Raw genomic sequence first — 72,089 nt, forward strand, 5'->3', positions numbered from 1 at the left:
TTCTTATTTATTTTTCTTAATTTATTTATAAAGAGGTATATGTATAGATATTTGGTAGACACTACCTATAAGACACCAGGAGACTACACATTTTACGTTGGTTCACATTATTTTTGGTATATTATTTCCTGGGGTAATAAATAAGGCCAACTAACACTGATTAGATCACTACACACCCATTTTTTGGCACCCAGGTGTACGTTAGGAAAGGTTTTAGCGCCAAAGCTTAATTTGTACTTTATATGCTGTTTTATTATGTTTTATTTCGCTCCCTTGTCCTTTGATCCTGGTACAGGCTGGGAGGCAGCACGGAGCTGTTCAGCTTTCTCGCCGCTGTACTGCGCATGCACGAGCGAAGGGGCGGTCCACATGTCTATTTTCTATGCATTCGGCGTCGTCTCTTCTGTGCTCGAAGATGTGGTGGCCATCTTGGTTTCTGGCCAAAAGGGCCAGTTTTGCCCTTTCTTCCAAAAAAAAAAACTTTAATTCTCAGTGGTGGTTCATGGGATTAGCCCTCCCACCTAGAAGGTAATTAAGGTCACCTTCAGGGTTAACTGTCAGAGTCTCCCTGCCCACCCTGCTAGGTTTCTATGACACTGCTCTGTGGTAGGTGCCTTTTTCACAAAACTTAAATAAATAAATATATATTGTTCTATATATTGTTCTAAAAAAAAAAAAAAACATTTTCCATTTTCCCTTTTTTGCATTATTTCTGCAGCTGATCCTTATGCCCAACTCCGCAATGAGCAATTCATCTTGCAACAAAGATCCCCACATTTCTATTAGGTATGAGACCAACTATAGGCGAGTTAAAAAAAAAAAGAAAAAAAAAGTACCGTACACTCTCTGGCCTAACGTGGATCTCTTAAATCGTAGCCCTGTTCACTCTAAGAGGTCCAGAATATCCTCAAGGCACCTTGATGATGGCAGCCCAGATTGTAGGTCTTATTCTTCATGCCACCAGTCCTGCTCCTCTGGTCACAGATCCCATTCTTCACGACATAGATCAAGATCCAGAACACAAGATTGGTCCCCCTCTACTAGGACCTATATAAAGAAATGCTGGACCTGTGGGGCTACTCTGTTGCCGAACAAAGTGGTCTGTAAGGAATGTTTTACGGACTATGCATCCAGCCGCGAGCTAGAAAGTCAGCAGGTTGTGGACCTGCTCAAAAAACAATGAAGGACTCTCTGAACTTGCGGCTTTGGTTCCCGCTCAGCCAGGCCTGCAGATGTACCAAGTTCAGGATACAGAACCTAATCTTCCTGGTCCTTCTGCAGTCAGTACTCCTCTGCCTCTGTCAGGCCGACCGGCTAGAGATTCTCCACCTGAGGACTTTTCAGGGGACACTTCAGAAGAGTCAGCTCCTTCTGGCTTCAGTCATTCCTTGGTGAAACCATTTATCCAGGCAGTCAGATCTGCAATAGGTTCTCAGCAAGGTCCATGCTGCACTCAGTAATGGCTAAGAGGACTTTGTAGCTGAAACCCTGGAAGGCTGACTTATCTTCCAAACAAAATTGGTGCAAAAATACCTTTTGGATGGTAAGGCATTATTTGGAGACAATATGGATAAAGCTATCTCCAGGTTGTCAGGAGGAAAGTCCAGTATGCTTCCCCAGGACAGAAGGATGCTAAGATTTAGGGGGGCTCTTCTAGATTCCGCCAGTCAAATCCTAAGGATTTTAGACAATCAAGACAACCCAGAGACAACAGAGGACCCTGAAAAGGCACTTAGGCATCCGTCTTGAACAGAAAGACGTAGACCCTTCTGGCTCCACAGGAGCAGAAGCAGTCTATTTGACACCAGGTTGGCCCAGACACTCCCAGTGGGAGCCAAGCTAAAGTTATTTTTTCCACTGGGCCAATCATTGCCATGATCCCTGGGTCCTGCCTACAATTCAATGGGGATACCTTTGGAGTTTCTCTCATGCCCACCTCAGAATTCCTTCAAAAGAACAAAGGTTCTAAACTCTCTGCTGAAGGCTCAAGCCCTAACACACTTCGTAACATCACTCCAGCTTCAAGAAGAGGCTGTGGCAGTTCCCTTGGAAGAGCGCTTTGCGGGCTTCTACTCCACCCTGTTTCTGGTCCCAAACAGGACAGGTGGGTGGAGGCCTGTGATAGATCTAAAAAGGCTCAACAGGTACATACACCCCGAAAGCTTCAAGAAACAACCCGGATCAGTTGGTATATCACTGAGACATTCTTCCCCAGTCTCTAAAGGAGCTAGGGTGGCTGATAAACTCAGAAAAAAGTAAATTTGCACCTAAACAGCAGATGATCTATCTGGGGGCAATGTTCGACACCCAGGAGGGGCAGTATCATTACCTTCTCCGAAGATGAGGATCATCATCCAGAGAATGGTCAAGGTCATCCGGAGCCCGTATATAGTGATGATTCCTTGGGCCCATTGGCACTTGAGGCATTTCCAGACGGGGTACTTGGCGCAGTGGAAGAAACAACGACTCTCTCAGACAATCCTGCTGACGGGAGCAATGCACATGGGTCTTCACTGGTGGACCTTTCCAGAAAACCTCTCCAGACCTCATCATCTGGGTTCCTTCTCCTGGATCACAATTACGCCCGACGCAAGCAGACAAGGCTGGGGAGCCTATTGCGGGGAAACCAGGATACAGGGAAGATGGTCCTGTTCCACCCAGGGAGTGGTATCCAACATCCTGGAGATGAGGGCAGCATTCCTGGCATTGACTTCATTGGCATCTCAAATCAAAGGCCAAAGGATACTTACACGCCTGGACAACAGGGCAGCCATTGCATATCTGCAGAAGTGGAGGGCACTTACAGCAGATCACTCCTCAGAGAAGTAGAGCCGATCATGCTCTGGGCAAAGAAGAACCTCCTAGATCTCAGAGCAATGTATCTTTCAGGCAGGTTGAACACAGAAGTGGACACGCTGTCAAAGAACTTCCTGGACAATGAGTGGGCCCTTCATCCCCATATCTTTCATCAAATTGCTAGCCTTTTGGGATCCCCCTCAAGTAGACCTATTTGCCACTCCGGAGAATGCCAAGCTAACCAGATTCTTCTCTCGCCTACCGCATACGCAAGCCGAGGAAGTGGATGCCCTGTCATGCCCCTGGAGGTTTACCACGGCGTATATGCCTTTCCTCCCCAGCCATTAATATTCAAATTCCTCTTGGGGCTTCTCAGAGAGACAGTCCAGATACTGGCAGTACTTCCATATTGGCCAAAGGGACCCTGGTTCCCTCTAGCTATGCGCCTCAGCGTGAGCTCTCCAATCAGGATCCCTCCTTCCCCCTCAACTTATGGCGCAGTGCAGTCTAGTTCATCCAAACCCCCAGAAGTTGAATCTTCAAATCTGGAGGTTGAGAGGCGAAAGTTTGAGTCCCTAGGATGTTTCCCAGGGGTCATAACAACCCTCCTAAAAGCCAGAAAGCTGGCAACCAATGCCATATATTCAAGAATATGGGACAAGTTCTTGTCATTTGCTACCACAAATGAGTTTGATCCAATCCTTTCTTCTACATCAAATGTTCTGGGTTTTCTCCAGACAAGACTTGATCTGGGGTCTGGTCTAAGCTCTTTCAAAGTGCAGGTAGCAACAATCTCTGCCGCAACAAATAAAAGATGGGAGCGGAGGAGCCTTTAGTAATCACTTTACTCAGGGGAGTGTTAAAGTTTCGCCCACTTGTCAGACGGTCTTTTCCTAAATGGGATCTGGCCTTGGTCATGGAAGTCCTATCCATCCATCCCTTTGCTCCAGTGGAACAAATGGCAATATGGAACCTGACACTAAAAATGGCTTTTCTCCTAGCCATTACATATGGCAAAAGGATTTCGGAACTTCACTCTTTAGGGATAGGTGATGACCACATCTCTTTTTTTCCCTGATAGAGTGGAGCTTCGCCCCCTTTGGGGGTTCACACCTAAGGTCGCTACTCCAAGCCACCTTTTGGAACCTTGGGCACTACCAGCATTCACTGAAGCAGATTCGGATTCTTGTCACAAGCTGGACATATCCAGAGTGCTTAGGGCCTACCTAGAGCGACCAGACCCTTCAGGAACTCAGAAAGACTTTTCATTGTACCATTCGGTATATTCAAGGGCAAAGAAGCTTCCATCAGAACTCTGGCATCTTAGGTTGTAAAATTAATCCAGAATGCTTACAGGGTGAATAATATGGAGCCTCCACCCCGAGTGAATGCTCATTCTACAAGGGCAGTCTCAACTTCCTGGGCAGCAAGGGCTAATGTTTCATTGGAGACGTTGTGCAGGGCCGCCACCTGGTCTTCTCACAATACTTTCCTTAGACATTAACCCATATTGACCCAGGAGCTCTCACGACTGTTGAGTGTTAAAGGAGGCCAGTTCAGGCGGCAATGTCCCTTTCTAATTAAATGTTTATTGCTAAGCATTATCCCACCCATGTCAGCTAGTTATTTATCACCAGTATGCTGCCATGGAGGCACCAGGAAAACGTAAATTTTCCTTTCCTGGTGCCTATCCATGGCAGCATACGCTCCCACCCTCTGTATTCTATATTATGGAGAATGTTGGGGGAGGCACTATGCCTTTAATTTATGCTATTTACTAGTCCTGAGGGAAGAGTTGAGGTGGAGCTCTATCACCAGTATGCTGCCATGGATAGGCACCAGGAAAGGAAAATTGCGCTAAGTATGAGACAATTTTCCGTTTTAACCTCCCAGTTGGCAAGAGCACCTAAAAGCCACACAGAAGTGACACAATTCGTCTCCTCTTCACTCCTCACCTTTCATGTCTACCCTGGCTATATCCGATGACCTCTCAGCAGCCTCCACTGACAGGAATGATTGTATAGCAAAGGGTAACATAGGTCCTTCCAACATATCTGCCAGCAGCAGACCAACAGCTGCAAAGTATAGCAAACACATTTCTCTGCCCCAGCTGCCACATCAAAAAATAAATAAATACAGTCCCTAAGACCCACATGCCAAGCGTCTAAATTAAAGCTTGTAGAAGAACATTAAACAATTTGTAGGGCGGTGGGAATTTTGATGGTTGCTCCCATGGGTACATTAGAATATATCACAAAAATGTATATAGGTATTCATGAAAATATATATATTTTTTAATTATTTGTACATATAATATTTAATATCAAAACACAAGGGCAAAAAATAAGTCCACAAAGTTAAAAGCGTTTACATGTATCAGATATAATGTAGCACGTGTCATATGAAAACTGCCAAAGTAGAAGTTTCCATATGAAATGTGCTACATTATGTCTGATACATGTCAATGTTTTTATCTTTGTGGGCTTATTTGTTGCCCTTGTGTTTTGATATGATATATTATATGTACAAATAATTCATTTTTTTATATTTTCATAAAGACCTATGCGCATTTTTGTGATATATTCTAATGTACCCAAGGCAACCGTCAAAGGTCCCACCCCTAAAAATGATTTGATGTTCTTCTACTACATATTGGGCTGGTGCTCCCTATGGTTTGAGCCATCTGGCTCAATGGGCCCTCGTTTTCTATCTTAATAAATTAAATCTTGTCCAAATTGTTGGCTTTACAACTCCTGCCTTTCTATCTGGTGGATTCTTCCCCTTCCGTGAATTTTCAAAATTTGCTGTACCACTGTGGCAGGTTCCCAGCTGCAATTTCTTTGCACATAAGGCCATTCCAGCAGCAATGTTACCTGTTTGTAGGAATGTTTTGGCATAACTGGGTAAGGTAGAAAGCAGTAAGATCCACCTTACTGCTGACATGTGGTCCACCAAGCATGGTCAGGGACGATATATTTCCTACGCAGCACACTATGTACCTCTGCTTGCAACTAGGAAGGATGCAGGACAGGGCTCAGTGCTGGAGCTTGTTTTGCCACCATGTCTTCATACAGCTAGTAGTGATGATGTGAGATCTGTCAGCTCCACTTCCTCCTCCTCCATGCCCTCCTCTGCTGAATTGTCCTATGAACCACTAGAACCCCTAAGCGTTCAAGGGGCTATTCAACATGTCAGACTAAAAGATGCCATGCAGTGCTGGCTTCTCTAGGGGACAGAAGTTACACCAGAGCAGAGATTCTTTCAGCTCTGCAGGGAAAGGCCCAGAGGTGTTTCACACTACAGAAGCTTGAGCCAGAAATGGCAGTGTGCGATAATGCAACTAACCTTCTGTCCGCCCTTCGACATGGAAAGTTGACACGTGCCATGCTTGGCACATATCCTCACTTTGGTGGTACAGCATTTCTTCTAGGGCAGACCAGAGCTATTTCAGGCAGTCATACATAGCCACTGTTTGATTGGCTGAAATTCAGTACGAATTACACTTGCCCATAAACCGCCTGATTTGTGACATGCTTACCAGGTAGGACTCAACTCTGGCAATCCTGCAGCGGCTGCACATGCAGCAGAGGGCCATCAAAAAGTATCTGTGTGAGTAGGGAACAAGGACAGGCTCTGGTGATTTCAGCTTTTTTCCCCATGCAAATGGCTCCTGATAAAGAATGCATGCCCTGTACTGTCACCATTTGAAGAGGCGACAAGGATGGTGAGCCATGACAATCATCAGCATCAGTGACACTGTCCCTCTTGTGTTCCTGCTGGAGCATACTCTGCGTGACATTATGGGCAGGACGCTTGAGGCAGAGCAGCAGGAAGAAGAGGAGGACTTCCTTTCCTCTCAAGGCCTGCTTTATGCAGACACCATTCTTGTGATGCCACAGAACACACAAAAGGAGAGGGAGACATACAGTAGGTGACCACGATATTGTGTCAATCTCGCCGCTTTTATCGGCGAGATTGACAACCTGCGAGCCCCGTCGCGGGAGCCAGCACCGAGCCGGCTTGCATTGGGAAAGGAAATTTTTTTATTTTACATTCCCGATAAGCGTCAAGCATCGCTGACACTGGTGCGGGGATCCGAATTGGATTCCCGCCAATACCAGGTACTGTATTTGGTATGAATCCTAAGGGAGAACTCTACGCCAAATTTAAAAAAAAAAATGGCATGGGTCCCCCCTCCGGAGGCATACCAGGCCCTTAGGTCCGGTAGGGATTTTAAGGGGAATCTCCTACGCCGAAATCCATACCAGACACTTATCCGAGCACTCAGTCCGGCCGGTCAGGAAAGGGGGTGGGGATGAGCAAACGCTCCCCCCTCCTGAGCCATACCAGGCCGCGTGCCCTTAACATGGGGGTGGGTGCTTTGGGGGAAGGGGGGAACCCTGCGGCCCCCCCACCCCAAAGCAACTTGATCCCATGTTGATGAGGACAAGGGCCTCTTCCCGACAACCCTGGCCGTTGGTTGTTGGGGTCTGCGGGCGGGGGACTTATCGGAATCCAGGAGCCCCCTTTAATAAGGGGGCACCCGGATACCGGCCCCCCACCCTATGTGAATGAGTATGGGGTACCCCTACCCATTCACCTGTGAAAAAAATGTAAAAAAAAACACAACACACAAGGTTTAAAAATAATTTATTGCACTGCTGGGTCTTTCGACTTAGGGGGTCTTTTCGCCGGACTCCTCCGCTATCTTCTGCTCTTTTACTAGCTCTTTTACTAGCGGAGGAGCCCGGCTTTCTTCTTCTTCACCGCCGCCGCCCGGGGGTCTTCTTCCAACTTCGGGGGTCTTGTCCCCCTCTTCAGTTCTTCTTGCCGGGCCTCCGCTTTCTTCCTTTAGCTCTTTTACTAGCGGAGGCCCGGTCTTCCGTCGCCGCCGCCCCTTCTTCCGACTTTGGGGGTCTTGTCCCCCTCTTCAATTCTTCTTGCCGGGCCACCTCTTCTTCTTCCAGCTCTTTTACTAGCGGTGGCCCGGTCTTCTGTCGCCGCCACCGCCTTCCATTCTTCTTCTTCTTCTGGAGACGTTGACTTGACGCTCTCTCCGGCCGCAATGCCAGGGACACGGTGTGCGGCGACTTATATAGGGACAAGGGGCTGAGATAGTGACATCATAAGGGGGTGGGGTCACCATGTGACATCAACTGGTGACCCCGCCCCTTGTCCCTATATAAGTCGCCGTACACCGCGTCCCTGGCATTGCGGCCGGAGAGAGCGTCGAGTCAACATCTCCAGAAGAAGAAGAACGGAAGGCGGTGGCGGCGGCAGCGACGGAAGACCGGGCCTCCGCTAGTAAAAGAGCTCTCTCGCTCGCTCGCTACTATAGGAAAATTACATTTTCCTATTGCAGCCAGCGCGAGAACCAGCGCGACGGGATTGCGCTGGTTAGAGAAGCCTGTCGCCGGGAACCAGCGTGACAGGATCGCGCTGGAAACACAATATCGGTGGCACCTACTGTAGGAGAAGGATTCTGGCAGTTTTGGAGGCATTGAAGCAGAGGAAGACATATGTCAAACCTTAATCAGTTGCCTACCAGCCGCCGCAGTGGCTGCTGGTGCCCCTGCCTTCCCCGTGGCGATCAGATTCATTACAGAACCAATCAATCTACAGGCCCAGGACAATGATTTCTGGGCTGGACCTGCTGATCTGTTCTAGTGAATGAAATGCCTCCTCTGCCTGTGTAATTTAAACACAGGCAGAGGAGATTATGTCATCTCCCCTCATGGAGCCCTTTTCAGTTCTAGCTCGAGTGGAGAGGACATCCATAGTGAGTACACCAAGCACTACACTAACACCAGTACACAAAGGCACACTTTTCACCCCGATCACCCCCTGATCACTATCCTAAATAATCCTTTCACCAAGTGCAGTTTTTATATTTTTCACTGATCACTCTACTGGTGTCACTTGTGACACCAATCAGCGTTAGGACAGTTAGTGGTAGACCCAGGTAGGTTTACGGTACCTCCATATATTCACGGGTTAGCTAGTTAGCATCAGTGATATGTCGGTGTCAGTTAGCTTCAATCCCAGATGGCGTCAGATTTTAACTCTTTGATTGCCCATAGCACTAACACACATTCACACACCATACACCTCCCTTACAAGTATAGTATTTGAACAGATCAATATCTTTGATCTTATCAGATAAAAAATTCAGCATTAACAGGATTAGCCCAGACACCTGTAAGCACCTGCATTTAGCCCCCTCCGCCTAGCCCAGCCCGAGTGCACTATCAATAGATCACTGTCACTTCCAAAACACAGCACAAACAACTGCAGCATTAGCAGGGTCACGCCTGATCCCTGCTAGCACCAACAGTTCATTTATTTTGTAGAGATTCAATTTAGTGGCCAAAATGTCAAAACAGAGGTACACTGGTGGAGAGGCCTACACATTTCTGAACATGACAGATGTGAGCGAAGGGGAAGACTCACTGTCAGATTCAGGCTCAGTATACAAAGCCGTAGAGAGCAACGGCACCCTCGTATAGGGCAGAGAGCCAGTACTAGTGCCGCTCAACCTTCTGGTGTACTGGCAAGAACCAGTGGCCTAGTACATCCTGGTCATAGATAAACCAGCACTGCAGTATCACTTGATGACGTGGCGAGTCCCATAAGTGCAGTTCAAGCTGGTGCGGTGAACAACAAGTTCCTAAATTGCTATAAACTGTCAGTCATATGTGGATATATGTGGATAAAACTGATACCCAGTGCAGCTGCCAACCACTGGAGAAATGGGGAGCAGGAATCAAAAGACAAAAAGGCAGCGCTCCATGGGTAGGAGCCAAAATTATATAGATATCTCCTGTTGCCTTTCCCTCTGTAGCTTTGATAAAGCGCATGCGCGCAAAACATATAAGCTACGGCAACCTTTTCAGCTTCCGGTCCACCACTACACCCAGGGTTCCTGCTTTCGCAATAGCGATGACGTCATCTCGTGCACCCAGCTCCAGTGGCTACACTCGGCTTCCCTGGCTCCATCCTCCAGCAGTGGCAGACACTACATCCTAAACAGCTTGGCTCCATCACGATAATACTGTTCCCCACAAGCTTTGGAATGATCTCTCTCCACGGTGAGCCTCCTGAAAGCATTTAACCCCTTCTAATCCAGACATCATGGTGTTACCGTTTTAAATTTTAATATAATACAGTTACATAGCTATATGCTTTTTATTATCTGCTGCAGTTTTGTACCAGCACCGACAGCCTTTGTCATTTGCTGGATAACTGTCTGCAGTGCAATAAACTAAGTTTGAATCCAGTCCATGGTTCATATATATATATAATATATATATATATATATATATATATATATATATATATATATATATAATCTATCGCATTTTGGCTCCTACCCATACCCATAGAGCGCTGCTTTTTTGTCTTTTGATTCCTGCTCCCCATTTCTCCAGTGGTTGGCAGCTGCACTGGGTATCAGTTTTATTAACATATCCACATATGACTGACAGTTTCTAGCATTTCAGGAACTTGTTATTTGTCTTGCTTTTTTGGATTTTCTCCAGCAGCTTACCAACAGTCGTTTGGCTACACCAGGATCAATTCTATAGTCAGTCATAACCCACATACAATTACTATATGATCTACATATAAAGGTGTGACTTTTCCATGCAACTTTGCATGTTCACATCTGTAGAGAATAAGATTTATAATGGTTTATAACGGTTTATAATGTGTTATCTTAATCATCTGTTTATGCACACATAATTTAAAGCGGGAGTCCGCCGGGAGTCTGACGTTTTTTAATTTTTTTTTAAAGCCAGCAGCTACAAATACTGCAGCTGCTGACTTTTAAAATAATGACACTTACCCGCCACTTACCCGCCCAGCGTGCCCGCGATGTCGGCACCCGAAGCCGATCTCTCGATCGTCTCTCGGGTGCTGCCGCCGCCATCTTGGGTATGGGAATCGACTTCATTTCCCGGTTCCCTACTGCGCATGCGCGAGTCGCGCTGCGCAATAAGGATGGTCCCCACTGTTTCTGGGATCCGTGTGTTTCCCAGCAGGCAGCGGGGGACCCTCGGAAAGGGGCGTAGATTCTGCGGAAATGGGCGTACCTTCTGCAGAATCTACGCCGGAAGTGGGTGCAGATACCTGTACTGTACAGGTACCTGCACCCCCTCCCCCCTGAAAGGTGCCAATTGTGGCGCCAGAGGGGGGGGAGGGTTCCAATGAGCGGAAGGTCCACTTTAGGGTGGACCTCCGCTTTAAGTATTAACAGTCCTTGTAAATCTATTGGTTATTATAATTTTTTTTGTGTCTCCCTTCCTTTCTCCCTCTACTTTTTCAACCTTTCTCTTATCATGGCCACAGATCGATTTATTTGGTATTTCAAGTGGTAACGGTACTGCCACCAATAGTTTTCCAACCCTAGATAACAATAGGCCTCCCCATACTGACAATTTTGAGATCCAGATGTGAAAAGCATTCCTCCAATTACAGCACGCCATACTGTATGAAAATGCACAATGGTGAGATCTCACATTTTTACAAAAATATCTTGATTTGGGGATTACCCCCAGAGGTCTTCGTATAAAGAAGCATTGTAGCTTTTTTGACGAGGACCTCATTAAAGAGTGGCACATGGTTTATGAATTTTGTGCTATGAAGTGGATTAGGGATGAGCTTCGTGTTCGAGTCGAACGTACGTTCGTCTCGAACATTGGCTGTTTGGCCATTCGGCGAATTCTGAACGTTTGCGCCGTTCGCGTCAAAATTCGAGTGACGCGCGCGCGGACCACAATGCACTGCGGTGGCGCAGTGCATTGCTGCCCCATGATTGGCCAAGCATGCACTGTGACCCCGCATGCTTGGCCAATCGCAGCGCCGGCAGCGAGGAGAGCCATGATTGGCCACAGGCATCCTGCCTGTGGCCAATCATAGCTCAGGCTGTGTAGTGCACGCCCCACACTATATAAGGCCGCCTTTGAGGCGGCCTCGTGTAGTGTGTTACTTAGCATCTGAAGCAGTGGGTGTTCTGTGTACCTTCAACACAATACACACCAATCGTTTTTGGCTGATTTCCTATCTTGCTGCTGTGTAGTGGTTGTTGTCTGTGCCCTGACTGCAGTATACACCACTATATTCACCTCAACTATATAGCTAGTGATCTAGCTTTAACCACTTAACAACTGCCCATTGCCGATTAACGGCTTCAGGGGGGTTGTTTAACTCTGAGAGGCCGTTAATTAACGGCCTCCCAGAATTCTGCTCTCGCGTGCCCTGAGGTGTGCGCACTCGAGAGCATCCGTGACCGCCGGGTCGCATCACGGATCACGGTAAACGGCCGCTCATATCGGCCGTTTACCACGTGATTGCTCCGTCAAATGACGGAGTGATCACTTGGAAACAAACCGGCGTCATGTTATGACGCCTGTTCCTCCCTCCCCTCTCTGTACCGATCGGTACAGCGGAGGGGAAAGAGATCGGTGTCAGCAGCGATGTGGGCTGCATCTGCAGTGCCCACATCGCTGCTCACCGAATTTAACCCCTCAATTCCCTGCCAATACTCTGCAATACCAGTGCATACTCTGCAGTACCCTGCCATTACTCTGCAGTACCCCGCCATTACTCTGCAGTGCAGTACCCTGCCATTACTCTGCAGTGCAGTACCCTGCCATTACTCTGCAGTACCCCCCATTACTCTGCAGTACCCCCATTACTCTGCAGTACCCCCCAATACTCTGCAGTGCCCGCCATTACTCTGCAGTACCCGCCATTACTCTGCAGTACCCCCAATACTCTGCAGTACCCTGCCATTACTCTGCAGTGCAGTACCCTGCCATTACTCTGCAGTACCCCCCATTACTCTGCAGTAACCCCCATTACTCTGCAGTACCCGCCATTACTCTGCAGTACCCGCCATTACTCTGCAGTACCCGCCATTACTCTGCAGTACCCCCAATACTCTGCAGTACCCTGCCATTACTCTGTAGTACCCCCCAATACTCTGCAGTACCCTGCTATTACTCTGTAGTACCCCGCCAATACCCCGCCAATACTCTGTAATACCCTGCCATAAATTGCCATACCCAGCCATACTCAGAGATACCCAGCCATACTCGGTGATACCCTGAAATAACCAGCCATAGACGCCCCCCACCCCTCACCAACTCGCCAGTACGATCAAAGCCAGAATCTTTTTTTTATTTTTTATTTCAGGCTTCCCAGCCTAGAGGTGAGATGTGGGGTCATATTGACCCCCCAGATTTCACTGTAAAGAGGACCTGTCACCCCATATTCCTATTACAAGGGATGTTTACATTTATTGTAATAGGAATAAAAGTGATCAAAAATATATTTTTGGGGAAAAAAATGTCAAACTAAAATAAATAAAGTAAAATGAACAATAAAAAAATAAAATAAAAAATAAAGCGCCCATGTCCCCATGTGCTCGCATGTGCCACACATGTGAGGTATCGCCGGGAATGTTAGAGCGAGAGCAATAATTCTAGTCCTAGACCTCCTCTGCAACTCAAAACATGTAACCAGTAAAAAAAAAATTAAAGCGTCGCCTATGGGGATTTTTTAAGTAGCGACGTTTGGCGCCATTCCACGGGCATGTGCAATTTTGAAGAGTGACATGTTTGATATCTATTTACTCAGCATAACTTCATCTTTCACTTTATGCAAACATTGGGCTAACAAGTGGTTAATAATAGAGCTTGCAGTCAGTAGTGTTAGGAGATAGTGCGTGCTGTCTGCGTGCTCTGTACCCAGTACATACCGCTATAATATTGGGCAGGCCCCTACTTTCAAACATCCAACTTACAAACATCTCCTACTTGCAAACGCAAGGAGACAGCAGCAAGTGAGATAAAAAAAGATGGACGACAAAACAAATTATACAGGGGTGATAACCCTTCCCTATGTTTTCCAAAAAGCTTAAAGATAGTTTTTTTGACTGGAGCTACACTTTAAAAATGTACCGGTTGAAAATGACAAACAGATTCAACTTAACACAACAAACCTACACAGTCCCTGTCTTGTTTGCACCGCCTGTATACTGCTGTTCTGAGTATATAGGGCCTGGGGGCCACACGCATTTCCTTTTTTTAATATGGGTACGGGGTTCCCCTTAATATGCGTACAAGACCCAAATAGGCTGGTAATGGGCAGGGAGGGCTACCCATGCCATGTTTCTCAATGATTTTCAACCATATTGCAGGAACCAGATATAACATTAAAACCGCAAGCAGTTTTAAATGGTGTTATTTCCGTTTAATGTCATTTTGTGCAGGGACTGTTCTAAACACGGGAAACACGTGGCACTTCACAGGCATACTACAGACACCCCCCAGGCACCATATTTAAAGGAATATTTCACTTTTTTTTTTCACTTTAATCGTCATTAAAATCAGTGCTCCCGCCAAAACGGCAGTTTTTAAAACTTTTTTTTGCAGTGACCCATGTCCCCTGAGGCAGGAGGCAGGTCCCCAAACCCTTTTTAGGACACTATCTTGCATATTAGCCATTAAAATTAGCACTTTCCAATTCGAACGTTCGAGTCCCATAGACTTCAATGGGGTTCTAACGTTCGTACCGAACGCGGGGGTCGTTCACAAGTTCTGGTGCGAACCGAACCGGGGGGTGTTCGGCTCATCCCTAAAGTGGATCAAGACATTGGTTCAACAAAGAGAGAGGAAGTTAAGGACCATGGAATTACAGGTGCTCGAGAAGACCAAAGTGGCTGAGGCATTTAGTCCTTCTTACCTTTTTTTAAAATGGGAGCAAGTTCAAGACAATAATATCAAAAAACATGAGGATAAAACTAAGCTTCATAAAAATGAAAAAAACTAGAAAGTGGTACTACAGATTACAAAACTGGGCAGGTTTTTGAGTGGAAACGCTCCACACAAGTTCCTCCTGGTAACACAATATACAATAGGTATGATGCCAATACCCACCAAGTTCAGTCTTTGATTAACACAACCATCAGTGCTAAAAATAAGAATAGAAATAAACATAACAAGAACAAAAATAAACATAAAAACAATAAACATAAACCAAAACATACACAGGATTAGCATTCCAGTCCAACACAGACAGTAGAACAGGAATCTGGTCCTGTCTCAGTTCTGGACAAATCACAACAACCCATATCTGTTCAGATTACATCTCCTTTTGCTTCACCTTTGAGCACTGATCTTCTACTCTTGGATCCAACAGCACCACTGGAACCATGCTGTAGTCACATCGAATATATACAGTACAGTCCTTTATCCAGGGATCTGGATGTTTACATCAAAGAGGGAGCTCGACCTAGGAACAATGGGGTGGCTATTTTTCCATCTACAGTAACTAATGAGACCAACGATATATCATTTGCTGATGGGAATTTTTTATTCCGGTCTCCAAAGGAAGCCTTGCATTTAAAAGAAAAAAGAAAATTAGACAAGGTAGACGAGGAGGAAGAAAATCCACGATTAAACAAAAAAGAGAGGATGGACTCCCACTAGAAGACAGTACTATTAAGATATATAATCTGTCATCACACATCCTTAGACCGGTTGAACTTTTTTTCTTGAAAAAAAGGTCTCACTTTTTCTCCCTCCACAGGGCCTAATAAATTTGGTCTGTTCAAAGATCTTAATAAATGTATCTTTCTCTCACATTGAAACGACATTATGCTAGGAATGAAAACCCTTACAACCAACTTTGACCTACAGGTAAGCCTAGATTAAGGCTTACCTGTAGGTCCAAGAATTATCTCCTAAACCTATACGGTTTAGGAGATATTTACCCGAAGACAGCCACCGCTGTCTACGGCGCATGCACCGTAGACAGCAGCACGCAGGCGCACTGGGCAGGCCACAGATCGCGGCGATATGCCGCGAGTGTCGGCTCCCGTGCGCATGCGCGGGAGTGACGTCATTGCTGCTCTGGCCAATCACAGTGCCGGAGCAGCGAGACCCCGGAAGTCACTCCGGGATCCATGACAGCGGCGGACATGAAGACGGAGGACCGCTTCGGGGGCTTCATTCTCAGGTAAGTTATTCATAATGAGCTAGTATGCTATGCATACTAGCTCATTATACCTTTGTCTGACAGGGTGTGTTTTTATTTTATTTATTTTTTAGCCTTTACTTCCTCTGTAAGTGGTAATTTACCATCAGAGGGTATTAATGATCTAACCCCTATCCAACCCCAGGATGATATTCTGCACATTCTGGAAGATCTGTGTATGGAGGGTAATATGGTGAGTCAAACACAGGAACCTTTTTTGGATCCTGAGGTTAGACACATTATGTTCAATCCTCCATCTACAGTTAATCCCACACAATCCAAAGGTGCACATATAGAGACTTTTTATCAGTGTATAGGGACTTTGTGAATTTGTGTGATACCTCTGGTAGACAGAGTTATGCAAACCTAAGTGCACCCGAACGTCTAGCCCTTAAAGATCTCACCCAAAACAAAGACATTATTGTCAAACAGTCTGACAAAGGTAGTAGTTTAGTGGTGCAAAATAAATCAGACTACCTCAGGGAGGCCCATCTGTTCTTGGCCGACAATAATACCTATTTGAAACTTCTCTCTGATCCTCTTCCTTATTATCAGTCGGAATTTGTGAAGTTAGTTGAAGCCACCTGGAAAGAGGGGATACTAAATAAGAAAGAAACATTTTTTGTTACCTGCAGTATGTAGCATCCCCTATTTTTATCACCTTCCCAAGGTGCACAAAACCCTAGTGAATCCTCCGGGTAGACCAATTGTAGCCTGTACGAATAGCTTCACCAGTGGCCTATCAGTATATTTAGATGTTTTGCTGCAGCCTTTGAGTTGTCAAATTTCATCTTACATCAGGGATTCTAGTCATGTCATTGAAGTTTTAAAAGAGTACTTTTGGCAAGAGGGTTATTTATGGGCATCTTTAGACATTGCCTCATTATATACAACTATACCCCATGATGTTGGACTTGCTGCCGTGCAATACTTCCTCACCAAGAATGGAGAGATGAACTCTACACAATCTGAGTTTATTTTAAATTGTATAGATTTCTATTTAGAGCATAATTATTTTACTTTCTTGGATCAATTCTACCTCCAACGTAAGGGGACAGCCATGACAGTAAATTTTGCCCCGGTTTATGCCAACCTTGCCATGGTGTATTGGGAGGAGAAGCATATCTGGGCCAACAACCCCTTCTCTGAGCATATTGTCTGCTATGGATAGTATATTGATGATGTCCTGCTCATTTGGAGTGATGACTCAGATGTGTTCTCCTCCTTTGTTACCGATTGTAATACCAACACACTGGAACTATCTTTCACACATATGTTATACTCCATGGAGTTGGTGTTTTTGGATCTGGTCCTATCCCACGACCAGCATAACATCATTACCGTAATCATACTAAATCTACCAGTGGCAACTCATATTTTCACTACGATAGTTGCCACCACCCAACTTGGAAGAATAACATCTCCAATGAGCAATTTCATAGATGAAGGAGAAACTGCACAAGAGTGGAAGACTACAACTCACAAGGTGATTATATGCAAAAAAGGTTTGTAGGGAAGGGTTACCCCAGAGACTTAGTCCAAGGCACTTTCCTTTCCCACATAAGCATGCCACCAAAAAATAAAAATAAAGATAATCATAACAAGGAAATAGAAAATATGGCTAGATTCTTGTTTACATTTAATACAAAATACAGGACCATTTCAAAAATTATCCAGAAACATTATAAAATTTTAAAACGCGATTAATGCTTGTCACCTTTACTGTTTTTACAGATAAAGGTACCTCCTTCCAGATCAGGCAATTTATTACATGTTCAACAGAATTTGTTGTTTATGTTCTACGATGCCCATGCAATCTACTGTACATTGTTCGTACTATGCATACCCTTCGTACGAGAATAGGCAAAAACCGTAGGTATATTAAAAAAGGTTTTGACAAACATAACGTTCCACACCGTTTCCTCCAGGTACACAGACATACAGACTTTTGATGCCTTGAGGTTTTGGCAATTGAGAGCATCCCTAAAGGTACTCTGACTGCGAGCGAGAGGTTTTCCCTCCTTTGCAGGAGGGAAAATTTTTGGATCTATCCCTTGGGTTCTCTCATGCCTGGGGGCCTCAATGAGGAACTCAAAATCCACAGTCTCATGTGACCTTTTCTTACATGACCCTCGTTACATTGAGCAGTTTCATGTTTTGACTTGTCTAAATATAAATTAATATTATTTTCATGACTTACTTTTAGTATTATCTTTAATTCTCAGTTCTTAATATAATATAAAATGATTCTCTCTTTTTTTATATATATTTTTCATATACCATATTTATTGACGTATAACACGCACCGGCGTATAACACACAACCCAAGTTTAGGAGGGAATTTTAAGGAAAAACTTTTAGGAGGGAAGTTTAAGGAAAAAAAACTTACATTTAAATGCCCATCAATGCAGCCTTATAAGTGTCCTTCTGTGGCCTTGTCCATCATTGCACCCTTGTCAGTGTCATTTGCAGCCTTGTCATACAGCCTTTTCCATCATTTGCAGCCTTGTCATGCAGCCTTGTCCATCATTTGCAGCCTTGTCAGTGTCATATGCAGCTTTGTCATGCAGCCTTGTCCATCGTTGCACCCTTGTCAGTGTCATTTGCAACCTTGCCCATCATTTGCAGCCTTGTCAGTTTTTTTTGCAGATTTTCCTTTTTAAAAATGTTGCTGCCAAGATACAGAGCCGGATGTCCTGTGTATCTCGGTGCCGCTCGGTAGTTGTCGGCGGCTTTTAGCTGTTCTAGGCAGCTTTCGGCCACCTTTGGCCATTCTCGGCAGCTTTCGGGCACCAAGAACGGCCGAAAGCTGCCGAGAACAGCCGAAGGCGGCAGAAAGCCGTCGAGGGGGGCGGAAGAAGGATGAAAGCTGCTGAGAACAGCTGAAAGCTGTCGAGAACGGTCGAAGGCGGCAGAGGCTTACAATGGCGGGGGATCGGCGTATAACGCGCACTTGCGATTTCCCCCTGATTTTAAGGGGAAAAGGTGCGTGTTATATGCCGATAAATACGGTACATTTATAATGTTTACATTTATGTTTATATTTAATAATGCAAAGAACAGTACCATATACATTGGGTGACCCACACGCATTGTTGCAATGACCCTTTATATGTGGGGACTAAGTATTATATCCTTATATCTTCATATACAAATATATTGATTAATTATTTTTTTGGAATGTATTACATTTGTTGCATTAACTCTTTCTAACTGTAAATGCCAACATATTGTTATGTGCTTTGTTTTTCAATATAATCCTATTAACCACTTGACAACTGGGCACTTAAACACCCCTCGTGATCAGACCAATTTTCAGCTTTCAGTGCTCTCACACTTTGAATGTCAATTACTCAGTCATGTAACACTGTACCCAAATACATTTTTTGTCTTTTTTTCCCCACAAATAGAGCTTTCTTTTGGTGGTATTTGATCACCTCTGGGTTTTTTATTTTTTGCACTATAAATGAAAAAAGACCGAAATTTTTTGAAAAAAACTAATTTTTCTTTGTTTCTGTGATAACATTTTGCAAATTATTATTTTTTTTCATGAATTTTGGCCACAATTTATACGGCTACATATCTTTGGTAAAAATAACCCAAATTAGTGGATATTATTTGGTCTTTGTGAAAGTTAGAGAGTCTACAAGCTATGGTGCAAATCATAAAAAATTGATCACATCTGATGTACTGGTGGCCTATCTCATTTCTTGTGACCCGAACAAGCCAGGAAAGTACAAATACCCCCCAAATGACCCCTTTTTGAAAGTAGACATTCCAAGGTATTTAGTTAGAGGCATGGTGAGCTTTTTGGTGTTGTAATTTTTTCCCACAATTCTTTGCAAAATTAAGATTTTTTTCACAAAATTGTCATTGTAATAGGTTATTTCTCTCACATGGCATGTGTATCCCACAGATAATGCCCCAAAAGAAATTCTGCTACTCCTGAGTATTACAATACCACATGTGTGGGACTTAGCCACTTAGAGAAGCCCAAAATGCAGGGAGCACCATCACATGTTCTAGGAGCATAAATTACACATCTAACTTGTTGACTACCTATTACACTTTTGAAGGTCCTGTAGCACCAGGACAATGACACGTGACACTGATGTGTCACTGATGACAGATACCACTAATACGTGGCACTGATGACACCTGACACTGATGACAGATGGCACTAATATGTGGCACTGATGACATGTGGCATTAATACTTGGCACTGACAGATGGCACTAATGACAGATGGCACTAATACGTGGCACTGATGACAGATGGCACTAATATGTGGCACTGACACGTGACACTGATGACAGATGGCACTGATACGTGGCATTGATGACACGTGACACTGATAACAGATGGCACATGACACTGGCAGGTGGCACTGATGACAGATGGCACTAATTTGTGGCACTGACACGTGACAGTGATATGGCACTGATGACAGCTGGCACTATGTGGCACCGATGACACGTGGCACTGATGTGGCACTGATGACAGATGGCACTTATACATGGCACTGGGGATAGATGGCACTGACAGGTGGCACTGGGGACAGATGGCACTGACAGGTAGCATTGGGGCAAATGGCACTAACAGGTGGCACTGGGGCAAATGGCACTGACAGGTGGCACACTGGGGACAGATGGCACTGACAGGTGGCACACTGGGGACAGATGGCACACTGGGGACAGATGACACATTGGGGACATTACTTACAGCCGCTGCAGCCGCTAATCTCTCCCTACTCACACGCTGTCTGTGTGAGGAGGGAGAGCCGGCGATGAGAGATGATCTCATATTTTTACATATGAGATCATCTCTCATTGGGCACGCTGATCGCACTGTAAATGGCCGCTGCGATTGGGCGTTTACAGAGATCTGTGACTGGCTGTGTCCGGGGGACAAGGCCAGCACAGAAGTTCCCCGATGCGCGCTCACGGGAGCGTGCATTGCGGAAGTAAACAGGAGGCCGTCCAGGGACGGCCTCCCGGCAATTGGCATCCGCTCTGCAGCCGTCTTTCGGCTATAGAGCAGACGCCTAGTGGTTAATCTCTTTGTGACTGACTCCCTTTTTTCACTCATATGTGTGTTTTTTGCTCATATATGCATTTTCTTGTTTTTTACTCTTCATACCTATGTGCCATGGGAGCATTGCTTGTGAACGTATATATGTGTGTGTGTGTGTGTGTGTGTGTGTTTTTTTTACACGTGTCGTGGAGATGTTGTTCTTCCGGACATGTGGATATACACATATGGTTTTATTATTATTATCTTTTCACATTTATTTTCATTTTTATAATTAATTTTATTTAAATTTTCATTTTCATTTTTTTTTTTCATATGCATTATTATTTTTTCATTGATTTTGTATTTCAATACATTTATTATATATTTTTTTACATTTAGTATGTGTAGGTTCATTATGTGTGCATTAAGTATCCTGAAAACATTTAACCCTTTCTCATCCAGACATCATGGTGATACCGTTTTTAATTTTAATATAATACAGTTACATAGCTATATGCTTTTTATTATCTGCTGAAGTTTTGTACCAGCACCAACAGCCTTTGTAATTTGCTGAGTAACTGTCTACAGTGCAACAAGCTGGTGCAGTGGCTAGCACAAATAGTGCCCCGCAGCCACCAAGAATTCAACAAACCCGTGGAGCCCATAGTGCCCTTCCAGCTGCATTTGCAAATCCTGATTGACAGACCACCACTTCTGCAGTGCCCATAATTCCCCCATTCACTGGCCAACCCGGAATTCAGGCGGAAACAATAGACCTTACTACCCTTGACTTTTACGAGCTGTTTTTCATGGAAGATCTGTACAGATCTATTGTAGACCAAAGCAATTTATATGCTGGTCAGTTTATTACAGCAAATCAAAATTTGATCCCTGCCAGAGAATTTATCTGGCAACCTATAATGGTTCCGAAATTTAAGACCTTCCTTGGCCTATCCCTCCTCTTAAAAGAGTGAGTTGCGGTCATATTGGTCCACTGACCCAACTAAAAAGAGTAAGTTGCGGTGAGATAGGTCCACTGACCCAATTCACCATATGCCTGTGTTATCTGCTTCCATGACCATGACTAGATATGAGCAAATCTTGCGGTTCACGCATTTCAATGAACTCTGTCATCCTCGGGGTGACCCTGAATACGATCGGCTCCACAAAATTCAGCCCCTCGTAAACCACTTCAACCAACAGTTTGCAGCCTTGTTTATTCTCAGACCAGTTGTCTGTATTAATGAGTCCATGATTACGTTTTCCGGCCGCATTGCTTTCAGTCTGTTTCTCCCTAGCAAGCGTGACTGTCAGGAAGGGCAAGCCAGTAATCAAAATGTCGACAGCAGAAGAACATCTATGCATGGGTTCCCAATAATAAGAGCTGCACGGTGAATGCACATGCGCAGATGCACAAATGATGGTGTGCTTACGTTGTGACTGTTCTTGGTGCCAGATGTGCTATTTAAAGGAGACTGATGCCCAAGTTCATTGCTATCTGGTGTACAGCGTTCCATGTGACCTCTGTTACCCGTTGATCCTGAAAACCTGTCCCAATAGACTTTTGGCTTGTTCCTGACAACTCCTGCCTCTGATCCCGGCTTGTCCTGACTTTGCTCCTGTCTCTCCCTTGGTTACCTTGCTGCCCGCCTGGTACCGTCTCGGCCAGTATCTTGACTCTGCGCCAGCTACTTCTTCCTGATCTGTCCGCTAGTGTATGACCCCACTTGCCTGTACCTGTCTGTGTTATGATCTACAGAACTCCTCCTCGCTGACTGCTGAGTCGTGCTTCCAGTCTGATCCTGTCTCCAGCCTGTTTGCTGTTCCAGTCATCTTCCTTGCTGAGAGTCTCTCCACAACCTCATCTGAAGTTCTGACCATCCCCTAAATCAGCAATCCTTCCAGGCACTTGTTTAAAAGGGTCCATACGATGAGGTGAGCAGCCAATTTTACCATTGGTGGTGGTCCCCCCCCCCCCTTGGCACTAAGTCACTTTATGCATGAACTGACTGTATACCACTGAAGATTCCTCACGTGGACTTTTTGACTCAAAAGCTATCTTTGGACTTTTTATTAATTTTAATATGTTAGTAATCATTTTATTTTAGTTAGAGCGCTGTACCATCTGTTTGATATATTGTATTTTGGGATTTGGTAATTGATCCTTGGTGTTCAGCAGCTTTTCGTAAAGGGGTTGTATGTACTGCGCTGATTTTTTCTGTATTTATACTTGTGCCACTCTGCACTGCTGAGCTCCCTGTCTGCTCTATCAGTGGTTCTCAAGTCAGAGGTGTAAGAGAGGCCTTTCCCTGCACACTGGGCTCTACAATCAGGTACGTGACAGTGCCAGATATGGAGTCAAGATGTATAAGCTTTGTGACAGGGCCACAGTTTTCTATTTTCTATTTGTTTTCTGGTTTACTTGGGAAAAAGATAGTCACGTGGAGCCCCCCAGACTACATTGGGAACAGCGGTAAGATTGTTTGGGACTTGGTATCACTCTTATTCGGAAAGGGGTACCACTTCTACGTGGACAATTATTACACAAGTGTGCTACTTTTTAGTTACCTTTTTGAGTCTGAACTTGGCGCACTAGGCACTGTGCAATCTAATCGCCTGTGCTCCTCCAACGGCTCGTAGCTTCCCGATTTAGATGGGGGGAGAGAGCCTGCTTGAAGTGTAATAAATTGCTTTCAGTGAAGTGGAGGGACACACAGAATGTTTTCATTCTGTCTTCCATTCACGCAGATTTGACAGTCCAAATTCCAACAATGACTGGTGTTGTTGAGAAGCCCCATACAACCTTAACATGGGAGGGGCGGACTTCAATGTCCAGATGATGGTGCCATATTTAATTGCCCATAAGGCCAGACACTGGTATAAAAAAAGTGTCTGTATGCTTATTTCAATTGGCTTTGCTGAACGCTTTACACAACGTCAGGATGAATTGGATCCTTCCTGGAATTCTAGGAAGAGATCATCAAAACCTATCGTTTTCCAGACGGTGCTGTAGCCCAACTTCCCAATGCAAATTCAGTGTGTCCTTTGATGACGCCCTGTGGGAGGGTGAAGTGCATTGACGCAACTTCCGGATTACTGATGTCACTTCCGGTCTGGTGGAAAGAACTCCAGGAAAAGCATTTGCTGTATTGTCACCTCCATTTTATGCCTGTTTTTAACTTACATTTGTAAGTATGCATTCCCATGCACAATAAAGCCTGTTCTTAGCTGTACTTCACTATCAGTTCATCTCTTTCATTTTTGGAGACTGGTTTATATGGCTGAGAAATCATCTTAAAAGAAGTTTGTGACCATCTTAAGGAAGGTTCTGTCATCAAGTTCCAATACTGAACCGCCATCTCTGGATATCATCATAAGTCTGTAGTGACCCCCCAGATTGAAAAGCGGTATGCCCGAACATTTCTGAAACATTTTTGCACTTTCTACACAGTGGATTTGAAGCATTTTTCAGTTATTTTATGGACTTTATTATTTTATGTTTTCCATTCATAATGTATGTATATGTTTGAGCGCTGTATTTATTCATTTAATAAAAGCAGTGAGTTGGCTGCATGAGAAGCATTTTCCTGGATGTCCTCCCTGGTACCCTTACCATAAGATCACTCCAAAGAAGATGTCATGTCTGTAGAAAATGTGGATATAGGTGTGACACATGCTATTATTGTCCCTCCTGTCTTGACTGCCCTGGTCTCTGCATCGGTGACTGTTTCCATCTCTACCATATACTAGTTGAGTATTAGCATAGGGTACAGCATGGCACAGTCCTAGAGCAAACTTACACAGGGTCTCGAAAGTTGTTAGATGACCATTGTATTTTGAGAGACCCTATGCTGGAACATTTATAGTTACAATAAGAAACAAACAAAACAATAAATATAAAAAAGCCAAAAATAGTTGTTTTACTGCTCTCTCTCTATTGTTCTCTCTCTATTGGTCTGCTCTGTTTTACTGTATTTTATGCTTAACTGTAATTTTTTATTTTTACTTTGTTTTATTGTGTTTGCTTTGCAGGTCTTACTGTTATACTATAATGTTACTTTTTTATTGTTAACCATTATTTTCTTTGCAGATACGCCATTCAGCTGCAGCACGGGTTTATTTATTTTGACAGCAACAGGGTTTGCTCTCATGATACGTAAATCTGTGACTCTGACACTGCAGGAGGTGATTTCACCATCACAGTTAAAAAAAAAGAGCATATATGCCGAAGAATGGGGACAGGGGTGGACATTAGGGGTGGATTGCCCCTATGCTTTGGCATATATTTTTTACTTTTTTTGGCACAGATTGCAATAAAAATGTTTATTTTAATTATTGAGTTAATGTTTCATTGCTACTGTGATATATGGTTACCATTGTTTGCTTTGCAGGTACGCCATTCAGCTGCAACGCTCATTTATTTATTTTGACAGCAACAGGGTTTGCGCTCACGATATGTAAATCAGCAACTTCAGGGCTGTAGGTGGTGATTTTATCATCACATTTTACAAGGGAGCATATATGCCGAAGCACAGGGGCAGGGGTGAACATTAGGGGTGAATTGCCCCTGTGCATCAGCATATAGTTTTATTTACTTTATCTGGCAGAGATTTCTTCATCCACATCGATTGATGGGCTGAACAAAAAAAAAAGAATAGTGCATGTATGCCCATCATTAGGGGATGGGTGGATGCAGGGCAGTGTTCTAATGGTGGGAATACCACTGATCGATCAATGTGAATGGAGGAATCTCTTTTTTCATTTAACCCAAGGGCTGCATGAAAAAAAGAACATTACAATACATACCCAACAATGACCAGCAATGTACTGGTATGTTGCTGGACTTTGAGTGGTTATACCAGAATGATGCCTATCATCTCGGTATCATTTTTTTCAGCTGGCTTTCCCTTTCATGTAAAAGCAATCATAGCTAATTAGCCAGCTAGACTGCTTTTTCAAGCAGTGGGAGGGAACATCCCCCCTCCCATAGTCTTCCATGGTTTTCCTGGGCTTTTCTGTCCCACCAGGAAACCCGAGAATGCCACTGGTGGTTGCGCCAGCTGACCATAGGGCTGAGCAGAGACACAGCAAGAACAGCGGCAATTATTCCTATGGCCTAAGAAACCGGAAGCTACGAGCATTTCATGACTTCGGTTTCACCGGATATAAACAGCGCCATTGGGAAATTGGGAAAGCATTTTATCACACCAATCTTGGTGAGGTCAGATGATTTAAGGGCTGAGGAGAGATCTAGAGTCTAATAGAACCCACATTTTTCAAAATAGAGTACCTGTCACTACATATTGCTATCATAGGGGATATTTACATTCCCTGTGATAACAATAAAAATTATAAAAAAAAATTAAATAAATGAAAGGAACAGAGTAAAAATCAAATAAAAATCAAAATGAATAAAAAAAATGAAAGCATCCTTGTCCCCCTGTGCGAGAGCGCAAATGAGAATGCAAGTTTCGGTCTTGTGTCATATGTAAACAGCAAATGCACCATGCATGTGAGGTATCACTGCAAATTTCAGATTGAGAGAAGTAATTCTAGCTGTAGATCTCCTCTGTAAATCATAAGTGGTAACCTGTAATGGCTTTTAAAGTTATATTGTATATAAGTTGTATATAGTTTGCCACGCTGCACGCGTGTGTGCCATTTTAAAACATGTTGCGTTTGGTATCCATGTACTCAGCTTTTATTTTTCACCAAACATTTGGGCAGTATAGGGTGTTTTGTGATTAAAATTCAAACAAATGTTTTTTTTCCCCAAAAAATTGTGTTTGAAAAATCGCAAATACTTTGTGAAAAAATAAATTGCAACACCCACCATTTTAATCTATAGGGCCTCTGCTTTAAAAAAAATATATATATAATGGTTGGGGGTTCAAAGTAATTTTCTCACATTTTTTTATGTGAACAAAAATGTCAGAAAGGACTTGGTGGTTCAAGTGGTTAGAAGAGTGGGTGATGTGTGCCATAAGCTTCTAATCTGATAAGATGCCAGGACAGTTAACCCCCCCCCCCCAATGATCCCTTTTTGGAGTGTAGACACCCCAAGCTATTTGTTGAGAGGCATGTTGAGTCCATGGAATACTTTTTTTTTTTTTTTTTTGTTTCGGAAAAATTGAATTGTTCTTTACACAAAGTTGTTACTAAATGATATACTGCTCCCACATGTCATGGGAATATGTGAAATTACACCCCAAAATACATTCTGCTGCACGTCAATTTTTTTTTACATTTGATGCGGGGTTCCCCTTAATATCCATACCAGACCTGAAGGGCCTGGTAATTGAATTTGGGGGAACCCCACGCTTTTTTTTTTTTTTTTTTATCAATGAATCAATGAGTGTTCTCTGTATTATGGGAGCCGACAATTCATTATAGCTGCAAGTGATTTTAAATGAATTTTTTTTCTGCAGAAATTACACTTTGTGCAGGGACAGTTCTAAGCACGGGAAACATGCGCCCCTTCACAGGCATACTATAGACACCCCCAGGTACGAAATTTAAAGTATTACACTTTTATTGTTTCACTTTAATCAGTATTAAAATCACTTCTGAAAAAACTGCAGTTTTTAAAACTTTTTTTTGCATTGATCCAGGTCCCCAAAACCTTTTTAGGACAGTAACTTGCATATTAGCCTTTAAAATTAGCACTTTAGATTTTGAACGTTCGAGTCCCATAGACTTTAATAGGGTTCTAAAGTTCACACAAAGTTTAGGTCGGTTCGCAGATTCTGGTGCGAACCGAACAGGGGGGTGTTCGGCTCATCCTTACTTGTGAAAAAAAGTTGAGATCTGCAAAATACTCAACATGCCACTAAGCAAATAGCTTGGGCTGTCTATTTCCCAAAATTGTGTCCGGGGGGGGGGTTGTGCTGTGCCTCTGAAACTGTGATAGGTAGTGAGAAGCTAAATCAAATATTTACGTTCTTAGAAATCCCGAAGACGGTGATTGGATTTTGGGGTGCTGTAAGCTGCTAGACTGCCAAAAAAGTCTCACACATGTGGTATACCTGGACTCAGGAAAATCAGCAGAATGTATTTTGGGGTGAAATTCCACATATACCATTTTGGAGTGCTGTAAGCTGCTAGACTGCCAAAAAAGTCTCACACATGTGGTATACCTGTACTCAGGAAAATAAGCAAAATGTATTTTGGGGTGAAATTCCACATATACCCATGGCATGTTTGAGCAAGATATAATTTAGTGACAACTTTGTGTAAAAAAATAAATTGTAATTTTCCCAAAACTTGTGGCAAAATATAAAATATTCCACAGACTCAACGTGCCTCTCAGCAAATAGCTTGGGGTGTCTACTTTCTAAAATGGTTAATTGGGTAATTTGGGGGGGTTGTGCTATCTTGGGATTTCAAGGCCTCCAAAACTGTTATAGGTTGTGAGGAGTGAAATCAAAAATTTACGCCCTTAGAAATCCTAAAGGTGTTGATTGATCCTGTATGCGGCTAGACTGCTTAAAAGCATGTGGTATCCCCGTACTCACTGTACTCAGAAGAACCAGCAGAATGTATTTTGGGGTACAATTCCACATATACCCATGGCATGTGTGAGCAATATATTATTTCAGTGACAACGTTGTGTCATTTTTTTTGTCATTTTTTGATCACTTGTGACAAAAAATAAAATATTCAATGGGCTCAACATGCCTCTCAGCAAATTCCTTGGGGTGTCTACTTTCCAAAAAGGAGTAATTTTGGGGGGTTTGAACTGCTCTGCCATTTTAACACCTCAAAAAATGAGATAGGCAGTCATAAACTAAAAGCTGCGTAAATTCCAGTAAATGTACCATAGTTTGTAGATGGTATAACTTTTGCGCAAACCAATAAATATACGCTTATTGAAATTTTTTTTACCCAATACATATGGTTGACTACATTTTGGACTAAATATATGACTAAAATTAAGTTTATTGGATTTTTTATAACAAAAAAACAGAAAATATGATTATTTTTTTTTTTTTAATTTGCAGGCTTTTTTCATTTATATCGATAAAATTAAAATCCCAAAGGTGATCAAATACCACCAACACCAAAAGAAAGCTCTATTTGTTGGGAAAAAAAGGACGCAATTTTGTTTTGAGTACAGCATTGCATGACCGCACAATTATCAGTTAAAGTAGGGCAGTGACAAATTGTAAAAGGTGCTCTGATCATTAAGGGGGTAAATCCTTCCGGGACTGAAGTAGATGGCTTTCAGTCCCCGGAAACCTTTGGAGTAGTACGTGGCTGAGAGGAGGCAGTTCCCCAAGGACTCTGCTTCTAATGCCTCTGCAAACTTGCGGTCAAAGGAGGAGCAGTGGAAATAGGGGCTGCCTAAGTGAATCATTTAAATAATATTTTAGTTCTCAACACCCAGGGCTGTCAGCTTCCACATCCCATCTGCATCATATAGTGGAATATTATCTAGGGGTGAAAACAGACATGGAGAGATTTCCACTAGATGGGTAGTGAGAATAGACCACTGACTAGAACTTGCCCAGTATGCAGTTGAGCTACTGGGCTGCCCTGCCTTCTGACATCACGTGGCATCAGAGGGGATGGGGTCACCCATTTACATCACCGGGTGGCCCCAATTTTGCCTATATAACAGCTGTCAAAACCAAGAGACAGTAGTTGGCGGGAAGCCTCCCATTGAAGTGGCTTTTTTTTTTTTTTTTTTTTGGGTATGGTCGCCGTGATTGAAGATGGATGGATTTTTTTTTAAATAAAGGAATTGTCAAAAACTGTCTCCTGTTGTGTTTACTTTTTTGACACATTTTTGGCAAATGGATAGGAGTACAATGTACCCAATACCCATTCACATAGAGATGGGGGCCGGGATCTGGGGACCCCCTTGTTAAAGAGGGCTTCCAGATTCTGATAAGCCCTCACCAGCAGACCCCCACAACCACCAGGCAAGGGTTGTGGGGATGAGGCCCTTATCCCCCTCCCCATGTTGAGGGCAAGCCGCCTGGTATTGTTCAGGAAGGGGGGGTGGCACTCAATCGTCCCCCCATGGCTGCTTGCTCTGGTAAGGATCTGTTATGGATTTTGGGGGGACCCCACACCATTCTTTAAGTTTTTGGCATGGAGTTCCCCTTAAAATCCATACCAGACCCAAAGAGCCTGGTATGGACTGGGGTGAACCCACGCCATTTTTTTCATTGATTTGTATCAGCTGAGCTTCCCCTCATTACAGATCTACCCCTCAGATTTACAGCGACTGCACTTCCAAGTGCACTTGCAGTGCACTTGTAGTGAAAAGGGGATTTGCCTTTCGTAAATAACCCCCATTGTCTGTTCACATGTTCCTGTTGTGAACTCGTGTATATACGAGGAGTAGAATAGGAGGAAGAAGGTGGCGAGATAAGAGAACAAAGCAATTTCCAGATTCCTTTTGTAAACTTACTTTGAAACTTCTCTTTTAACGTTATTGTTGGACATTATTTTTCTTAACAAAACATACAAAAACAAACAGATTTTTTTTCAAGAGTTATGGTGTAAAGGCACCACCAACACCCAAAGCCCATTTTTTTTCACACCTGTTACTTCTTTTTTTTTTTTTTTTAGCCACATCAGCGAATCATCAAGCGAGACTAGAATCAACTTTACGTTCATCGCTGTCTCTTATTTATTTTCACATCATTGTAGCTATACTTTATTTACTCCCACTTTTTTTTTTTTTTTTTTTATAAAAATAAATTTCGTATATAACTTTATTTCTTTATCATTAAACGTATGACTTGTTTCATCTCACTTCATGTTTTAATTATTTTAACCTCTTCCCTACTCCCCCACCCCAAAACCCCCCATGTCAGTAGTGTTCCTCTTCTAAATATCTTCCTCTTATGACTATCTTTTTGGTCTCAGCTGTGCTGCATAACTCCATTCCTGTTTAAACTCTTTCCATCCTTTCCATTTTTTTTCGAATGCTGCTCTTTCATCTTCATCGTTCATGCATAAACTTTTGCAGTTAAATATTCCCTCTACCGCATCTACCTATTCCCATATCGTTGGGCATTCGGCCTCATACCACTTCCTGGGGATTAATTTTTTCGTGGCGTTTAGGAGATGTGGAATAATTGTATCTTGGTATTGTTTAACCCCCCCTTCAGTCCCATGAAAAAGCACTATCCAGGGATCCGGTTTTATGGTTATTTGAGTTATTTCCTTTATCCTTTGAAGGATCTCATCCCAGTATGTCTTAATTTTTGCACATCCCCACCATAGGTGTGTCATTGTTCCTATAACTTTACATCCACACCAACACTCGGCCGTTGTTCCTTGTTGATATTTAACCATTTTATCTGGAGTGTTATACCACCGAGAGATGAGTTTATAATTCATCTCGGCTGTCCTATTGTCTGTTGCCGAGCTATGTGTTATTTTCAGTATTTTGTTTATTGTCTCTTTATCTTTTTGTGACCCTAATTCCTGTTCCCATTTTTTTATATATGGCGGTATCTCCCTCTGGCTGGCCAATATCAACAGCTCATATAGCCTTGATATTGTGCCCTTAATTCTGTCTGCCTTGCAGAGTTGCTCTAACCCCGTGAATTCATTTTCAGCTCTAATTGGCTGAGGCAGTCTTTCTATAAAATGTACCAGTTGGAGATATCGCCATCTATCATTCACCATAAATCCAGTGTGTACTAACTCTTCAAGTGGAATAAGTTTCCCTTTTTTATGTTTACAAACGTTTTTATTGAGGGTTATTGAAACATGTACAATAAAAAGGTCAACCAGTACAAATGTTGCCATAGAGAATAGCATACAATGGAACATCAATAAACCGTTAATACTCAGATAAGTCAAAGTTTGATATGCTAAACCCAACCAAGAGATCTCATAGAAAAATTCTGTTGAGCACTTGTACCTCATTGAGTAAAAATAGAAAGAAAAACAAAACAAAGAAAGAGAAAAGTAAGAAGAGAAAAGAAAAACTAAAAAGATAACAAAAATGCTACCACAAGTGAGTGTCATCGAAAACGTTCACATACCCCGCCATTAAGCACTGTGCTCAGCCAAACTGTCAGGCCTTGGGGTTATCCATCGCAGAGAAGTCCAAACGGACCATTTACGATCAAAAATCTGCATGGAGTCTTGCAAAGTGTGGTGTAAACGCTCCATGAGCTTGATCGACTCCATGCGTTGCAGAACTTGTTCCCATGGAACAACCGGGGATCTCCAGTGCAACGCCACAGTTCAATGAACTGCATTGACTAGTGTATGAGCTAATTTCTGAGCCGGGGGAGTTAGTCCCGGGATGTCAGCAAACAAAAGGCCAATCCGGCACGTGATATCAATATTAGAACCCATAACCTGGAGTAATTTATCAGCGACCCGTTGCCAAATGGGCTGCAGTACTCCACAGCCCCAAAAGATATGGGAGAAGGAGCCCGGCTCCGGACATCCACGAAAGCAACTCCCCGGGACCAGTAGGCTAAATCTATGCAGCCTAGCAGGGGTGTAGTACCATCTTGTGTGCAGTTTTAATGCAGTTTCCCTGACTGCCAACGATTTCGTGCATTTACGCATGTTTGAAATCATATCCTCCCACTCCTCAGGGGTCATTTCGAAACCAACTTCCCTCCCAACCCAGCATAGCCTGTGATTTAGCCGGTAGCTGTACCTCTCCAAGAGAACGGTACAACCAGGAGATATTTCCACGATCCCTGGATGAGGACTTACAGATCCTTTCAAAATCATTAGGAGGGGGAAGCCCCCTCTTCAAGTAATGAGTGGTGTAGAAATGTCGAACCTGCAAATATTTATAAAAATCTTCTCTGGGCAACCCGAACTGCTCCTGGAGAGAGGCAAAGGTGCAAAACGGCGGTTCTTGGGAAAGGGCCTCAAGGGTAACCAGGTCTTTCTGAGACCAACCCTCAAAGCTCTCCGGTGCCGAAAAAGCCGGCGGGAATCTGGGGTCCCCAAAAAAAGAGGCCAGGCCGGGGCAGGGTGGGCACAGGGCATATCGCTTTTTATATAAAGACCAGAGTTGAAGGGATTGTGCAACCACTCCATTCAAAGTGGCTAATTGTTTGGGGCGAACCCCATCCATCCACAGGAGGCCCGGGAGGTAAAAAGGATTCACCGAGGATCTCTCAAATTGGATCCATGGGACCGTTCCCGGGGGATAATGCCACTGTGCCAGCTGCACCAGCCTGGCCGCAAGGTAATATAACCATAAATGAGGGAGCCCCAGACCCCCGCGGACCGCTGGCCTGAAAAGTAGCGTCTTGTGCAATCTAGGTTTTTTGTTTTGCCAAACGAACCGATTGATCTCTTTCTGTATACCATCAATCGTGTTCCGGGAGACATATAGGGGCAGTGCTCTAAAAAAAAATAAAAGTTTCGGAAGGATAGTCATTTTGATGGCCTGAATTCTACCCAGAAAGGAAATCCGATAACTGTCCCATGATCGCAATAATTGTGTGACGTGAGCAAAGGCTTTGGGATAATTTGCATAATACATTTTAGGTAAGGAAGCAGCCAACTTGATACCCAGGTAAGGCAACGAGTCGCAGCACAAAGTAAAACCGAAGCTCGCCTGTATACCTGCAAGAGTGGCATTGGGAATGTTAATAGGAAGGGCCGCACATTTTGCAAGATTGACCCCCAGACCAGACATGCCATGGAACGAATTCAACAAGGGGATCAGGTTCGGCAGCGAGACCACAGGGTCAGATAAAAATAATAGCACATCATCTGCATACATACTCAGTGTGAAAACCTGATCCCCTTTAGAATACCCCTTGATATCTGGGTGTAGACATATCGCCCTGGCAAGCGGCTCCACCGCCAGGGCAAATAGCAGGGGGGAAAGGGGGCAACCCTGCCTAGTCCCCCTACCAAGCGGAAAATACTCAGAGGAACATCCCGGGAGTTTAATTCGGGTGCAGGGGCGATGGTACAGAGCCCTAAAGCCGTGCACAAAAGCCCCTCCGAACCCGAATCTAGACAGGACGGATTCTAGGTAAGGCCAGGTGACGCTATCAAACGCCTTATGAATATCCAAGCTTAGCAGTAATACCTTTTTAGAAAATAAATTGGCGTCCTGAATAATATTGGTGGTTAGACGGATATTGTCCGTAATTTGGCGAGAAGGGATAAATCCTGTCTGGTCTGGGGATATCAGAGTGGGGATAATATTAGAAAGTCTATTTGCCAATAGGCGGCCAAATAATTTCAAATCATTATTAATAACCGAAATTGGTCTATAATTTTGGGGGAGGGAGTGGTCTTTGTTCGGTTTGGGAATCAAGGACATGTGCGCGAGAAGCATGTCCTCGGGGAAAGTGTGGCCTTTTAAAACATAATTGAACAATTTCGCTAAATATGGAAGTAGTTGGGGGTGAACATTTTTTATAATATGTAGAGGTGAAACCGTCTGGTCCAGGGGCCTTAGAGGGTTTTAGTGATGAAATGATAGTCTGGAGTTCCTCCGTACTGCAAGGGGCATTCAAAGACAGAGATTGCTCCACTGTTAGGGAGGGGAGGGGAAGGCCATCAAGCCAATCCTTGACAGCTGGACCCGGCATGGGGGTCGGGGCTGCCAACAAGTCCCGGTAAAATTTAGAAAACAGTCCCAAAACCTCAGCCGGATGAGTGACCAATTCTCCCCTACCATTCCTGAGTTTGTAAGTGTGTGGCGGTCTCATAGTAGCATTCAACTTCCTGGCAAACATCGCAGAAGCCGAGTTACTGTGCAATAAAAATTTAGCCCTTGACCACCTTAACGCCTTCTCCGTCTGCTCAGAGAGAAGTGTGTCTAGTTCCGCTCGTTTAGTCAGGATCTGTGCAAATATGTCCGGGGAATGGGAGTGGCCATGCGTGTGATATAGTTTCGCCAATTCCTCAGTGAGTCTGGAGATGTCATGTAGTCTCTGTTTTTTCTGCGTGGCTGCCATAGAGATCAAACGACCTCTGAGGACCGCCTTATGAGCGGCCCAAAGGGTAGAGGGGGAGACGTCCTCATTGTCATTTAAAGTAAAATATTCCTTAATTTGTTCCGCAATCTCCGTCACCAGGGCCGGATCCGAAAGCATGGAGTCATTAATGCGCCACGAGGCCTGGGATGGGGCTATACCAATATGTGCTACCGAGAACGACACCGCCTGATGATCCGACCAGGGGCAAGGAATAATACAAGCCTTAGATGAATTCGCTAACAGTACCGGAGTGCTAAATATATAGTCCAGTCTGGAATAGCTGTCGTGAGGATGGGAATAGAACGTATAGTCCTTGGCTCCCACATTATGGGCGCGCCATGTGTCAAGTAGTTGATGGGAACTGAGCAGACAGACAAGGGATCTCGGAAAGGCATTAGCAGTACTCACCACTCGGCTTCTATCCAGCTTAGAATGTGCCACCAAGTTGAAGTCACCACCTAACAACAGATGGGGGGAAAGGTATCTGTCCAAAATCTGGAAAAAATAAATAAAAAAAGATGCCTGCGAGGTGTTAGGAGCATAAACATTAGCCAAAGTGATCTCCTTACCATTCAGCAAACCCTGCAGGATGATAAATCTACTATTGGGATCTTTATAGACGTGTTTAACCTCAAACCGAACTGAATTTCTAATAAATATAGCCACCCCCCTAGATTTCGAGCTAAAAGTAGTGAAATAATGTTGCCTGTAATGTCGGTCAAAGAAGCGAGGGTGATTGGTTTCTGAGAAGTGCGTTTCCTGTAGAAACAATATACCCCCCCCCCATATGTCTATAATACCGAAATGCTTTCCTACGTTTATGAGGAGCATTAAAGCCCTCTACATTATGGGAGATTATTTTGAGACCCATGACAGGAGAAAGGAGAACGCTAATATTAGATAAGAACCCTTACCTAAGTGCAAAACAATTCCCAGAGCAATCTGGCCCAGCAGGGGAGAACCCGGAAACAGGGACCCCCCTGCTGAGTTACACACATATCCCACCTTGCTAGCATTTGACAGTAAGCACAATAAGGGTATACTACTGTACATTCCAGGATGGCAGGGCACCCAATACAAAACTGAAGACAAATTCGCATGTGGTAAAAGAAGAAAAAAAAAACTAAAAAAACACCTGAAGAAAAAGAAAAACAAAGCATTAGTAAAACACCATGGCTTCGGGGGTATACCAAAAACAAAACCAAACGTGTGGGTACCCCCGACAAAAGAACCAACAGTCATCAGTCAAATGGACTCTAAAGTCCAATGCTCTATTCCATAAGCACTGTCAAGTTAGAATGCAGTGCGATTCCAGACCCCAGGGTCCAAGATCCGGAGCCCGAATCCTGATAGCAGTAAAGACCGGGGTCACCAGTCACTAATTAAGAAGAGCAGGGGGACACTCAAGCGTGAGCAGTGAGAATAGTTCTGGTGAAAAAGGCGCCGACCATTCGACACCAAATGAAAAAGTGATTGAAGCATATATTAAAAGGGGAGAAAAAAAAAAGAGAAAACAGAAATATTCATGAAAACCTGGGAAAACCTGTAGTAAAGCTGGTAGCGCCACAAATGATTCTCAGAAGAGGGAGCTCATTCGTCCGGGAGATCTTCAAAGATGATCACATTTGCAAGTCACGGAGCTCTTGACGCTGTCGTCTACGGTCCCGCTGTGGAGACGGAGTAGCCCAAATAGGCGAAGGACGAGGGGTGGAAGGAAGCCTCTGAGGTTGTTCTGGAGCCAGCAGGCCGAGTTTGATAAGCAACTCCTTTCCTCCTTGCAAAGTGGTGACGGTATGGGTTGTTCCGTTGTGAGGGACTTGCAATTTGAAAGGAAACCCCCAGCGGTACCTGATTCTCGCCGTTTGCAGAGCCGCGGTAACTTCCTTGAGGTTCCTCCTTTTTTCCAGAGTTGCTGGGGACAGATCAGGGAAGATTTGAATTCTCACTCCATCTAGCTGAATGTTAGGGGTATTGCGGGATGCACGCAGAATTTCCTCCTTAATGAGAAAGTCCTTAAGGCACAATACAATGTCTCTGGGCGGCTTATCCTCAGGGGGTTTGGGCCTCAAAGCCCTGTGAATCCTGTCACAGGCAAATGCGGTTTCCGGGGAGTCCGGTAAAAGGGACATAAAAAGCCTCTTAATGGTTGGAAGCAGATCTGTTATCTGTTCCGGGACCCCTCTCACCCTGAGATTGTTGCGCCTGTTTCTGTTGTCCAAATCTTCGAGATTGGCCTGCAACTGAGTAACTGTATCTGAAATGGAGTCATAATCTCTGCGTAGGTCTGAATATGCCAGGTGCAGTTCATCATGCTTGGCTTCCAATAAATCTGTCCTCCCTCCCAGCGCTGCCAGCTCCTGTGTCAGAGTGTTAGTTGATTTATGGAGTTCCACTTGAAACTTATTAGCCAGCTTTTCGTACATGGCTGAGAGGCTAGCATCTAGCTCTGCCTTAGTGAGGTGCACAGTGTACTCACTTGATGGTGCGGTGGACGCCGGAGGGAGACTTGGGCCTGGCGTGGCTGCTGAAGCCTGCGGAGGCTGGGCGCCATTTTGCGACATCCCGCTCTGTTCCCTCGTCCGGAGAAGGTAAGTAGTCAGGGACTTCTGAGTAGTTTTCCCACGGCGAGCTTTACGTGTCGGCATGCACCTCTGAATCCCCAAGGGGTATAGGCTGTAACAGATCGAAATTGCAGGCTGAAATCCCCTCGGGGAGTGATATTACTCTCACGGGTTCACGGAGCTCTCACTCCATGCGTCCTCTCCTCACCGCGCCGCGCATGCGCCCCCAAGTTTCCCTTTTTTAATTATATCATTTATTTGTGACCCTTCTTTTTTAATCCAGTTCCCTCCTATCTCCCTTTTACCGGGGGGAAAGTATTCATTATCTTTTAAAGCTATCAACGGTGAATTATAGTGTCCATTTAATCTTTTATATACCCCATCCCAAATCTTAAGTGCGATCCGTGTCAGTTCGTTTGTGTTTATATCTAGTGCCCTATATTTAGGGGGATTCCATATTATCTCACTAAGTTGTACCTTACTATATATACCTTCAAGATTCACCCACCTTTTTTCATTCCTTTTTTCCCTTACCCATTCGACAATTCTAGACAATAAGGCAGCCTGGTAATAATAGTGCAGATCAGGGACCGCCAGTCCCCCTTTCCTTTTCTCTTGTTTTAATACCCTGTGGGAGATCCTAGGTTTTTTATTATTCCATATATATTTACTCATTAAAGAATTTAATTTTAAAAAATAGCTAGAGGGTATTTTAATCGGCAGCATCTGAAATTTATATAATATTTTGGGAAGGATGAACATTTTGAATACATTTATTCGGCCCAGCCAAGATATAGATCCGTTAGCTACCTTCCTAAATTCCGCTTTGATTTCATTTAATAGTGGGATATAATTTAAGTGGAAAATCTTATCCAACGTACGTGCTAATTTTATTCCCAAGTATTTCAATTCTTTTGCCCACTTAAATTTACATTTTCCCTGAATTAGTTGTTCTTCCTGTTTGCTAACATTTATATTGAGGATTTCCGATTTTATTTGATTAATTTTAAAATTCGATAATTTTCCATATTCGTCAAGGGCCTCAATTGCTTTTATTAATGAACTTTTGGGGTTGCTGATATAAAATAATACATCATCCGCATATGCAGCAAGTTTGTGCTCCACCTGCCCTGCTATAATTCCTTTTATTTCGGAATTATTTCTAATCGTCGAAAGTAAATGTTCCAATGAAAGCACGAAGAGGAGGGGCGAGAGTGGACAGCCCTGTCTAGTCCAGTTTTCCATCTCAAAGGGAGGGGAGGGTAACCCATTAATAGTTTACAGTCGCAGTGGGATGTTGATACAATGTTTTGATCCACTTGACCATCCTTGGGCCTATACCCATTTTTTCTATTGTCTGAAACATAAATCCCCAATCAACCCTATCAAAGGCTTTTTGGGCATCTGTTGATAGTAATAGGGCCGGGGGTTCCGTCTCCCCCCTTTGAGATAGCAATAATAGAGTTCTAACCACATTATCTTTTCCCTCTCGGCCAGGCACAAACCCCACCTGGTCCGGATGTACCAGGAAATTCATTACTGTCTTCATTCTATTTGCCAGTACCTTGGCAAATAGTTTGGTATCTACATTTAAAAGTGAAATTGGTCTAAAACTGGCACACTTAGTTTCATCTTTCCCTTCCTTTAATATGACAGTAATAGCGGCCGACAATGCCTCTTTACTTATGTCATATTCTTTTCCAATTCCATTCATATACCTACAAAGTTTCGGTACCAGGATTTCCTTAAACCTTTTATAATAATAGATTGTTAGTCCGTCAGGTCCTGGGCTCTTCCCCGAAGCTGAGTCTGCCAATGCCTTATTTATTTCTGCTACTGTTATGGGGCTTTCTAAATTTTCTTTATCTATTTCCCCTATCTTAGGAAGTCTTGCGTTATTAAGGTATCTATCTATTTCTTTTGTATCCCCCCCTTTTTTCAGCTTCTTATTTTTTATTGCATATAATCTCTCGTAGTATGTTTTGAATGTTTCTGCAACCTCCTTTGACGTATACACCAAATCCCCGTGTTCTGTTTGTATTTTCTATATAGTTGATAGCTTTTTTCTTTTGAAGTCTATTAGCCAAATATTTAGTGGGTTTATTCCCATCTTGATATCTTGCTTTCCTTAATTGATTAAGGTATTTTTTTGTTTCTTGTTCTCTTAACCCGTGTAGTTCTTTTCTTTTAATTAATAAATTCTGGTATATCTTCTTATCCGCGATCCCCAATTTATGTTGTTGTTCTATCTTACGGATTTCCTCGCTAAGTTTGTTAGTCCTTTAGGCCCGTTCTTTTTTTTTTGTGAACCTCGAGCTATCAGAATCCCGCGGATATATGCCTTATGGGCATCCCACAGGACTTGCCCAGAGATGCCCTCAGTTTCATTTATTGAAAAATACTTTTCTAATTCTCTACTTACTACTTCACCCCCCTCTTTGTCTTGAATTAATTCATCGTTTAACCGCCACCTAGTGGCTGGTTTGCTATATCCAGGGATCTGTATCTTCTTCATTTTTATTGGAGCATGATCTGATTGTGTTATTATTTCTATGCTTGTTTCCAATACTGTCTCAAGAGCTCTATGTTCCACTCGAATGTAGTCAATCCTGGAGTATGTCCCGTGCACAGGAGAGAAGAACGTATAATCCAATTTTTTGGGATGTTGTGCTCTCCATATATCCACTAGTTGATTCTTGTTCAGGTCTTGAATAATCTTTTTCAATTGGGCATTGCTCCTTCCCCGTGCACGGGACGTACTATCCAGTTCGGGATTCAGGCAAAAGTTTGTCTCCCATCAAAACCACATATCCACTTTTAAATTCCTGTAATTTAGCTAAAATTCCTTTAAAAAATGTTATAGGATTTTTGTTCGGGGAGTAAATATTTACTAGTGTATACTTTATACTACCTAGTTTGCCTTTTAGAAATAGATATCTTCCCTCAGGGTCTGTTTCTCTTCCCTCTACAGTAAAACGGGTATTTTTCTCAAATCCTATTGCAACTCCTCTTGCTCTGTTAGTGATCGTATCCCCATAGTACCAGCTCGGATAGTCTTTGGAATGGAGCCTAATCTTTGACGTATGTGGGATGTGCGTCTCTTGTAAGAAAATCACATCCGCCTGATACTGTTTCAATTCTGCCAAAATTTTGTGCCTCTTTTTTGCGGTACTGAGCCCCTTAACATTATAGGACAAAAAATTTAAGTCCTTTTTTTGTTATCCATATCCAATTTTTTTAACCAATTTGATTTTCTTTTCCCAGAGGGTTTCACCACTGACATGTCCCCTTCCTATTATCCCCCACACCTCCCTTCCCCCAACCCCACACCCCCCTCCCTTATCACCCTCCCTTCCTCCAACCCCCCCTCCCCTTTCAACCCTCCTTCCTCCCTTTGGGCGCCAATCGGCCCTCGACTTGTTAATAGGCCACATTTCTCTGGCCATTTCCAAGTCTTCAATATTCTTGAGGTGGGGTTCTACATTTGGCCTCCATATCCTCCCTCTTTAGATATATCTCTGAAAAGTGAGGGGGGATACTGGGCCCATCTCTTATCCAGCCCTATATTCATCTAATCTCCTCCCAAACCACCCCCCCACCCCCCCTCCCCTCCTCCTTCCTAGGAGCCTGGCGGCAAGTCTCTCATATATTTTCATCCTGCCCCTCCAACCATCCCGGAATAGCAGGAGTTTGGATTCCTAATTTCTCGCAGAAGACCCCTAACTCTTCAGGGAAACTTAACTTAGCCATTCTTCCATCTCTAAATGCGAGTAAACATGCCGGAAATCCCCAACTGTATCTGATATTCTGTGTTCCAGCAAGGGTTTTAATAGGCGTTTTCTAGCCAAAGTCTCGGGCGCTAGGTCTGGGAATATTTGTATCTCTGTTTCTGCATATTTTAGGGGAGCTTTCCCCCTTAATTTTTTCCAGATCTCAGCCTTATCATCATAGTGTTCAAATCTAATAATGATATCTCGTGGTCTTCCTGTTTCTGAGTTTTTCTTCCTGACCCGGTGCACCCTCTCGATTTTGGGGAATACCTCTTCTCCTCGGCCCAATATAGGCCGGAATATGTCTTCCATAATCTCCCTGAGCTCCTCTTTCTTATTTTCTGGGACCGAACTTATTCTCAAATTTTGTCTTCTATTTCTATTCTCTTGATCTTCCACTTGGTAGAGAATTCTCCTCTGGTTTCGGTATGCGACTTTAACTTGTTCCTGTATTTTATTTAATTCCTGGGCTTGTAGGTTAATTCTTTCTTCTGCTGTCTCTACTCTGGTTTCATTTCATCCCTAGAATGGTCTAAGGTTTCCTCTGTTTTTTTTTCCAATCTCCTACCCCTCTCAGAGCTAGAGGGCTGCTTTTCCTTCCCTCCAGTCCTCGGACTCGCCCCTTGAGTCATATATTGTTTTATATTGCTTTCAATGGTTAGATTTTTTGGGGTCTTGGGGCCTCCCCCCTTAGTTTGTTTAGAGGCTCTACTCATAGTGCTTTTCTTTATCTCCCGTGATCGTCTCCCCAGGTTGTTGGTCTTCTAGTACCCCCGTGGGCTTATTGTCTCTTCGCGGCTTATTTGCAGGGCAAGGTTTAATATTCCAACTTAGTGACCTTCCATGTCCCACAGCCGGATATTAATATACCCTTGAGTATGGTACCCTAATAGATGTAATATTCAGAGCACCACCAAACCTATCTGGTCCTGGCGTTGCTCTGCACACTCCTATTGACTACACAGTCCACTGACCGATCTCTTGTATATTATCACTGTGATGCGCTATCGTCGCAACTGCTCAGGAAATTTCCAGATATTTATGGTGTGCGTCCTTATTCACAGCCTATTTATATTCCTGGATCCCCTTCGGTCTCCTAAGTTAGATATATTCCATATGCAGTCTATTAACTGTGGTATTCAGGGCTATGCCAGAATTATCTTATACCAGGCGTTATTTCTCTGTGTCTCTTAACCTTATCCAATTAATACCCATATATATGCATCTTTATAGTTATCTATGTTACGAACCAAGGGTAGTTTCCCAATCCCAGCTATTGTACCACAGCTATCATTTCCAAGCAGTCATCGCTATGTTGTACCTGTATACGCAAGTGAAGGGTTCAGAAAAACAGTTGCTGGGAATAACTATATTTCCCCAACGACCCAGTAATAGAGTTTTCAAGTGGCTCTGTCCTATAGGCAGTAACGATAGTATCAGCGGTCAGGTTAATTGATTCAAAAATAAATCCTATGTCTGCAGGTGGAAAGGACACAGCGACCACCGACCGTTAACCATTTCATATACTACTCCTTAGGAATTCACGGTATTGTGTACCTGGTAGCCTCCTTTAGCCCTCTCAATGATATATTTATTTACAACCGGCCACGTGATTTTCAAGGCGATTTTTCTGGTCCTCCCATTTCCATTTCTGGGCTACCACAACATTGATTAAAGACTTATACTACAGTGCCAGAGAATTGAGAAATGCAGGACAGTTTTAAATCATACTCTCATACTGCTTTTAAGGGTCTGATCAGCCGTATACAGATAGCCACTAGTTAAAGCGGAGGTCCACCCTAAAGTGGACCTTCCGCTCATCGGAACCCTCCCCCCCTCCGGCGCCACAATTGGCACCTTTCAGGAGGGAGGGGGGTGCAGATACCTGTACAGTACAGGTATCTGCACCCACTTCCGGGACAGCTCTCTGCGGAAAGGGGCGTATATTACGCCCCTTTCCGCAAGTGCCCGCCCCTTTCCGCAAGTGCCCCGCTGCCTGCTGAGAAACACATAGATCCCAGAGGCAGCGGGGACCGTCCTTATTGCGCAGCGCGACTCGCGCATGCGCAGTAGGGAACCGGGAAATGAAGCCGAAAGGCTCCATTTCCTGATTCCCATACCCAAGATGGCGGCGGCAGCACCCGAGAGATGATCTAGAGATCGGCTTCGGGTGCCGACATCGCGGGCACGCTGGACAGGTAAGTGTCACTATTTTAAAAGTCAGCAGCTGCAGTATTTGTAGCTGCTGGCTTTTAAAAAAAAAAAACGCGGAGTCCCGGCGGAGTCCCGGCGGACTCCCGCTTTAAGACAATATTTAAACTGTCCCTTGCATTTCAGCTCAGAGTAAGCACTGTAACTTGAGGAGTAACAATAACCATCTATCAGTCCAGCACAGTTTATACAGAGGAAAAGACAGATTGCAGCATATCAATCACACTTATCTGTATCCAGAACGAAGTATCTCTCATGCTGCTCTCTTGCTAGGAATCCGTCGCCGCTCTTAATCGCTGTGTTTCTCCGGCACTCACAGCGTTATCTGGAGGAGGTAGAGGAAATGGAGGGGCAGCGGGGGGAGAGCGGGGGAGAGCAGGGGAGAGGCGAGCGAGGTCCAAGGAGCTTTTTGCCGACGTTGCCGCTTAGCTTCGCCGTTAGATAGATGGGTGCCGGGGGGGTCCCGCACGGAGGCGCAGCATGTCTACCGGAGCCTCTCACCCTCCGGCCGCCTCTGTCTTTTACCTCCGGGCGTCCTCTCCAGCGAGCCTCCTCTGAGCCCCTCCCTCCTAGCTGAGCGTCCCTACGTCATTCCGCCCCTAGGAGATTTTGCAATTCTGTAGCTCCAGGCAATCCCGCCCCTCTGGACTGGCACACCTGTTACTTCTATCCAAAGTCTGCAAAAGAGGAACCAGACGTTAGCTAAAAATAAATTGTTAATTTTGGCCTGAGTATACTATAATTTGGCTTTTTCACATAAGGCTTGCTTACATGAAAAATGGGTTATTTCCTGCCAAAGAGATACCAGAATTTATCCAAAAAAACTCTTGTTCTAGTGCATTAAATTGTGGCCTCATCGCACAGACTGGCTCTCCAAGTCATTGTTTCCAAAATGAAAGCTTGCAGGGAAAATCAATTGAAATGTCATTTTTTTTCTTTATAAATGTCAGTTTTGCTGCAGCAGGTTCTATACATGGCCCAGGTGCCCCACTTTACAGGGAAACTAAGGGGACTCCCCAGACACTATATTTTAAAGGAATTTTTCATTTTTATTGTTTCACTTTAAGCATCTTTAAAATCACTGCTCCTTTAAAAACTAGCTTTTTAAAAAAAAGTTTGCATTGATACATGTCCTTCAGGGCATATAAGGCTTCAAAGTTGTCACTTTTGATTTTTCAAACCCCATAGCCTTTAATTGGGTTCGCGGTTCAGGTCCGAACTTTTGCAATGATCGAGAGTTCTGGTGCAAACCAAACCGGGGGGGGGGGTGTAAGGTCAAACTCTAGTATCCAACAATAGGGAAGAAGGAAAAGGGATCCAATATAGTGATTCATAGTATTCGTAAGCAATGTTAGCCTTAGAAAAACATCAATTTCAAGATGGCCGCCATGTATTTCTGGTGCCGATATTTCATCATAGGAAATTACATCATACGGAGCCAGGAACTTACAAACGTCATTCTAAACCTATTTATATGCAGCAAGGACCACTCAGTACACCCAGAATGGCCATAATGGGAACCTCATACCTACATATATTTACTGCCAGAACTGTTTAGGTTTCTTAATATCATTAATACATGCGCTTATGCCACTCCACTACTTCTGTCTGTTGCTGTAGTGCTCCACCAGCATTAACTCTTACCGCACAAGATCACACCATAAACCAGTGATGGCGAACCTTGGCACCCCAGATGTTTTGGAACTACATTTCCCATGATGCTCATGCACTCTGAAGTGTAGTTGAGCATCATGGGAAATGTAGTTCCAAAACATCTGGGGTGCCAAGGTTCACCATCACTGCCATAAACCATATCCAATCTCTAAAAAATTTTTATATAAAGGTATTAAATAATAATCTGTGTTTAAACCCTTTTGGGGTCAGGGTGTCCAATTGGTCAATTCATTATGTCACATTTTTTGAGATCACAATCCTCATGTCTGTCCCTCTTCAGTGCCTCTGAAGAACAAGAATAAGCTTTCTGTAAATGTAGTAGAGGGTTGAGACAAACCATTTACCCCTCACAGGGGTGCTTACAATGATTTTATTTTATATATTTATGTAAAACCTTTATCACAAAGTAAAAAATCTACTAGCATTCCCCTCCCCCCAGAAATACAATGCTGCTGTCCAAAGATGTCCCAGAGTTGGGGCATGCTAATCGAGGAAGTGTGTTACTGTCCATATCACCAGGTGAAAACAAAGGAGAAAAAAGTCTAAAACAGAAAACGAATGTAGCCAACAAGCTACAATATATCACATTTTTGGTTTGGGGTTTAATACCACTTTATGGGCCCCAAGCATGTTCATTAAACCATTTGTGCGTCTCTAATGTTGCCCTTTGAACAACAAGCAAATAACCTCTCTCTGCTGTAGGATATTTAAAAACGAAATGTTGCATTGGTGTATGCTCCCATGGCAGTGCCTAGCTCTCCGGGCTTTTTTTTTTTGTAAGATAGCTTGCCTATTAGCCTTGAAAATGGCCAGAAAACAAATACAAAATTAACCTCCCATAGACTTCAATAGCATTTGGATTTAAGTGAAACTGACTGAAACGAAACATGTGCAGATTCACTTATAGTCAACTTTTGATGTGAAGAAAGCGATGCTGGTAAAATATAGATTTAAAAGGTTTAAATACTTTGTTATTCCTAATACAACTCAGGTTTACCATATATACTAGCATTCAAATACACTTTGCTAATAAACATTCTTTATTCCTCTAATACATGAAGCCCATTTTAACAACATTTTGTAGAATATCAGACCCCCCCCCCACCTCCTGCAATGCTATCATAATAACAATGCATTTCCTGATTCTTTTATTTTTTCCCAATGTTTCTAGAATCATATATGTCTTATTCTTGCTGCAAATTTGCCCTGATTAGCCAACCTTGGACAAATGATGATGAGCAGACATACATTCATGCCAACTTCAACCATTCACATAAGAAACAAATCAAAAATATGGTTTTGCATAATTGTTTACCAAAATTACACCTTATTTTTCTTTTCATTGCTGACATATTTTTTTCTTTTTTGTGTAATAATTGTGTGTGTTTAATTGTTCTATTGTATGAGTTCCATTTATAAAGCAAAACACAAGAAATACTATATTTTTTTTCACTACATATTACATAAATCAAGTTGGAATATCCTGCACATTCACTGTGGAAAGTGATATACGGAGTTGATTACACTTCAAGAAAAAAGACAGAGTATTTCCTGTAGAGTTTTCAAGCTCCATTTATTTCCACCCTTGTCACTTGCTTGCATAAAAAAGTGAATGATTTTATCACACAGAAGATGCTGGAAACATGTTGTTAGTATATCAGTTTTCGGATGTATTGTATATCATTCAGACCTTTTGAAAGAACATTTCTGTCAAAATGATTATGCCTTAACTTTTGCTTGGTTTCAAAAGCAATTTAGATTTCATGTAATATTAATTTCTTATCAAAAGAAACTCTCATTTTGAAATTACTTATGTAATGTACAAAATCATAATCAAAATAATCCTTGTTGATATGGTTTGCAACTTATCAAGAACTAGCGATTTACTTCCTGTTTAGTGATCAAAAGTAGTTTGAAAAACTGCTTCTTAAATTAAACTTGCTTGATTATTATGTGACTCAAGTAAATTATTCAGCATAGGGTTTTACAAGTTACATCTTTCTACATTTTAAATAAAAAGTATAATAATGTGTTGTTCTCAGATGGAAACTTTTCTTCTTGGCTAAATCACAGACACCTGTGTGTATTTCCAGAACATAAAAGCTATTGGTATCTTTTATTTCCATTCCTGTGGATGAGGAGACACAGCCAATCTTTGCTTTCTGTTTTAAAAAAAAACATGGTGTAGAATGCCCCAGGGCTATATAGACTCCTCTGTAGTCTAATCCATTGTCCTCCAAACTACTCTCAGAGCTTGGATACCAGGACACTGTTTTTTCCCTGCTGCAGTATGTGGATAAACACCTCATCTGCAGTTCTAATCTGGTGGCCGCCCTGGAGGATGGGAGGGATCTTTTGAATGTCTTTTTGAAAGTGCTCACAAAGTGTCAAAGAAAAAAAATGCAATGGTGTCAGAAAACGGTTGAATATCATGGTTTTGTACTCTCAAAAGGAGAAAGGGAAGTCAATCACAAAAGAGCTAAGGTTCTGGTGGGTCTGTCCCACCCACTTACTAAGAAAGAGATGTTCATCTTTCTTGGTATGATTGGTTACTGCCACCAATGGATACATGACTGTTCCTACTATGACAATCTCCTGAGACAAGCCACAGGTTCAGACATGCCAGACTGTTTAAAATGGTCAGATAAAATGTGCAATGCTTTTGTGTATTTGAAAAATGCTATAGTAATGGTTCCAGGGCTCGGCCTCCCTAACTATGGAAAAATGTTTCATTTGTTTGCGAGGGAAAATTGTAAGACTTTGTCAGGTGTCCTCGTTCAGGAGCATGGAGGCAAGTTGCACCCTATTGTTTTTTTCAAAGATGGTTCCGATGCAGGTTCAAGACCTGCCTATGTGTCTCAGAGCTTTAGCATCCTGTGTGATGATAGTTGAGATGGCCACTTTCACTCTGGGGAACAACACCACACTTCACACCACCCACAATGTATAAATCCTGTTGAAAAATTTACATACACAGCACATGTCTGGTCAGAGGTTGAGCGGCTATAAGGTGATCTTGCTGTCTAATCCAAAATTGCACATCAAATATGCTTCTCCCGCTGCAGGACCAGCACCAATCTTAAATGCCCCTTTAGGATTAAAAGGAGAACAGGATAAGGTTGTGCCACAACATGATTGCATAAACCTCATTCACCAAGACACATCACCCAGGTCTGATTTATCTTCCACAACACTGCAGGGAACACACAGGCCAACAAACAGATAGCCAAGGCCAATGATCTGGCTGATTTAGCTGCTAAACAAGCTGATACTTCACAAAATGCACAGATCCAAATGCCCATGCTAGCACCAGAATTGCCCTTTTTTGATCAGGTTCTTTCAGATTTGCAGGGATGTGCAGAAGAAGCTGATCTCAGAGATTGGGACAAAATAGGTGTGCAGAAAGATCCAGAAACTGGACTTCTCTGCAAAGAGGGGAAGACATGTATACCAGTAGCTAGTGCATCACTTTTTATTTCCCAATACCATGGAATAGGTCACAGAGTCTGGAAAGCCACTTGTGAACTATTGAAGAAAGATTTTTATTTTTACAGAACTTTCCTGGAGGGTTAAAGATTATGTATCAAGATGCATCACATGTATCAGGAATAAGGATGAGCCAAACACCCCCCTGTTCAGTTCGCACCAGAACCTGCGAACAGACCTAAACTTCGTGTGAACTTTAGAACCATATTAAAGTCTATGGGACGTGAACGTTCACAATCTAAAGTGCTCATTTTAAAGACGAATATGCAAGCTACTGTCCTAAAAAGTGTTTGGGGACCTGGGTCCTGCCCCAGGGGACATGGATCAATGCAAAATTTTTTTTTTAAAACTGCAGTTTTTTCAGGAGCAGTGATTTTAATAATGATTAAAGTGAAACAATAAAAGTGTAATATTCCTTTAAATTTCGTACCTGGGGGGGTGTCTATAGTATGCCTGTGAAGGGGCGCATGTTTCCCGTGCTTAGAACTGTCCCTGCACAAAGTGTCATTTCGTAAGGAAAAAAAGTCTTTTAAAATCACTTTCCCGTAATACAGAGAACACTCAATGAGTGTTCTCTGTATTAGCCGACAATTCATTCATTGATAAAAAAAACAGCGTAGGGGTTCCCCTAAATTCAATTACCAGGCCCTTCAGGTCTGGTATGGATATTAAGGGGAACCCCGCATCAAATTTAAAAACAAATTTGATGTGGGGGTCCCCCTAAAAATCCATACCAGACCCTTTATCCGAGCATGCAACCTGGCAGGCCGCAGGAAAAGAGGGGGGGACGAGAGAGCGCCCCCCCTGAACCGTACCAGGCCACATGCCCTCAACATTGGGAGGGTGCTGTGGGGGTCTGTGACCCCTTAAAGCACCATGTCCCCATGTTGATGGGGACAAGGGCCTCATCCCCACAACCCTGAGCGGTGGTTGTGGGGGTCTGCGGGCGGGGGGCTTATCAGAATCTGGAAGACCCCTTTAACAAGGGGACCCCCAGATCCCACCCCCCTGTTTGAAATGGTAAGGGGGTACAAAATTACCCCTACCATTTCACAAAGAAAGTGTAAAAATGGTTAAATAAGACAAACACACTTTTGAAAAATTCCTTTATTAAAAATAAAAAAAATTTAAAAAAAGATTCCAGCGGTGCTAATCCACTCTTGCTATCCAGCAATGGATGATCATCTCTCCGGGGTCCAGCGATGGCTGATCTGATCCAGCGACGGGGGATCTCTAAGTCCAGCGCTGTCCATGCATGCATCCGTCTTCACTCATTGAGTGTTCTCTGTATTACAGGAGCCGACAATGGAAAGTGATTTTAAAAGACTTTTTTTCCTTGTGAAATGACACTTTGTGCAGGGACAGTTCTAAGCACGGGAAACATGCGCCCCTTCACAGGCATACTATAGACACCCCCCAGGTATGAAATTTAAAGGAATATTACACTTTTATTGTTTCACTTTAATCATTATTAAAATCACTGCTCCTGAAAAAAATACACTTTAAAAAAAAAAAAATTGTTTGCATTGATCCATGTCCCCTGGGGCAGGTCCCAGGTCCCCAAACACTTTTTAGGACAGTAACTTGCATATTAGCCTTTAAAACTAGCACTTTAGATTTCTCCCATAGACTTGTACATGGTGTTCCCTCTTTTCGAATTTGCCGTGAACAGCCCAAATTGTTCACTGTTCGCTGAACAGGCGAACAGGCAATGTTCGAGTCGAACATGTGTTAGACTCGAACTCGAAGCTCATCCCTAATCAGGAACAATCCAAACAACCCACACAAGGCCAAACACAAACACCTGATATATCCAACTCCTTTTACACATTTGCAGATTTTCTTCACACACATGCCCAAACTAGCAAAATACAGGAATATCTTTTGGTAATTGTGGACATGTTCTCAAGATGCGTTGAACTTTTTGTAACCACAAAAGAAGATACAAACAGTAGTGAGGATCCTCATTCAGGAAATCATTCCTCGATGGGGATTACCACTTTTAATAGACTCAGATAATGGACCTGCATTTGTATCAAGGGTCTGCCAGGACTTGGTAAAAATTCTCAAGACAGAATGGAAGTTTCACATTCCCTACCACCCTCAAAGCTTAGGGATAGTAGAAAGAATGAACAGAACAATAAAAGACAAAATAAGAAAGGCCACAGGAGGAACTTTGCCAACTGGAAGAAGGTCCTCCCAGCAGTCCTGGCAGAAATAAGAATGACTCCTTCCAAGACAACAGGGTATTCACCTTTCAAGTCTTGATGGGTCGACCTTTCCCCACCCCATGGGCCAGAGCACATTTAATGATAGAAAAGGGAGATTTAGACTTAATAAAGGAAGAATATGTAAGGAAATTGGTTGAAACATTGGATACAGTTGAGAGAAATGTTGCTCGCACCTCTCCTTTTTCTTCACAGGAAGCTACTCACTCCTTCAAGGTGGGAGACACCGTGGTGATCCAACAGCTGAACAGAAATAAGAAGCAAGATTATCCCTTTGGACCTCCTACCACAGTGGTTTCAATGACCAGAACAGCCACCCTAGTGGAAAATTGTCAGTCCTGGATCCATGCCAACAGAGTGAAAAAGGTTGCCCAAAGCCCCAAGAGCAGGAAGGAGATCTTGGATACAGGAGGCCCTCAAGCAGAAGTCCAAGCAGACGAAAGAGGAGCTCCTGGGAAAGCAGGTCCTGCCAGAGAAGATGACCTTGCTTATTTCACTACAGACTTCTGGCAAGGCATTTTGCCTCCTGATCTCTCCGATAGTGTTCCATCCTGAAGATTTGGGTGCAATTAAAAGTATTTGTGGGAACACACACACACGAGAACATTACAGTGACACAAGCTAGAACCAAGAGAGAGACTGGAGATAGTTTTACTGATAAGATGCTTTGCTAAAATTTAAGTACGCTTATGCTCAAAAATAAGGGTATGAAGAATGTTGGATATGTAGCAAATTACATCATAGCACTGCCCGAATTCCCCTTTTGGCTGTACCTATAAATATTTCCTCCTTTCTCAACAAGACTCCTCCTGTATTCTTGACTAACATATCCACACTGTACATAAACAACATTGTTACCTTTCCAATTGCAGGTAGAAGTCATTACCCTGATTGGTGTTTTAATGTAGGGAATGAGACTCAGACTAACCCCTATTTCTGCAGAAGGTCAATATTTAACATCTCCATGTGCGAATCCAGAGGCTCTGCCCCTGCCTGCTCACTGTTTCAAGTATCTAACCCAGGGCTAAACTGTACTTTGAATAACTTTTCCTCTTTCTCTGATAATATAGGGGAAATATTGCACCTTTTGCACTGGGACAAAGTATCTATGTATGTAGTGGGAAAGTGTGTTATCCCTGGGTGCCCCTCCATGTTAAGGGATGGTGTTACCTTGCATCCTTGGTACCTCTCATGAGAGTGGTAGGGGATGATAAAAGGGGACATCCCCTAGGCCAGCTCCAGCAGGAAGCTAGGGACATTGCTAAAACATGGAGCCCATTTGCCAATGCAGGATTTGGGCTTGGAGGTATATTTTCATGGTTAAAATACATTGTTCTTGTTATGATATGTATCCTTGCTCTGATACTTTACCTCTGATTTAAGTGTTGCACTTGCATAATTGCACACCTTTAATCTCCTGATGATAAAGTTCTATCCCACATGACATACAGGCAATCTATGCCACAATCCCAAAGAAGCATTAAAACACAACATACACAGAGGCTCAGGAGGTGGAGTCTAGCTCAATGGACATGTCCCACTAGATCTCTGCTCTGTGAAGAAAGAGAATTGCTAAACACAGCCCACCAAATTATTTCTTACAGAAACTCTGTCTGAACATTCCTGTGAGGTGAGAGAATCATTTAGACTAAAAATGTTATTGGGGGGAGCCTGGAATAAGTTTAAAAATACCCCCAGAGGAGGCACTCGGGCAAAGACTGCAGTGAAAATTACGCCAGTCTCCTCAGCTACAGGCACAATCAGCTTAGCACACAGGATAAAATCACAAAGGTCTTAGCAAGTCTCCTCAGAAGAATCTGACAGTGAATTATTTCTGTCACAGAAATCTTCACATGAATTAACTGCATCCCAAAGCCTTCTGAAACAATTTGAAAAGCTGCTGAACAAAGCATTAAAGATTACCTCAGAACAAATAACCAGTAACCTGACTAAAGAAATCAGAGAATTGGGAAATCGCACAGCTGCGCTGGAAATTAAAGTTGAAGAAATGGAAAACTCAACACTTGAATACTTGAATGAAATAGATCTTCTTAAAAAAGAAAACACTACAAAATAAACTGGAAGATTATGAGAACCGTGCAAGAAGGTCCAATTTGCGATTCAGAGGCATACCTGAATCGATCACTGACTTATCTACCACAATAACAGCATTATGCCAAGAATTGCAACCAGGAATACTGATTGAAAGGCTGGAAATGGACAGGGTGCACAGAGCTCTCGTGCCTAAAAAAGCAGATGGATCCCCACGTGACATCATAGAAAAGTTACATTTTTATCGCACAAAGGAACAACTCTTAATTGCAGCCAGAGAGAAAGACAACCTAACCTTCCAGGGTCACAATTTTCAGATTTTCGCTGATCTCTCTCAAGTAACCATTTCTAAAAGACGTGCCATGAAACCACATTTAATGGAATTACAACGTCATAACATCACATACCAATGGGGGTTTCCATTTTCCATACGCTTCAGCTACAAAGGTTCCAAACACATCTGTAGATCACCGAACGAACTTCAACAAGCCTTACTTGACCTTAAATTGATTGATCAAACATCGGCAGCTACAACCTCACATAGAAAAACAGCATCTACCTCTTCTCTACCTAACTCATCCCATGCAACAGGGAAAAATGGGGTTCATCACACACGTAAAAGGGATCGCTATGTTTCCCCCCCCACAGGGCCAAGAAGATCCAATGGACTGACAGGCTATTCTTTAAGAAATACAGTTATAAGCTAATATGGGAGATATGTTTCCAGAGGAACAATAGCATACTGAACTCATTAACTATGCTCATTTGACCCAATATTGCAGCCTGCACCTGTATTCTATGAATAGAATACATTATGGGTCAGGGGAAATCCCCTACTAAGGTTAAACCTGAATATGCTGAGCACAATCATATGGGAACATCATTTTCATCAGCTATGTCCAATATATGAAACAAAGTTTCTTTTTCTCTTTACTTAAATAGAATGGTTAAAAGAGCTCCCCTTATTTACTACTTGCCACCTAGAGTTGCATAATATTATCATTAAACAAATAAGGAGACTCATTCATGACTGAAAAGATATAATTTATTTCTAGGGTTGATGTATTTATATAGGCTTTAGAAACAAAGTTTTAGAGTCTAAGTTCTTGATAAAAGACATATCCCATTTACCTTTTTTAGATTAGATAGACTACTCTTCCAAGTATTTCAGGAATTTAATAATCTTAATTATTTTATTTTTTTGAATTTTTCTTGGAAAACCTATTATAGAAAATAGATAATACTTTCATTAAGCCATAAGGGTTATAAACATGCATCCTAGTGATGCAAAAAGTTTATTTTTATTTTTTATATTTATATTTTTTGTTTCTTGTTTAACAAAGTGGTTCTCCTATTCACGGAAGTTCCGTGTGCCTCACCTAGTCTTCCTTGGATCCCCTCCCCTAATATAGGGGGACACGACGAGGGCCTCTTGTCCCCTGTCGGGGGGTTTTACCCTTCACCATGGTTACATTAGGATACCTTCATATTATATTATTAAGCTTAGGTGTAAACTTATCTGTCTTTTTCTTCTTTCCTAATCTAGATAACACTGGATTTTTCTTTTCTTTTTTTCCCCTTTTCAAGTCCATATGGGTTGAGTCAAGAAATTGTCAGGTTGGAACAAATGGTGAGTGCTGCCTATTGACTCAGCTACCATGGCCCCCTTAAACATTTTATCCCTGAACGTACAGGGACTCAATGTACCACAGAAACGCACAAAAGCGTTTAGGTCATTCCAAGCAAAAAATGCACACATTGTGTGCCTGCAAGAGACTCATTTTACAGTAAAATCAACGCCTACATTTTTTAGTTCATACTATCCACAAATATTCACTGCCTCGGCCAATACCAAACAACGTGGAACTCTTGTGGCTTTCCACCAGTCCACTCCATTCACAATTCATTCGGAAATTAAGGATCCGGAAGGAAGATATCTAATACTTACGGGACACATTTTGGACACAGAACTAACTATGGTTTCTTATTAAGCACCTACCAAACAGCCAATTCCATTCTTAACACATCTATTACAAGTAGTTAAAGGGATTGTAAAGGTTTTTTTTAAAATAACAAACATGTTATACTTACTTCCACTGTGCAGCTCGTTTTGCACAGAGTGGCCCCAAACCTGCTCTTCTGGGGTCCCTCGGCGGCTGTCTCTGACTTTTCCCGCAGGTACTTCTCACGTTCATGTGATCTCCCTCGCATGGTGAGAAGCACCTGTGGGCACGCTCCCGTGATACAGCCAGCAGCTATAGCCACTCACTGTATCACGCGGCCCCGCCCCCGGCGCGCCGCGTCATTGGATGTGATTGACAGCAGTGCGAGCCAATGGCTGCGCTGCTTTCAATCCATCCACTCCAGCCAATCAGAGGCCAGGCTGAGTGGCGAAGAGGATGTCGGGGGCGACTTTTGAGGGGTTAAGTAAAACGGGGGGCTGGGGGCGCTGGCACTGTCAGATGTTTTTTCACCTTAACCACTTGCCGCACGCCCTATAACAAAAGCACGGCGGCAAAGTGGTTTCAAAATCCTGACCGGACGTCATATGACGTGATCAGGATTTTGAGCCGCTGCGCACCCCCCGTCCAATCACGGCTGATCACAGTGTAAATAGGAAGAGCCGGTGATCGGCTTTTCCTCACTCGCGTCTGTCAGACGCGAGTAGAGGAGAGCCGATCGGCTGCTCCTCTGACAGGGGGGGTCTGTGCTGATCGATTATCAGCGCAGCCCCCTTGAGGATGCCCACACTGGACCACCAGGGACACCACCAGACCACCAGGGATGCCCAGCACAAGGTATGCCACCCTAGACCACCAGGGATTCCAGTCAGTGCCCACAATGTATGCCAATCAGTGCCCATAATGGATGCCAATCAGTGCCCACGATGGGCATCACTGATTGGCATGCATTCTTGTTTGGCACTGATTGGCATCCATTAGTACAGTATAAAACAATACAATGCTGCCTATCAGTGCTCATCCATGCCGCCTATCAGTGCCCATCCATGCCCATCTTTGCCGCCTATCCATGCCCATCTGTACCGCCTATTCATGCCCATCCGTATTGCCTATCCATCCCAATTTGTGCTACCTATCATTGCCCATCCGTGTCGCCCATCAGTGCCACCTATCAGTGCCGCCTATCAGTGCCACATATCAGTGTCCATCAGTGCTACTTCATTGGTGCCACCTCATCGGTGCCCATCAGTGCCGCCTTATCAGTGCCCATCAGTGAAGGAGAAAACTTACTTATTTACAAAGTTTTGAAACTGAAACAAAAAAAACATTATTTTTTTCAAAATTTTCGTTTTTTTTTAATTTGTTTAGCAAAAAATAGAAACCCTAGAGGTGATCAAATACCACCAAAAGAAAGCTCTATTTGTGGAAAAAAAATTATAAAAATTTCATTTGGGTACAGTGTAGCATGACCGCGCAATTGTCATTCAAAGTGCGACAGCGCTGAAAGCTCAAAATTGGTCTGGGCAGGAAGGTGATTAAGTGCCCTGTATTGAAATGGTTAATGCATAGAATGCATTAAGGTGAAAAAAACATTTACCTTTACAACCCCTTTAATGCACATAGACTGGGAACAATCATTGTATGTGGTGATTCCAACCAGGTTCTCCTACCATTTCTGGAGAAAACACCATATACTCCACCCCGTAACCACTCTAAAATATCTCTCTCTCAACTCCTTTCCAAACACAATTTAATTGATTCATGGAGAGAGAATAATCCAAATTACACCTACTTTTCACACCCTCACCAAACATTCAGTCTTATTGACCACATTTTCCTGATCACAGGAATAATCCCCATCCCATGGTCTGACCATAATGCAGTCCTAACAACTATTGCATCAACCATACCTAAAGCACAAGATAAAACATGGTATTTACCAGAGATATTACTTGAAAACCCTTTATATTTTCACAACATTGAACATGCTCTGAAAGAGTATTTAACATTCAACAAAAGCCCAGAAATGTCCCCAATAACATTGTGGGAAGCACATAAACTGGTCTTGAGGGGAACACTTCAGCAGCAGTATGGAATACTCAACAGAGAACGCAGAAATCTTGCACATAAATTAGAAACACAATTTAACTCCTTTTTCTTAGCTTTCCAAAGCAATCCTAATCCAACTACTAAAAATAATTTAGAGAAGTCATGCTTGGAATATGATCTTTTTCTTACAGAATCATCTGATAAATTACTGCGTCGTTTGCAGACATGCTTTCTTCATGAAATCTAACAAACCAGGCACATACTGTATCTGTCGAGGGCACTCAGATCAACAAATAACTAATTTAAACCAATTAGACTAAAACTATCTAAAAACATATATACAAGCAACCCCCTTAAAATCATTCCCAAATTACATTCTCACTTAAATACACTATACACGGAATCAAATACATTCAATTCAAACGAAGCAGATTACTTCTTCTCACAAATTAACCTACCTGAACTAACTGTTTCACAAAAAACACAACTTGAGATACCTATCACGGCAGAGGAAGTAGAAAAGGTCATCAAAGAGTTGAAAATAATAATAATAACAAAAGACCTGGACCAGGTGGTTATTCTGCATTATACTACCGCACCTTTTCAGACTCTATTTCCCCTATATTGGCAGAGGCATTCAATGATTTACTCGAAAATAAATCATTTAGACAAGAATCCTTATTGACGATCATATGTATGATTCCCAAACCCCATTCCGATGATACTTCTTGTACTAACTACCGACCTATATCAGTGCTAAATCTTGATATCAAAATTCTTGCAAAGATCTTAGCATTCCGTCTAAGTAGATTCATTGGCACACTTATAAATTGTGATCAAGTTGGCTTTATGCCAACACGACAAGCAGGTGATAATGTGCGCCGAGCAGTTTTTTTTAGCACAAATTGCCAAAACACGTCGCATTCCCTCCTTCTTTCTCTCACTTGATATTCAAAAGGCTTTTGATTCTATATCCTGGTCCTACCTGCATTACACATTACAGAAGTGGGGTTTTGGCCCAAATTTTACTAACTACAGTGGTGTGAAAAAGTGTTTGCCCCTTTCCTCATTTCCTGTTCCTTTGCATGTTTGTCACACTTAAGTGTTTCGGAACATCAAACCAATTTAAACAATAGTCAAGGACAACACAAGTAAACACAAAATGCAATTTGTAAATGAAGCTGTTTATTATTAAAGGTGAAAAAAAATCCAAACCATCATGGCCCTGTGTGAAAAAGTGATTGCCCCCTAAACCTAATAACTGGTTGGGCCACCCTTAGCAGCAACAACTGCAACCAAGCGTTTGCGATAACGTGCAATGAGGCTTTTACAGCGTCCTGGAGGAATTTTGGCCCACTCATATTTGCAGAATTGTCCTAATTCAGTTACATTAGAGGGTTTTCGAGCATGAACGGCCTTTTTAAGGTCATACCACAACATCTCAATAGGATTCAGGTCAGGACTTTGGCTAGGCCACTCCAAAGTCTTCATTTTGTTTTTCTTCAGCCATTCGGTGGTGGACTTGCTGGTGTGTTTAGGATCATTGTCCTGCTGCAGAACCCAAGTTCGTTTCAGCTTGAGTACACGAACAGATGGTCGGACATTCTCCTTCAGGATCTCTTGGTAGACAGCAGAATTCATAGTTCCTTTTATCACGGCAAGTCTTCCAGGTCCTGAAGCAGCAAAACAGCCCCAGACCATCACACTACCACCACCATATTTTACTGTTGGTATAATGTTCTTTTTATGAAATGCAGTGTTCCTTCTACGCCAGATATACTTGGACACACACCTTCCAAAGAGTTCCACTTTTGTCTCATCGGTCCACAGAATGTTGTCCCAAAAGTCTAGGGGATCATCAAGATGTGTTGTGGAGAAATTGAGACGAGCTTTGATGTTCTTTTTGCTCAGCAGTGGTTTTCTCCTTGGAACTCTGCCATGCAGGCCATTTTTGCCCAGTCTTTTCCTGATGGTGGAGGCATGAACGCTGACCTTAACTGAGGCAAGTGAGGCCTGCAGTTCCTTGGACGTTGTTGTGGGGTCTTTTGTGACCTCTTGGATGAGTCATCGCTGCACTCTTGGGGTAATTTTGGGCGGCCGGCCACTCCTGGGAAGGTTCACCACTGTTCCATGTCTTCGCCATTTGTGGATAATGGCTCTCACTGTGGTTCGCTGGATTCCCAAAGCTTTGGAAATGGCTTTATAACCCTATCCAGACTGATAGATCTCAATTACTTTCTTTCTCAATTGTTCCTGAATTTCTTTGGGTCTCGGCATGATGTGTAGCTTTTAAGGATCTTCTGGTGGACCTTACTGTGTCAAGTAGCTCCTATTTAAGTGATGCCTTGATTGTGAACAGGTGTGGCAATAATCAGGCCTGGGTGTGGCTAGAGAAATTGAACTCAGGTGTGGACAACCACAGTTATAGTATGTTTTAACAAGGGGGGCAATCACTTTTTCATACAGGGCCATGATGGTTTGGATTTTTTTTCACCTTTAATAATAAACACCTTCATTTACAAATTGCATTTTGTGTTTACTTGTGTTGTCCTTGACTATTGTTTAAATTGGTTTGATGTTCCGAAACACTTAAGTGTGACAAACATGCAAAGGAACAGGAAATGAGGAAGGGGCAAACACTTTTTCACACCACTGTAGATCAGGGCACTATATAATAAACCTAAAGCATATGTTAAAATATGCAGGTTATAAATCTGATACCTTTAATATTGAAAGGGGCACTAGGCAGGGCTATCCGCTTTCACCCCTGTTCTTTGCACTTCTTATAGAACCACTTGCCCAACAGATCAGATCAGATCCCACCATAATGGGTATTGAAGTAGGGGGATTTGAACACAAAATTTGTCTATTCACGGATGATATCCTCCTATTTCTTTCATTACCCTAACCTAATGCCAATACTTGATAACTTTGCTACCTTCTCTGGCCTTTTCATTAATTCCAAGAAATGTGTAGCACTAAATGTATCTCTTTCAAATTTAGAATTAAGTTCAGCTAAGGTAGGTCTCCCCTTTACCCGGGCAGATAAATCAATTCCATATCTAGGAATACATGTCACTGCATCACTCTTGGAGCTTTTTTCCGCTAATTACCCTCCAATGTTAAAAAATATAACACATATGTTGAAATCTTGGAACCACCTTCCTTTATCATGGTTCGGAAGAATCAACACAATAAAAATGACAGTCTTACCCAAATTATTGTACCTTTTCAGAGTCTTACCAATTCCAATTCCTGCCTATTACCTGAGAATTATACAGAAAAAGGCAAATGCATTTATATGGGGTTCTTCTAGACCACGTACACAGCAACACACACTTTACCTTCCTAAATTAAATGGAGGTCTAGGTTGTCCTAATTTTGCATCTTATTATAGAGCAGCACATATAGCATCATTAACTAAATATCATGCACTACAAGAATCCCCTCTATGGGTATCGATCTAAGCTGGTGAATGTGATCCCTTGTCAAGTGCATACCTGATTTGGCTCTCATCGAGAGATCATGGAGGGTTACGTAATCCAATTACAAAACATTTTGTTTCCCTATGGGACAGATACAAATTCAGAAATCAGTAATCAGAAATCAAATACATAATCCTCTACTATCTTTTTACAAAAACCCTGCATTTTACCTAGCATGGGCTAGAAGTGATATGCTGCAGATGCACAAATTTGTGAATTCATCGTCCTTTATCCCTTTCCCAACCCTCTGTGATAATTATGGAATACCGCAATCAGAACTATTTAGGTACCTCCAGATTAAAAATTTCTTTATGCCTCTTTTAACCACAGACAGTTCACTAACTAATTTAACTAACTTTGAAAAATATTATAAAAACTACCCTCATGCTAGGGGCATAATCTCGACCTTATATGTTCAATTGTTAGCTAAACCTGAAACAGTAAAACCAGCTTATGTACAGAAATGGGAGGTGGACTTAGAACAAACACTGGAAACCACAGAATGGAATCAAGTCTGGTTAACAACCAAAACAGCCTCTCCCAATATATTAGCGGTAGAGGCGAATTATAAAGTACTAATAAGATGGTACCCTGTACCGTCTAGAATAGCGAAATATGTGCATAACTACTCATCAGATTGTTACCGTGGATGCGCTGAGTTAGGAACACATTTCCACATTTTGGTGGTCATGTCCCAAAGCTCAAATTTATTGGAATGAGATCTTTACTATAGCATCTAAAATGTTAGGAATATCCATTACCCCAGATCCCTCAATGGCACTCATCAATCGAAAGCCAGACTTTCTAACACACACCCAATTTAAATGAATTGTTAATTTATTCACCGCAGCAAAACAAACACTTGCAAGAGCCTGGAAATCCCCTTCATTGATTGTGGATGAGATAGTGAATAGGATGAACAACACTATGATGCAAGCCAAAATGGCAGCTGTTGAAGCTGACACGCTTATCAAATTTGAAAAAGTATGGCATCCATGGATAAAAAGTGATTTGCCATCAAATTTTAACAAAGAAGTTCTATTACCATGGTAGCTGACCCGATGGGTAAGTGATTACAGTATATGGATTCTGAGTGATATGGCGGCCCTCGATTCAACCCTGTGGACCTCTCTTCTTCCCTTCCTAGTTTCTTCTCTTCCTATCTTTCCTTTCTTCTCTATCTATTCATATTATGAGTTTGAAGCTCTTTCCTACTTAAGAAGCTAATTCCTCTAATAAACCATACCATTAACCACTTTCAGACCGGACCATTTTGCTGGTCAATGACCAGAGGTCTTTTTACAATTTGGCACTGCGCTGCTTTAACTGGTAATTGCGCGGTCATGCAATGTTGTACCCAAACAAAATTTGCGTCCTTTTTTTCCCACAAATAGAGCTTTCTTTTAAAGGTATTTGACTGACTCTGCGATTTTTATTTTTTGCGATATAAACGTAAAAAGACCGCAAATTTTGAAAAAAAATGATATTTTCTAATTTTTGTTATTAGAAAAATCCAATAAACTCAATTTTAGTCATACATTTAGGCCAAAATGTATTCAGCCACATGTCTTTGGTAAAAAAAAAGTCAATAACTGTATATTTATTGGTTTGCGCAAAAGTTGTCACATCTACAAACTAAGGTACGTTTTCTGGAATTTACGCAGCTTTTAGTTTATGACTGCCTATCTCATTTCTTGAGGTGCTAAAATGGCAGGGCAGTACAAAACCCCCCCAAATGACCCCATTTTGGAAAGTAGATACCCTAAGGAAATTGATAAGAGGCATGTTGAGCCCATTGAATATTTTATTTTTTTGCCTCAAGCGATTGAATAATGACAAAAAAAAATTATTTTTTTTTTTACACAAAGTTGTCACTAAATGATATATTGCTCACACATGCTATGGTTATATGTGGAATTGTACCCCAAAATACATTCTGCTGCTTCTCCTGAGTACGGGGATACCACATGTGGTCGACTTTTTGGAAGCCTAGCCACGTACGGGGCCCCGAAAGCCAAGCACCGCCTTCAGGATTTCTAAGGGCATACATTTGTAATTTCACTCCTCACTACCTATCACAGTTTTGAAGGCCATAAAATGCCAATATGGCACAAAACCCCCACAAATGACCCCATTTTAGAAAGTAGACACCCCAAGCTATTTGCTGAGAGGCATGTTGAGTCCATGGAATATTTTATATTTGGCACAAGTTGCGGGAAAATTACAAACTTTTATTTATTTTTATTTTTTTTTCACAAAGTTGTCACTAAATGATATATTGCTCACACATGCTATGGGCATATGTGAAATGACACCCCAAAATAAGTTCTGCTGCTTCTCCTGAGTACGGGGATACCACATATGTGGGACTTTTTGGGAGCCTAGCCGCGTACGGGGCCCCGAAACCAAGCACCGCCTTCAGGCTTTCTAAGGGCGTAAATTTTTGACTTCACTCCTCACTACCTATTACAGTTTTGAAGGCCATAAAATGCCAAGATGGCACAAAACCCCCACAAATGACCCCATTTTAGAAAATAGACACCCCAAGCTATTTGCTGAGAGGCATGTTGAGTCCATGGAATATTTTATATTTTGCTACAAGTTGCGGGAAAATTACAAACTTTTTATTTTTATTTATTTTTTTCACAAAGTTGTCACTAAATGATATATTGCTCACGCATGCCATGGGCATATGTGAAATGACACCCCAAAATAAATTCTGCTGCTTCTCCTGAGTACGGAGATACCACATATGTGGGACTTTTTGGGAGCCTAGCCGTGTACGGGGCCCCGAAAACCAAGCACCGCCTTCAGGCTTTCTAAGGGCATAAATTTTTGACTTCACTCCTCACTACCTATTACAGTTTTGAAGGCCATAAAATGCCAAGATGGCACAAACCCCCCCCAAATGACCCCATTTTGGAAAGTAGACACCCCTAAATTTAGGGGTACACTAGTGAGACTAGGTAATAAATGGCGGGTGCCCTGAAACTATAAAAAAATAACTAACCAACCAGCGTCACCTGTAACAGTTATATGGTGATCACTGGTGAAAGGGTTAACTAGGGGGCAATCAGGGGGCTTTATGCGGTAGTATATGGGGGTCCCTGGCGCTATAAAAAGCTGCAGCGAACCTAAATACCTACCGTCCTAACTAGCGTCACCTGTGACACTAATACAGCGATCAGAAAAACGATCGCTTATTAGGCTGGGTTCACACTGGAGCGATGCGGGAACGCCACAAATCCCCGGCGGGTTCCCGCATTGCATGCCTCCCGGCGGCCGTTCACACTGCCCTATGCGAACTGCTGGGAGTGTCAGTGAAATGTTAATGACACCCCCAGATCAGTTCGCATATCGCAGTGTGATCTGCAAACTCGGATCGCATGGTGTGAACACCCATGCGATCCGATTCTGCTGCGGACCAAAAAAAGGGTCCCGTGCGAGTTTGCGGCGGGTGCGGCGCGAATTCAGCCATACTATCTGTATGGCTGAACTCGAATCGCACAGAGATCGGATGTGATTTGCACTGCAGTGCGGTGCGAATCACATCTGTTCTCATAAACCGCTGCAATGTGAACCCAGCCTTAGTGACACTGGCGACGGGGGGTGATCACGGGGTTAAACCTTTATTGGGGGGGTTAGGGGGGTACCTTAGAACTAAAGGGGGCTAACCCTAACTGCCCTAACAGTTATTACAGTCACAAATGACACCCGCCGGGTGATCAGGGGGTTAAACCTTTATTAGGTAATAAATGGCGGGTGCCCTGAAACTATAAAAAAATAACTACCGTATATACTCGAGTATAGGCCGACCCGAATATAAGCCGAGGCCCCCAATTTACCCCCAAAAAAACTGGCAAACTTATTGACTCGTGTATAAGCCGAGGGTGATACATGCCTGTCCATCCCTGTGTGTGTGTCCGTCCATCCCTGTGTGTCCGTCCATCCCTGTGTGTCCGTCCATCCCTGTGTGTCCGTCCATCCATCCCTGTGTGTGTGTGTGTCCATCCATCCATCCATCCCTGTGTGTGTGTGTCTCCATCCATCCATCCATCCATCCCTGTGTGTGTGTGTCTCCATCCATCCATCCCTGTGTGTGTGTGTCTCCATCCATCCATCCATCCCTGTGTGTGTGTGTATCCATCCATCCCTGTGTGTGTGTGTATCCATCCATCCCTGTGTGTGTGTGTGTCTCCATCCGTGTGTGTGTGTGTGTGTGTGTGTGTGTGTGTGTGTGTGTGTGTGTGTGTGTGTCCAGCCTACCTGTGTCCCGAGCCTCCGTCCCGTGCCTTGCCTCCTTGCCTCCGTCCCGTGCCGTGCCTTGCCTCCGTCCCGTGTCGTGCCTTGCCTTGCCTCCGTCCCGTCCCGTCCCTTGCCGTGCCTTGCCTTGCCTCCGTCCCGTGCCCTCTTCGTCGGCGCCTCGGCGGCCATTGTAAAATTCAAAAGCCGCGCCTCCGCCTTCGCCTGTGATAGGCGGAACACTGAATTTCCCAGCAGCCTGTGTTCCGCCTATCACGGACATCGTATCATCCTCGTCCGTAGTACGAGGATGATACGATGTCCGTGATAGGCGGAACACAGGCTGCTGGGAAATTCAGTGTTCCGCCTATCACAGGCGAAGGCGGAGCCGGAGGCGCGGCTTTTGAATTATAGAATGGCCGCTGTCTGTCTGCTCGACACGCTGATCGAGCGGGCAGACAGCGATGACTCGAGTATAAGCCGAGGGGGGCACTTTCAGCCTCAAAAAAGAGGCTGAAAATCTCGGCTTATACTCGAGTATATACGGTAACCAACCAGCGTCACCTGTAACAGTTATATGGTGATCACTGGTGAAAGGGTTAACTAGGGGGCAATCAGGGGGCTTTATGCGGTAGTATATGGGGGTCCCTGGCGCTATAAAAAGCTGCGGCGGGGGCGTGGCCTGGAGCGGCATGAGATAGGACGCATGTGAGCTGAGCTCCGCCGGCCATACATCCTGAATACCTATCCTGAGACACAGATCACCTTTTTTTCTTCCGTTTTAACCACACCGATGACCGGACAACCGTGGGGCACATGTCGCAGACGAAGCGGAACAGTGCAGCGGCCGCCAAACTGTCACAATACCGGCATGAAGGACCAGGCCCCGCAGACCAAGATGGCGCCGCCATGCAGGGGGAGGAGGACACGCGGAGCGCAGATACGAACAGGCTCCTCGATGCCATTACGGCCTGCCAGGAAGCGGTAACGAACTGCCAGACTAACCTCACAGCCAGGATTGAGGAGGTAAAGGTAGATATATCGCTGGTTCGGGAAGACTTTCAGAAGCTTAGGGAGAGGGTCACTGAAGCTGAAACCCGCCTGAGTAATGTAGAGGACTCCCCCCCCCCCCCTTCAGATCTCCTCAGAGGCCATGCAGCACCAAGTACATCAAATCCTTCAGAAGCAGAATGACATTGAGAACAGAATTCGCAGATGTAACCTGCGTTTCATAGGCCTGCCAGAGGGGGTGGAGGGCAGAGACCCCTCAACTTATTTGGAAAAGTTACTTGTGGACACCTATGGCAGGGACTCATTCTCCCCCATGTTTGCAGTGGAACGTGCACATAGGTTGTCAGGCAAGCCTCCCCCCCCGGGGGCGCCCCCCGTACTTTTATTGCCAAATTCCTGAATTTTAGGGACAGAGACACCCTTCTACGGCTTAGCAGGGAAAAGGGGAATATTCCTTTTGAAAACAAAACCGTGGCAGTTTTCCCTGATTTCTCCTCTGAAGTTCAGAAAAAACGCAAAAGTTTTATGGAAGTGAAGAGACGCCTGCGCATCAAGAATATAAAGTATGCCATGTTATTTCCTGCTCGTCTGCGTGTGGAAGGCACGGACCGGGCCCACTTCTTTGAGGATCCTGAAACAGTGCTGTCGTGGCTTGAGCGTCGGGATGCGGACAGATGAGTATATGTGCAAAGATGACAATGCCCTTTTTTTTCCACTTACACACTTCCTACTGTACCAGTTTCCCTGGATTGGGGCCGTGTTTATACACCTTTTCACTGACCATGCCATGGCCTGTCAGTTCTTCCTACTAGGCACACTACTCTCAGACCTAAACTGTTGTGCTGTTGACTGTCTCCGTTTTGCTTCATGTGACTTAACATTCTCATTGGAATACACATATGGCTGGAGCGGGCCTGTTGTGACGGGGCACCTGTCCGCCTGGACCCACTTTGCACCGGATCATACTCCTACCTGAGAGACTGTGGACAGGTTCCCCTACCCCGTCTGCGCTGGAACTCCTTACTCTGGCCTGGTGTCTTCTGCAAACAGGCCTTGGCCAAGTGTTATCTCACTGTGCGCTACAGCTACCCTCACCGGTGCCTATGTTGAAACTTTATCTTTGGTTGTTTGACTACTTATTATGGAAATGTATGCCCCCTTTTTCTCCCCCTTTTTTTTTCTTTCTCTTTTTCTTTTTTTGTGTGTCCTCCTGGCCGGCGGAGGGGACCAAATAACCAACAAGCTCACTCTGCTCTGTGAGCGCAGTCCTATAGTGTCACATAATACAACGAAGTTTCGCCCGAAGTTTCACTATGTGCCTCTCGGATTGGAACAACCGGCATAACATGTTGCTTTTTTCTTCTCCTGTCTATATGGGTGATTCCCAGTTGCGGGGTTGTTCCTGTCCGAGTTGGACATTGTTTATGCCCTGTTGGCGGTTTGGGGTCAATGCCCGCACTAATTGGGGTCAGTGCAGGGCGGGGAGGGGGGGTGTATGGTTTTTCTGGGGTACACAGGTTTTTGTTGTTTTTCTTTTTGAGTTTTCTTATTACTGTTTTCTATGGTACAATGTATGTCTGGTTGGAGGGGTGGGGCCTCCCTTTATTCGGGGTGGGCAGGCAGTGGCTGCTCTGTTTTTGTGGGTTGATCTGTCTCCTGGAGTCTCACCATTGATTGATAAACACCCATGGCCACACTGAAATTCCTTACCTGGAACGTGAGGGGATTGGGGGACCCTATTAAGCGGTCAGCAGTTTTTGGGCAGCTCAAAAAAATGAAGGCAGACGTGGTGGCCTTAGTGGAAACACATGCTGAGGGTCCTATGCTCAGGGCGCTTCGGCGTCCTTGGATAGGCTGGGGGTATCACTCAGTTCATACTACCCATTCCAGGGGTGTCTCCCTCCTGATAGCTAAACACACACATTTTGAACTCCAGGATTCGGTCATCGACCCCTTGGGTAGATTTGTATTTCTTAAGGCCAAACTGCATGGTGATATGTTTCTTATAATGGCTTTTTATGTGCCCACACCATTCCAGTTTGGAGTGCTGTCTGAGGGATTTAACTATATGGCCCTTCATCCCGCTGCCTCCGTGGTGTGGCTGGGGGACTTTAATAATGTGTTAGACAGGTCCCTAGATAGGATGGTGTGCCCCACTCGGGCTACCCCGGGACCCTCCCTGACCAGGTTTGCCAGACTTCTCCGCGATTTCCACTTGATGGACTCATGGCGCACTAGGCATCCAACTCAACGCGTTTTCACATGTTTCTCTGCTACTCATCACTCTATGTCCCGTATAGACCTCATACTCTTCTCCGCTTCTCTCCTCCCTAGACTTGATGATGTGGGCCTATACCCCAGATCGCTCTCTGACCACTGTCCCTACTGGATGACGCTCTCCCTACGGCACACTCATCCCCTAACGTCTTGGCGCCTTAATCCTTTTTGGTTAACTCTCCTCCCTGACGATGGGGACCTTGAATCGGGGTGGCGGGCTTTTTTTGAGACTAACGAGGGTTCGGCCAGACCGTATGTAGTTTGGGAAGCTTTTAAACTTCATGCTAGAATGACCTTACAGACCCAAATTAACCGGGTAAAGCGAGCTTCTGCTGCTAAGGTAGCTGAGGCGACACATACTCTACAGACGCTGGAACAGGATTTTGTACGCGACCCCTCGGCAGAAAAGGCAGATAGTATTAGACTTTGTTCCAGAACACTTGACCTATTGCTTTATGAAAAGTCCAAACAGAAATTGTTCTTTCTCAGACAGAGGTCGTTTGAGCATGGTGAGCGAGCGGGGAAACTATTGGCTTATCTAGTTCATGGTGAAGAGAGACCTCCTGTGGTGATCTCCCTCCACTCGCCGCAGGGTGTACTTGAGACGGATCCAATACGGGTCACGCAGATGTTTCGTGACTTCTTCACCTCTCTGTACACCTCTACTGCCTCGGCTGACCCCTCCCTGATGGAATCTTTTCTAAATGGATTGCAGTTTCCCCAATTGACCGAGGCGCAGGTCTCTGAGCTGGAGGCACCCCTGACTCGGGATGAAATAGTCTCAGCAATTGCTACATTCCCACCATCCAAGGCCCCGGGCTCAGATGGCTTGCCGATAGAATTTTACTCTACTTTCATAGACTTACTGGCCCCTAGGCTTCTAGCAATTTACGAGTCCATATTTCAGAACGCCGAACTCCCACCATCCATGACAGAAGCGACTATTGTGTTAATCCCTAAACCTGGAAAGGACCCGCACCTCCCGGAATCTTATCGCCCTATCTCCCTCTTGCAGGTTGATGTTAAGATACTTGCTAAGATTCTTGCCATCCGGCTCAATAACGTAATCCTCTCGCTGATCCATATGGATCAAGCGGGATTCATGCCCGGTAGAAACACGTCGTTTAACCTCCGTAGATTGTTTATTAATCTCCAGACTCCCCATGATGACCTTGGTTCCAGGATAATAGTCGCCTTGGACACCGCCAAGGCTTTTGATTCTGTTGAGTGGAGATACCTATGGAATTGCCTGGCTCGGTTTGGTATAGGGCCTAAGTTTATTAGGTGGATCCAACTACTTTATCAAAACCCGGTGGCCAAGGTTTTGGCGAATGGCTGGCCCTCGGAGCGGTTTTCTCTGTCTAGAGGGACTAGGCAGGGGTGTCCTCTGTCGCCCTTGCTGTATGCTTTGGCGGCGGAGCCACTCGCTATCGCAATTCGTGAACACGTAGGCATTGTGGGTTTGGGTAGGGGTGGAATAGTGGAGAAGATTAGCACTTATGCGGATGATACCCTATTGTACCTGAATGATTCGACTCAATCACTCCCCCTTGCTTTGACACTGATAGAAGACTTCGGTAAGTTTTCCGGTCTTAAAATTAACTGGGACAAGTCACAGATTTTGCCCCTGGACAGTTTCCCGCCCCCTAGGGACAGTGCTCTGCTCCCTTTGCAGAGGGTAGACACGGTTAAATATCTTGGCGTCCTGACTTCCAGATCCCCGTCTGACTACATTAAACTTAATATAACTCCTTTGATTGACCTGATTAAACAAAAAACGCAGCTTTGGGCGCGCCTTCCCCTGGGGGTTATGGGGCGTACAAATCTGATCAAGATGATTCTCCTTCCTAAAATTTTATATGTGCTTTGGCACTCCCCCGTCTACCTGGTTCTTAAACATTTTAAAGTGATAGAGGCCCTCTTAAAACCCTTTGTGTGGGGTAACAGTAGACACAAACTAGCATGGCAAAAATTATATCTACCCACTGACCTAGCAGGATTGGCAATGCCGGACTTTAATGTCTATTATATAGCTTCTCAGTTGTCGCAAATGTTCCATGTTGATAAAACGGATAAAGACAGGTTTTTGCGCTTTTTGTGCCCGTCCTGGATCGGGCCTACCTTAGACCCAATGGTGGCGATAGTTGGGGGGCCAGAGAGGGGAGGAGGGAGGGAGTCTGCCACATCTCTTCTTTACCATTACAGGAGGGTGTGGCGCATTGCCTCTCTTAAGCTGAGCCTCCCACCCCTGCATGAGTACACCCCTATTTGGTATAATTGGTGCCTCCCAGAATTCAGACGGATTGTGGATAGCGGATCATGGTGCGGGAAGGGCATATTTTACATGTCTCACATACTTACTAATGGCAAGCTGAAATCCTTCTCCGCTTTACAGGCGAATATGGGCTCCCGAACCACTTTTATTATAGATATCTGCAGATTCAGCACGCCTACCGTGCCCAATTCCCTACAGGTGACCCATCTGTACCCCCCAATCCACTGATGGCGGCAGTTAAAAACCCAAATCCCAAAAAATTAATTTCACAGTTTTATGCTATGTTATCACTCCCTTCTATGACTGTAGCTGCTTTCTCTCTTAAAAATAGGTGGGTGGGGGAACTGGGGCCTATTACTGATGATGAATGGAGCGATGCGCTGGATACTTGTAAATTAGCATCGCCCAGACTCTCTGACCGGTTAACTCAAATTTTTATCACGCACAAAGCGTATCTCACGCCGCTCACGGTCTCCAGGTACAGGCGCGAGTGCCCTGGCACCTGCCCTATGTGTGCACGTGCGTCTGGTACCTTTTTTCATCTTCTCTGGGAGTGTCCTAAGATTCAGGCGTACTGGTCCCAGGTGGTGAGGTTTCTACATGATACGATGGGTTCCCCAGCCGTACTTCAGCCAAAGCTGTGCCTGTTGGGTATTTTCCCGGACACGGCTTTGAACAAATACACTAAAATATTTTTACATGAAACCCTATTTTCTGCTCGAAAAATGATTGCTAGAGTCTGGATGAGACCTGACCCTCCAACGATTTCCCAATGGCTTGGTGACATCAACGGTGTCTTGCCTTTTAAGAAGCTTATATACCTGCACAGGGGATGCCCTTTCAAATATGAGAAGATCTGGGACAGGTGGTTTAAAAACCCTGCTACATGTATAACTTAATCTGCCCCCTGCGGAGCACTGTTAGCTACTGCAGATAGGATTTAGTAGGAGAGCTGGGTATGGGCGAATGGGGACGGGAAGGGGAGGGGTGGGTGGATTTCTAGGGGAGATGATCTGAATCCGGTAACCATTTTATACCATGTACTGACTTGTAGACCTATGTGAAACGTGTACATTCATTGTATGTGACGATTGCATCTGTGAATATCATGTGATTTGATGGAGACCGTATTGGTCCTTTTTTTTTTGTATGTACCATACCTTGTTTATTTTTTCAATAAAAAGAACTCATGTTTAAAAAGCTGCGGCGAACCTAAATACCTACCTGCCTAACTAGCGTCACCTGTGACACTAATACAGCGATCAGAAAAACGATCGCTTATTAGGCTGGGTTCACACTGGAGCGATGTGGGAACGCCACAAATCCGCGGCGGGTTCCCGCATCGCATGCCTCCCGGTGGCAGTTCACACTGCCCTATGCGAACTGCTGGGAGTGTCAGTGAAATGTTAATGACACCCCCAGATCAGTTTGCATATCGCAGTGCGATCTGCAAACTCGGATCGCATGGTGTGAACACCCATGCGATCCGATTCTGCTGCGGACCAAAAAAAGGGTCCCGTGCGAATTTGCGGCGGGTGCGGCGCGAATTCAGCCATACTATCTGTATGGCTGAACTCGAATCGCACAGAGATCGGATGTGATTTGCACTGCAGTGCGGTGCGAATCACATCCGTTCTCATAAACCGCTGCAATGTGAACCCAGCCTTAGTGACACTGGCGACGGGGGGTGATTACGGGGTTAAACCTTTATTGGGGGGGTTAGGGGGGTACCTTAGAACTAAAGGGGGCTAACCCTAACTGCCCTAACAGTTATTACAGTCACAAATGACACCAATGCAAAAAAAAAAAATGCAATTGGTGTCACTGTGACTGGGGGGGCAGGGGTAATTGGGGGGGTGATCGGGGGGTGAAGGGGGGGTGTGAGTGTGCCTGGCATGTTCTACTGTGTAGTGTCGTGTTGGTGCAACTCACCGATCCTCTCTCCTCGGTGCCGGAACGAAAAATACCGACACGGAGGAGAGATTACATCACTTCCTCTGCCTGTGTTTACATTACAGGA

General features: G+C 43.7%; 1 long non-coding RNA gene across 1 annotated transcript; it reads left to right on the top strand.

The window, feature by feature from the left end:
• Nucleotides 1-9,744: 9,744 nt before the first annotated feature.
• Nucleotides 9,745-51,518, top strand: LOC143925476 (uncharacterized). Its single transcript, XR_013261995.1, has 2 exons — nt 9,745-9,884; nt 50,913-51,518. It is a non-coding gene; the product is annotated as an uncharacterized LOC143925476 (long non-coding RNA).
• Nucleotides 51,519-72,089: the final 20,571 nt, after the last annotated feature.

The sequence above is a fragment of the Lithobates pipiens genome, unplaced genomic scaffold (genome assembly GCF_037356315.1).
Source record: "Lithobates pipiens isolate NorthernLeopardFrog02 unplaced genomic scaffold, aLitPip1_a1.2 Scaffold_22, whole genome shotgun sequence".
Classification (NCBI taxonomy): domain Eukaryota; kingdom Metazoa; phylum Chordata; class Amphibia; order Anura; family Ranidae; genus Lithobates; species Lithobates pipiens.